Consider the following 72089-nt stretch of genomic DNA (forward strand, 5'->3'; position numbering starts at 1 on the left):
ATTTGTACCCCTAGAAATTATTACCAATGTATCCCTGATTCTTACCTATAAATATAGGGTTTTGGTTTTTAATAATATACACAAAAGTTTATTGAGTTTTCTCTATTCACTTTGAGTTTTCTCTATTCCCTTTTCCTCTCATTTTATAACACTTTCCTCATTTTTGAGAAAAATATGATCATGTAACCAACTTTTGAAAAATATTTTCCATAAGAAAATGTCAATCAAAATCCTCAAAAGTAGGAATTTAGATGGAAAAAAGAACATTTTTCATGAAAAATAAAGCCAATCAAAACTGTCTAATTTCTTTAGTGAAAGGAGATGGCAAAAGTTCGACCTTGATTTTATAGAGCCCAAGGTCGGGAATGGCCCGCCTTCTCCTTTCATGGGCAAGGCTGACCAGTTCATAGCCCTATAGAATTCTTTTTTTTGAAATAATAGGATTAATTGCACAAAATTACTATCTTTTGGACCTAAATTTGAATCATTTTTAATGAATTTTATGTAAGAGGGAAAAAACCCATCTTTTTCTTTTAGGACATCTCCAATGGTTGCGTCATTGCACTACTTTTTGGTGCAAAGTTGCTCCAATGCAACACCAAATTTTGCACCACCAAAATGGTGCAAAGTATAAAATGTTTTTTTTTACCCTTATTTAACATTCTTTAAATAAATTTGTTAAGGGTATTTATGTCATTCGTGCTATATATTTTTCAATACAAAAATTTATTATTATTTTTATTAATATTAATATTAATAATATTATTATTTGAATTTAAAATAAATTTTAAATGTAAGACATAATAATTAATAAATTAATTAAAAGATGAAAACAATTTAAAATATGACAAACACGATTATTTATTAAAGTTAACACGAAATATATTAAATAACGACATACATACGATAATATAATTTGATTTCATATTTTCGTTGTTGTAGTGCTTTTATTAATTGTTCCATGTTTTTTATATTTATTAATGAATTTAATCTTTTCCGTAATTTAACGTAATTATTTATTTAGTAATTTATGTATTTATAAAATAATTAAATAAATAATATTTCAAATAAATAAATTATAAAAAATTAAAAAAGGGAAGAAAATGGTTAAATACTGTTCATTGGTGTAAATTTTGGTGTAATGGTTGGAAATGAATTTTAGTTTGATGCAAGATTTGGTGCAAAATGGTGTAAAATTTGGTGTAGGGTTGGAGATGACCTTAGTTATTGATATGGGTCATGTCTTTTGTTTTATTTTTTCAACTCACTCAATCTATAAAAAAGCGATATAGACGCAATCGATTAAGGTTGATTCATCCGAAGTTCATCTCCTAAATCATCCAAAATCCATCAATTTGTAACCTAGATTCCGTGATTCTTCATGTCCTTCACTAAATTCTTCTCTCTGCTGTGTTGATAAATCATAAATGGCGGTTAACTATAGTAGTACTAAATCGAATTCAAAAAGTTTCATTTCTAATTCTTTGAAATTGATGAGGTTGCAGTAAATGTAGAAAGGATTAAGCGGAAAAGTCTGCATTAGGTGTTGAAAGGGTTAACGTGAAGAAGAATGTTTCACACGCAAGTATATTTACCTTTAATGGATTATCTCATGTGGAGTGAAATTTATTTTAGGTTTTCATTTTAACTTTCATTGTTTGTTGTTATTATTATTATTTACTTGAAGTGTATTGTTTTGTTGCAGGGTCTTCTGTTGTAACACTTTCCCCATTTTTTGCTTCTCATGTTCTCCTTTTGGTAGGCCTCTTGGTCTTTTTTTTGTTGGAATTGGAGGTGACACATCATCATGACATCGTTGGGTATAGTCCAACCGTTATGATACTCAAAGGGCAAAATCTCAACAAACATATGATTAGGAATGTAAATTCAGCTCGCTGGCTCAGGCGGCTAGTAGCTCGATGAGGCAAAAGCTCGAGTTGGTCTGGCTCATGGCTTGAAAAATTTGAGCCGAGCCCCATTTCGGGGCATCGACTTGAGCTCGGGATGACAAAAATATAAATAAAATATTTAAAAAATACCAATATATATACACACACATGCATATTTAAAAATGGTAGCAAATATGTTGCTTGGTAGACAATAGATTAGTTGTCGGCTAAGGCAACTTTATGGTTGGCTTAATCGACAGTTAAAACATGCAGAGCTAAACCTTAAACAGGCAGCAATTACGGTGGGATGAAATTTGAAAAATCAAATTTAAAATTTTTGAATTTCAAATTTAGTTTAAATGGTTTGATTTTTTTGGTTATAAATATTGGTTAAATTTCTCAATTTTATATCAATTTTCTTCAATCAATTTTAACTTGCAGTATTCTAGTTTCAAGTTTCAACTTCAATATTTTATTTTTTTTAGTTTAATATTCAATTTTTTTAGTCTAATATTCAGTATCTTTTGTTATAATAATCATAGATTATAGATAGATTTTCCTAGTGATGAGATTAATTAGTTTAAGGTAGTTTGAGTGCTCCAGCCGACTACGATGCATCTCAAAATGTTCCAATTCATTTGGAGGATATTGAAGAGAAGAAGTACTCAAGACTGCTAAAACTTGAAAAGAGAATCCTCAAATTATTGGCAACATATGACGTGTGAAAAGTTGGAGTTTAAATTGGAATTAATATTTGGAAAGCATGTTGCAGTTGCCGTGGCAATGAACTTAGTTGAAAGTCCATTCCAAGCACAAAGTATTTGAATAGACACATATTGAGGATTTGCAAGGCAAAACCAATCGATCTCAACCTGAAACGGACCAAACTAATGTTTGACGGTTCTGGTTATACTCTTTTCAGCTTTGTATATTCACTGGAAATATTTCGTAGAGGAATGACTGTATACATGATTGCAGCAGAGATGCCGCTTACGATAATAGATTCAATACACTTACTCGACTTGTGCATAATTATCTCCAACCCATGTATCCTTCTTATTGTAAAAATACTCTTTGTTCGTATATTGTGAAATTAATTAACCAAAAAACAAGTTGCTATTGAACAACTAAAAACTTTTAATAGTGTTATATTGTTTACCTCTAATGTATGGACCAATGTTAATAAAAATGTTATATTATTGTTACGACTCATTATATTGATCACATATGACTTCTACATAAAAGATTATTGCATTCAAATGTGTAGAATATTCTCACAATGCAACTAATATATACATGATTTTAAAATATGTTATATAAGAATATGGCATGCAAGAAATGGTTTGAAATTTTACTTTTAATAATATTAGTGTAAACAAATTTGTTATCGATAAATTTATGAATGACCTTAATCATGCATTTGAAATTTTATTTTTTATTAATGTTGTGTATGTCACATTATCAATTTGATTATAAAAAATGGATCATAACATATAAAATTGTCTTTAGATAAAATTGGACAAGCAATAAATTTTATTGCTATGTACCCAGCCAGAAAGCAAGCATTTAACAGTTTGTGTGCAGAGTATGACTTAAAAGAAAAATCATTTGCTACTGATGTAACACATAGATGGAACTTTACATATATTATGTTATATTCGTGCGAAAATTATGATAAAGTTATTTCATTATATTATAAATGTAGGCATGCATATAGACCCGAACATAATTTGTAAAATTGGGAATAATCTATTACATTTTGTGTGAAGAAATTCTAGAACCTTGTTTCGATGCCACAAAGAAAATGTAGTGGTATTTATTACCTATATCTTCACTTGTTTTACAATACTTTTTCTACATTTCACAAACTTTCATAAATATAGGAATTTTTACCAATTTTTGTTAATGTAGTCACTTGATGGAGTTAAAATTTCGTAAATATTGGGAAGAATTGCTTTCTTTATTTCTTTTAGGTTCAGTGATGGACTCTCGACTTAATTTAACTAGCACAAAAGCTATTATAAATGGGATTTCAAATTTCATGAATTTGAAATTATCGCATATGCGTATAGAATTTATATTATGTGAAATGTATAACTATTACACTGAAAATGGAGGTTGAGGCAGTTCTACTTCCTAAAGTTCCTTTTTAAGAAATATTTCAACAAATTCAGATGATTTATAAAATTATTTGGACATTAATACAAATGTTCTCTCATTTAGTTTTAGTTCATCTATATTTAAAGTGATCGATGTTAGTGGACGTTCATCATTTAGTATATGTGCGTAGATGTTCGTAGCGTATTACAACTAAAAGAATTAGAGAAATTTAGTCTTCTATTATGGTAGAGGTGTAATGAAAGGTAATATCCAATTGTATTAAAAATTACACGCGATCTACTAAAACCTCCGATATTTACGGTGGCATCAGAGGCTGCATTTAGTTTAGGTGGTTGAGTTTTGTCAGACAAACGATCAAGACTAAAAGAAGATATATTGGAGGCTTTAATATGCTTGAAGGACTAGGAATGTGCAAAATTACGTATTAAAGAATAAGTCGATAATATAACGGTCGAAGAGTTGTAGCAGATCAAAACATAAGGATATTGTAAGTTTTTAAATTTATTAATTTGAAAAGAATACATAATTTTTAAATTTATGTGTTTCAAGAAAAGATGTATATGAAATATTTTATTCGTGTACAATTTTAACTCGCCTATATTGATTGTAGTCGGTCCCAAACCCCCAAAAAGGAAGATGATTGTAACTTTTATTTAATTTATAATTTTTAAAAATTAAACAAATTTAATTTCTTGAAAAAAATATTAGAATTGTCAAGAAGTGAAAAAGAAAAAAAGAAAAAAAAGAAGCTCGGCTCGATTTGGGTCAAGCCTAGAATTCTTGGCTGGGCAAAAGCTCGGCTTGGGCTTGCAAAAAAGGCTCATACCATTTTACTCAAGCCAAGCCCGAGCATCAGGTTTTGGCAAGCGAGCCGACTTCGCTTGACTCGTTGACAAGCCTACATATGATGACTTTATGTATTATCTTGAACAAGGTTTCAAGTTTTTCTTTGCAAGGATCGCCAAACCAAGTGAACAATGCATTTAATCAATTTGAAATATATTGTAAGTGCATATCCTTTCTTGAATGTTCACTAAATTTGATCCACTACCATATCTCTAAGTCGTGAGTTGAAATGGATAAGAGAATTTGATTATACTTAAGCATAGCTAATGATAAGAAAGTTTCCTTGTAATTATTGTCTTCTTTTTGAGTAAAACCCTTTGTCACGAGCCTATATTTAAAAATTTCTATCTTCCCACCTATTCCCATCTTTCTCTTGTAGATCCACTTGCACTTGTGGTTTTAACCCATTTAGGCACATTTAAAAGATCCCAGACTTTGCTAGAACATATGGACTCCATTTTCGATTTCGTAGCATATTTTCAGGGTTTTGTGTCTTTGTCCTCCACGAGTTCCTTGAAGGATATGGTAACTTCCTTTGCTCAATGATGACTGCCTCGAATGACTCTCCATTATATCATCAAGTCCTCGATCAATTATCTCAGTTACTGTACCTCCAGTTGCTCCTGAATGAATGATGATAAGATTCATTTTCCCTACGATTGTTATCCCTGCCTCATCAATTGAAATAACAAGTTGAGGTGTTGCTTGTGTATTATTTCCATTGAAATCGACCCCCATAAAATTTTTAGGCTGTACAGAACCATTGATTAGAGGTTCTATACAGATCTTTGAAGTAGCTGAGCTAGGAACACTTTCATTCATTTTCTCCAATAGAGTCTTTTCATTGGACTTTGTTTCTTTACTATATGTGTCTTCTAAGAAGGTTGTATTTGGACTGACAAATACTTTTCTTATCTTGAGGACTATAAAAGAGATAAGCTCTAGCTCGTTGGATAGCCTATAAATATGCACAATTTCGATCTCACATCCATACTTCCTTTAGCACTTGTGTTGGACATCCCCATATGCGAATGTACCACATATTTAGTTTCCGTTCATTCTATAGTTCCAAAGGTATTTTAGCAACAGATTTAGCTGATACTAGGTTGAGTGGATATATGTCTGTTACTAAGGCATATCCCAAAAAGAAACTGGCAAAGCAAACAACTAAGCATTAATCTGCATTTTTTCCTTTCTAACATACCATTTTATTGAGGTGTTTCTGGTGCTCTCAATTGAGAAAAAATTCCATTTTCTGACAGATGTCAAAAACTAATAGAAGAGATATTCTTTATCTAGATCTCATCCAAATGTTTTTACATTCTTACATAATTGCTTCTTCACTTCAGTCCCAAATTAGCTGAACTTTTCAAAAGCTTTAGAAGTGTAAGCCATTGGATAAACATAATTATATCTAGTGTAATCCAACAGTAAATGTGATAAAGTATGCATAAGCTCCTTGAGCTTGTGTGCTATTAGGTCAAATGTCAGACTGTACTATTTCCAAAACTTCATTGGACCTTCGTCCTTTACAAGAAATGGAGCTTTTAGTCATCTCACCTTGCAAATAGCATTCGAAACTGGAAAAGATTTCACATTAAAGTTATTTAAAGGTTCATCTCTTACAAGCTTTCAAATTCTAACAGAAGGTGCCACAACTGAATCTCGTCAGTATGAGTTACCTTTTCCCTTTTATGATTATTTGTATTATGATGCAATGAGCCAACAATAGGTTCTAAAGCATACAATTTGTTTATCAATCCTTACATATAATGACTTTATTCAATTTAATCTCAATAGAAAAAATGCATAAAATTAATAGAATATCTTATCCCCAATAACAAAGCAAAGGAAACTAAGTTCTTTGTAATATCTAGACAAAATAACCATTATTTGAAATCAGTTCTCTATAATTATCAAAATAAAGATAAATAGTGTCAATAGCTTTTGCAGATATCACTTTGCTTGTGCCTACTATGAGATTGTATTCGCCTTCATTGAGTTGTTTGGTTACTTGGAACCTATGCAAAGATTTACAAACATGGTTAGTAGTTTCAGAATCTACAATCTAGGTACTAGTAGAATCAACTACAAGCAAGTTTTAATGTAGAGCCATATGCCGTTACCTTGCTTTCTTGGAAACTAGGTAATCCGAGCAATTCATATTCTAGAGCCCCTTTAGACCACAATGAAGGCACTTTCCTTTGGGTTTTTCCTTGGCCTGGCCTTCTTCTGTGGTTGTTGTCCTTTCTTAACAAACTTCTTTCTCTTTTGCCTTCCTTTCTTTTTGATTTAGAATAAAAGTTTCCACCAGAAAATGAAACCAGGGCTTTTCGACTTTTAGTCTTAAGATCACTTTGGAGCTCCTTCATTAACTCGGTTAGAGATGTGTCCATTTTGTGGAGATTATAATTCACTATAAATTGGGAGAACATCTGTTGAAGAGTCTCCAAAACCAAGTTGTTTTGAGTCCTCGAGCCATTTGAAGCCCCTAATACCTCATCCACATTAAATAATATGATAATAGTCAACATATGATCTCTAACAGGTGTCTCGCGATTCATACGTAGGCTCATTATAGACTTATTGGTGGATTTCCTAGCTTGATGGCTTTGGTTTCCAAACATATTCTTAAAACTTTCCATTATGTCCCAAACACTTCATATTCTGACGTTTCTACTACAAATGTAGCAGTTAGCCATCTCATTAGATTGATGTCACTTGTCATATGCAACCTTATCATCAGGAGTAGATATGTCAGTTGGTTCAGCGGGGCAAGAATTGTCAAGCACGAATTTGTATTTCTCTTGGACAATCATTAAATTGTGTTTTATAGTCTACATAATTTTCGTCCACAAGTTGATTTTTGTTCAGGATTACATAAAATGGATTAAGCGAAATTGTCCCAAAAATTTAAAAAACATGCATGGTTAAATTGAGCAAATAATGTCGATGTATAATGTTTATGCATTATTACAATAACACAACAATGACCTATAAATCTTGTAATTTTCAACACATCCCTCTTTAGGGGAGACCACTATAATTACTGGCTAGATGTTGAATGCTCCGCACTCATGATATTTATACCACTTAATTTATCATTTTGCTACCCTTAAGAGTGTTTTAGAGTGTTTTAATGGGTATTTTGATGTTGTGATATAGATTGATGAAATTGAAGAAAATAAGCAAAAGTTGACAAAATTGGAGAGAAGTAGCCAAATTGTAATAGATCTAAAGTTCAAGGACTAAAATGTAAATAATTAAAAGTTGTGTTGAATCTCGTAATGAAGATCCGAGAGTGTTAAGAATCAATTGGATGAAGAAAGACATCAAAGGGATCAAATTTATTCAAAGTTTGATCACATATCAACTTCCAACTTAAAAAGTTATGCTATGGATTTTTTGTCTCACATTAAGATTCATTTTTTGACATAACAAATGATCGAATTGGAGAATTATGTCTGAGCCCTTTGAGTCAGCTTTCCAATGCATCTTGAATCACCTCAATCGAATATCGGAAGAAAACGTTATGCTAAAAAAATTTAAAGATGCGCAATCTGTCTTTTCGGCCGAATCGGGCGCGGTGACGCCACAATGCCCATGTGACTAAAAATAATAGAAGGGCCGGCACCGCAACACCCATCTTGGGTGTCGAGGCGCTGAATATGCGAGAAAAGCTTTTTTACGTTTTTAGATTCTTTTCTTGGCCCAACTTAACCTAATTCGTCCAAAAAATCAAGATACTATAAATACCATTCAAAATACCTATTTTCTCCAACATTTAAAGGGGACAAGATTGAATAATTCAATCACACAATTTGAAGGAGGTAAAAATTGAAAATACCAAAATGAAGTAAGAACAACATCAAGGAAGAAAATTGAAGATCTACCCAAAAAAATAGTCTTTTTTTATTAATCATTTCCCTTATGTTGTTTATTATAATTTGTATGAATTTCATATATTACATCATGAACTAAACAAATTATTTAGAGGTTTGATGTAGCCGACTTGAGATTATGGTTTGATGATTTTACAATTATTTTTTTTAATTTTCCTTCATATATTTAATTTTGTCATGATTTTAATACTTTCAATTATCTGATCAATAATTGAATGAATAGATGCTAGTCAATTACGGTAATCGAGAGAGGGAAATTTAGTTTTTGATCATAAGATTGACACAACATAAATTTTATGGGTTTCGAGAGAAAGTATAAAATTTGTGAAGCTTACTTGATAAAAGAATCGGGACTTTTATAAATTCTTGATTTTCAATTCGATATGGAGATATTAGAATTGAAATTTAGGATTAATTTCTAGTCGGCACTCGAGAGAAGAGAGAGGAATATATTATGATTCTTGCTTTTAAATATGGAAAGAGTAACTGGAATAATTGAAAATCGTTGAATCATGATTAAGAGTAAGGTGAAATCAATCCCTAAGGCCTTCTCATATTGATAATTTGCGTTCATCAATTTTGTCACAACAAATCACATTACATTAGTTTAAAACGTCTATTCAATCATCCATTCATTTGAATAATGTAGAAATTACACAATTATAGTACTTAGTGAGAATTAAATTACAATCTTTATGGGTTCGACACTCTTAACTTCCATACTATATTAGAAAATTTAACATCATACACTTGCAGTATAAACCATGTTGTGGAAAACGTGTGGCACTAGACTAAGACCCTCCCACTAAAATTACTATTCTAACATCTCGCGTTGTAGTAAAATTAGCATCACTTTAAATTTGACCATCTATACCACCGTTGAAACATTCTACAAGAATATCCTCGATGGTTTGATCTTTGTTTTACTAATATTGCACACTTATACCTTTAGGAAAATTAAAATAATCTTCATTGTAATCGTTACTTCCAAAAATTTGGGTCCAATTCAATAGCTAGAATCGTGTTGCTTTTCTTTAGGGGGGATCGATACATTTTGGAACGAGGCAAAGTACATTCTTTATTGATGGACTAATAAGAAAGACTATGAGTTCAATTATTAAATAGAACAAAATTTATAACCCAAACGTAGGGTCAAATATAAATTAATTGAAGGTGGAAATTACACCATTCCCTATAATTAAAATTCCAAATTCACCAATCACACCCAATATTTGTTTATTCCAAAATCAGATGTTTTAATTAATTAATAGATGTAAAATATTAATAATAATTTTATTAAATTAAATTAATTTATAAACCAACCCATCTTCAACCCTCTTCATTCCCCCATCCCCGATTCTCACGTCTCTCTCTCCAACGTCTCACGTCTCTCTCTCACATCTGCCTCTCTCTTCTTGTCGTCGTCGTCGCCATCATGGCATCTGCAGTGTAGATCACGACGGTGGTGGCGTTGGCGGGTGACGATCTACGTGCAGTGGTGGGCGACTGTCACGTATGGTTGCCACGCTGCGCAGATCGCAACTACAGTGGCGGCGCATGTTCGACTGGGTGTGTGTGTTCATGGGTGTGCGCGCGCGGCGATGAATGGCATTTGTGATGCAGTTACACCCATTTGTGAATGGCGGTGGTGCGATCTCTGTGGAAGTGGTGCGACTGGTCGATTAGGTGATCTGTGGCGGTGGTGCGATCTGGTGTCCCTCTGTTGGTGCGTTCTGGTGGTGGTGGCGTGATGGGGATGGTGGCGGCTACGAGGTTGAGGTGGTAGCGGGTTTGGGGGGTTTTTGTTGGGTGGTCGCTATGGTGTGATGGGCCTGAGAGCACCGATTTGTTTGAGATGATGGAAATGGTGGCAGTGGGTGGAGTTTGTTGCTCAATCTGTGGATCTGTTGTGGAATCTGTGAATCCTGAGGTGACGATCATAGATTTGTTGTCGATCTGTGGTGTTGGTGTATGGTGGCGATGATGGTGATTTGAGGAGCGGTGTTCGTTGCAGCGTCGCCTTCCAATCTGTGGCCAATATTTGACATATGTGACCAACCATTTAGTTGCCTGTGACTCCCAATTGTGGTGTTGGGGTGTGGCGGACAACGTTGGTGGCAAGGAAAATTGTGACTTTGACCGGCAATTGTGACTTATACTTGGATATGTGACCTACAAAATTGTGATTGTGACTCCCAATTGATTAAATTATAATCGAAAAATTAATCGTGATCAATTAATTCAATAATTTGCAACAAGTGAATGAGTTGTGACCAATAAAAGTTTTGAACTGTGACCAATAAAAGTTTTGGATTCACGATTGAAAAAATTCTGTGACATATAAAATTTTCGATATGTGACTAAGATATAAGTTGTGATCAATAATTTGATAAATTGTGACTAAAAATTAATCTGTGACTAATTAATTAGTTAACTATGACAAAAAATTGTGACCTAAATATATTTAATTAATAAAATGTATATTTAATAAATTAATATATAAATAAAACAAAATAAAAATTTGATCTTTGAAACTTTAAACTTTTGTTCTTAATTTTGAAAATGGGCATACTTAGAAATGAAATTTACCTTGATTGAAGTTCCTTTGGTCCACATTTTGGCCCAAGCTTCAATCCCAATTTGTACACGGGTAATTAGACCCACTACCCTCCCAAAATAACAAATTAGAATAATACACCTAAAACTAAGAGCCCGTTCGGGGGTGATTTTTCATTTTAAAAAATTGATTTTTTGACAGTTATTTTATTATTTCAGTCGTTATTTTTGACTTCTTCTCTCATGGGTGCCCCCTACTTTTCTTCTAACGATCAAAAAATTAATTCTCAAAATTTCTACCGAATATGCCCTAAATAAAAATCTTGTTCCAGTAATAAATATGCTCAAAACCCCCTTTCTTTGTCAACTCAACCTCTAATAATATATTATTCACAACTTTGCACCCCGGGGCATAACTCAGTTGTGCAAATGATAGAAGTGAAGTAGTGTCAGCCTTTCTGGCAGTCACAGTATAAGGGTTCGATTCCTAAGATATGAAATTGGACTCTTTATGGGCACTAGTGTACGGATAAACTCTTGTTTTTTGGCCTGCTGAAGCAGATCCCGCGATTTATCTCCCTCGCGATACTCCAAGGAGGGACGGTGGGGCTCTCAAAATTGGGGTTCGACCTTTTTTATTCATTGCTTCAATTAAGCATCTCTCTCACCTCTATCCTCATTTCTCTTTTTACACTAGACTCTACACCTACCATATTGTACGTTCAGTGGGGGCTGATTCCCGACCTTTTTTTCCTGTATCTTTTCTTGAAAATGGGTAATTGGAATCAAAGATATGTGGTCGAAAAGAAACAGCGGCATGATTATGAAGATCCCCCACCTTCTCCTTCGAGAACTCACCAAACTCAATTTCCTATATCTTTCTTGAAAATGGGCAACTGGAATTGTAGATATGTGCAAACATTAATATGATTATGAAGACCCCCCACCTTCTTCTTCGAGAACCCACCAAACTCGATCACAGCATTTTGGATACATGTGTGTGTGTGCGCATTGGTTTTTCTTAGAATTTGTGCTTATATTGTTTTAAACTATGTGGTGTGGGTTTTTTCTTGAATTTATGCTTAGATTGTTTTGAATATATTTTTCATTGTGTTGTATTTAATGTCGATTATTCATGGAAGGTTGTTTGGTTGACCGTCTATGGGAATGGTTACCTTTTATTGAATTAGAATCTTAGTCCTACTTGACTATACTAGAAATTAAAATTAGAATCAAGGATCACTACTTGGTTCAAATCATAATAGGAAAAATCTGCATTTCACCTTTGTACCCTAGATAATAAAAATCAGAAATTTGGGGATCAAATCATCTCCTCGTGCAGCTAGGTGCTAGAGCTCGATTGGAGTTAAGTTGATATTTTTATCGCAACGCTTCACTGAATTCAAATCAAGTTAGTTTCTTTTTTGCCCTACCCACTTCAATCGAGATCATTTAGTTTGAGTTCTGTTAATTCCTTTCTTCGAATTTAGTCAAGTTAAAAAAAACCACTCAATTTAGATTCTAGTTGTGCAATTTATCAAAATATTCAAATCTATTTGAGATCTTTCAGTAGGGTTGAGTTCATTTTCCCAAGTTGACCTGAGTTGAGTAAAAAACAAGGCTAATGAGGGTAATTGTACGAAAATCCAATTTCCTTTTTCTCTTTTCATGTTGCTGTGAAGCCAAAAAGGGAACTTTATGGTCGATATGATGTCTACTTTTTAAAGTTTTTGTTTCATTTTTTTCCCAATTTTTTGAACCTTTGTCACTCTAAACTGTTTTAAAATTCAATTTAATGTGATAATTAATGGAAGTGAAACATGATATTTAGATTACTATTCAATTCAACCATTCCTTGAATTTATTCTAAAATTTTGATTAAACATACAGTTAATGCTATTCAGATTAGTGTTAAATATTATGTCACTTTTTTATGTTGTTGTCACTTTTTGAATTTTTATCACTTTTTTGAATTTCTGTCACTTTCAATTTATAAGGTGTTGTGTTCCTAAAATAAAATTACTTCTATATTTATATAATAGAAGTGAAATATAGAGCATGTTTGAGCCTCATTAAAAGGTTAAAAATATATTTTGAAATAGTAGATTGATGAAAAATATGTGGTTAAAAAATAAAGAAATTCTTTTGAGTTTACTGTAATATTATTTTATTGAAGAATGTGTGGTTGAAAAGAAGAGAGAAAAAATGAATTTCGAGAAAAAAAGGGAATTAAACAAGGGCATAATAACAAGAAGACAACATGTAGAAAAAAATAACAATTCTCTAAATCAATTTGGTTGATTTTATGTATTATTTGTTACTTTTATGAGTATATGTCACTTTTTTTAATTTTATTTCACTTTTTGAATTGCTTCCATGTTTTAATGCAATAGACAGAGACCAATTAATCTTTTTGAAGTTGTTAGTTCATTTGAATTTCATTTAACTGTCTATCCTTTTCTTTTTGCAGAAATAATAATTAAAAAGCCTCCCTTTACACAAAACTTTTTATTTCCAAAACATTTTTAATATGATTTTTCAAAACCCCATTTATTTTTTTCTTGCATTGGCCCAATACGTCTTCCATATGACCCAAATATTATGACCTGGCACGAAAAATTGAATTTGTGAAGAAAATTCTAAGGATGTGTTTGATTGTAAGTATGAAATTTGCATGAAAAGAATGAAAATTATTAATTAAATGTATTCGATTGATTTAATTCTCAACCTAGAATATATACTAGTCCATATTTTTATTGGTGAATAGATGAGAAAAAGTGGTAGATGAGAGAAAGAGAGAGAATAGACTGCTTGAAAAATAAAAACATACTCCTTCCCAAAGAAAATATTTTTCTTGTTTTTGAGAAAAATATGATCACATGACCAACTTTTGAAAAATATTTTTCATGGAAATAATATCATTCAAACACCCCAAACTAAAAATATAGATAGAAAAATTACATTTTTCATGAAAAATAAATTCAATCAAATACACTCTAATAGTTCACCATTTGGCAACCTTCACTAGTTTAGCACCGTCTAACGATCGCCACCATTGTAACCAGATTGCTCTCATTGCTAGAGCACACCTCCTGCAATGCAACACCTAAGGCGCTATTGCAATTGCCGAAAAAGCCATGCAACCCATATATTAGGTTGTCGTAGCAATGATTTTGCGAGTTGTAGAAACGATACCCAAAGGTGTTGTAGTTGTGTGCAAGTGCTGTGGTTATGTCGTAAAAGGGTAAGTTGTTGGAGGCAATGCCTGGTATCGTATGGAATGACACCATGTCCTCTGCACAAGGATGTCCTTTTAAGCATCAGCCGTAAAGGCGCTGTTGCATGATGATGCATTTATCCACCACATAAAACCACCAAAGAGAAAAAATTTCCTTTCGAAAATTTGTTGTCGCGATCTCCAAAATCAGAAGATTGGAAAGTTTGATCTAAAGGATTAATAGCATAAAAGCAGTTAAAAATGTCAAAATTAAAAAGAAATAGTTGCAGTTACATTACTTAAACTTTTATATTTTTTCTAGCAAATTTTACCCAAAATTTTTATATGTGAGACCCACAATTTCTAATCTTTAAAACTTTAGTTTTCACCCACCCACCCCACTTCACTCTTCCCAGCCCAACCCAACCCAACCCAAATCCCCCATCGCAACCAAAATTGTCCACTGTAATAATTTTACCGAAGTGATGAGGCACAAACCCACTTCAGATCCCTATAGGAATTTGTTTAAATAATTAATCAAAAATTGGAAAATAAAAAGGTGTGTAAAAGTGGAAAATGAAAAGGTGTGACTACGTGTCAACTTCGACCAAATATTCGGACTTGATTTGATGGTCAAATTATAAAAGTAAATATGCTAACTTATTCTACTCGTCGAGTAGATCGTCGTGGTATATTTGGAATCTCAAAACCAATTCTCGATGAATGAGAAATTACGGACCAAAATTGGAAGAAATGAAGTGTTGCAACTTTTCGAAAGGATGCAAGTTTTGGCCAAGTGTTGCAACTTTTTGAAATGATGTATGTTTTAACCCACACTACTTCATTTGCACCCTTTCTACATCTATAAATAGAACCCTATGAACATGATTTTGGGTACACCAATTGTATTGAGCATTCATTCTCCTCTTGCAATTCTCTTATTTTTAATTCTATAACATTTTCATACATTTCCTTTGTAGAGGGAATATCTGTCAAAAGTTCGTCGATTTCTTGTAGTTTGAAGTGCTTCTACCACAAGTTGTGAATCAATTGTATTTTAGGAGACAAGTGTCATTCATCGTGAGCACTGTAGCGGGACAATTTGTCTTAAGGAAAGAGATAACGTCTCGTCTTGAATTATTCTCTATTTCTACTCCTTCTTAGTCCTTGTTTTGCGTAATCATTATACCGAAACTTTTTCCAAATTTTCATTCATATAAATTGTGTTTTGATCACGCTTTTGCGGGTTAAAACTGGTGAAACAAATATATCAAAAACCAATCCTTACATAGCCCTTTTTATAAGTCGTCTCCAACAAATTTAAGACAAAATTTGTGTCTTTGTGGTTGGTTGTGGACAAATATTACTTTGTTTGAATAGTGCTTTGTATACTATTCCTCCACCAATATTATCATCATTTTGTTGGACTTCTGTTTGTGTATCAGAAATGACTACCATCGGGATTTCGTCAAGTCAAAATAATGTGGTACCACCCGTGGCCATACCGTTGCATAATACTACTATTCCACATGGGGAAAAGTCGAAAAAATTTGCAGGAGTAGACTTCAAGAGGTGGCAACAAAAGATGTTGTTTTCTCACCACTCTTAATTTGGCTAAATTGCTAAAGGAAACTACACCGACTGTACAAGAAAGAGAAAATAATCGTGAATCTATTATTGCTTTGGATGCATGAAAACACTCGAACTTCCTATGCAAGAACTATATCCTAAACGCATTGGATATTATACTATATGAGTTGTATAGTTCAAAGGAATCAGCCAAGGAAATATGAGATTCTTTGGAGCAAAGTACAAAATTGAGGATGCCGGAACAAAAAAGTTTATTGTCGACAAATTTTTGGACTACAAGATGGTGGATTCCAAAACCGTGATTAGTCAAGTGCAAGAGATTCAAGTCTTGTTGCACGACATCCATACTGAGAAAATAGAATTGAGTGAATCATTCCAAGTGGCTGTCATTATTGAGAAACTCCCTCCTATGTGGAGAGATTTCAAAAATTACCTCAAGCACAAACGCAAGGAAATGAACTTGAAAAAATTGATTATGCGCTTGAGGATTGAAGAGGACAATAGAAAAATCGAACGAAGGCCAGTTGATCAAGATGGTACAAATTTTGTTGAGATGGAACCAAAGGCAAAAAACGAGAAACGAAAGGCTCCTAATTATGTACCGCGAAGAGACAATTCCAAGAAGGCTAAGAAGTTCAAAGGGAATTGTTACAACTGTGGCAAAGCTGGACATCGTTCAAGTGAATGTCGAAAGCCAAAGAAGAATGCTCAAACCCACATGGTTGCAAATAACACTTTATTCGATGGACTGGAAGAAATGAGTTTATCTGCAGTAGTGTCCGAATGCAACATGATTAGAATTACTAGAGAATAGTGGATTGACATTGGCGCTACCCGCCATGTGTGTGTGGACAAGGGGATGTTCTCCAACTATCAAGAATTGAATGGGGAACAACTGTACATCGAAAATTCTACAAGTTCCAAAGTTGAATGACAAGGCAAAGTCACTTTGAAGATGACATTCGGGAAAGAACTCGTCCTCAACAATGTCCTACATGTGCCGGATATACGAAAAAATTTTAGTGCCCGGGTCTCTACTTAGTAAGAATGGTTTTAAACTTGTATTTGTATCTGATAAATTTGTGTTGTCTAAGAATGAGGTGGATGAAGGGAAAAGATACATGTGTGATGAAATGTTCAAGTTGAACGTTTTTAGAATTGTACCGAAGCAAGTCGTTATGAATAAAGCTATAAATTCCGTTTACTTACTTGAGTCTTTATGTTTGTAGCATAGTTGATTAAGACATGTGAATTACGAATTGTTGCGCAAACTAACTAATCAAAGTTTAATTTCGGTACATGAAATCAATCTTAATCATAAATGTGAAATATGTGTTGAAGCAAAATTGGCTAAAACACTGTTCCATTCAATATAAAGGAACATAACCCCTCTTGAATTGATCCATAGCGATATATACGATCTAAAATTGTACAAATTCGCGGTGGTAAGAAATACTTTGTGACATTTATTGATGATTGTACAAAGTTTTACTATGTCTTTCTTTTGAGAAGTAAATACGAAGCCTTAGATGTATTCAAACCCTATAGGGCTAAAGTTGAAACACAACTTGAAAAACGAATAAAAAATATTCGTAGTGATAGAGGAGGTGAATACGAGGCACCGTTTGAAAACTTTTGTTCTGAACATGAAATTGTTCATCAAACAACGACACCTTATTCTCCTTAATCAAATGGTGTTGTAGAACGCAAAAATCGAACACTTAAATAAATGATGAATGCCATGTTAATAAGTTCGGGTTTACCACAGAACATGTGGGGAAAGGCTATTTTAACGGCAAATAGTCTTCTTAATAAAATATCTCTTACAAAAATGGAAGAGACACCATATGAACTATGGAAAGGCCATCCTCCATCCTACCAATACTTGAAAGAGTGGGGGTGTTTGGGTAAGGTTGAGGTACCTAAGCTTAAACAAGTGAAAATCGGTCCTAAAACAATAGATTGCATATTTATTGAATACGCCAATAATAGTAGTGCATATCAATTTCTTGTACACAAATCTGAAATACAAGACGTACACGAAGGGACCATAATTGAATCAAGGAATGCAATATTTTTTGAAAATATTTTTCCTTGCAAAGATAAGGAAAATACAAGTTCTAACAAGAGAACATATGAAACTACCAATGAAACTTCAAATGAGGAAGAACCAAGGCGTAGTAAAAGGGCTAGGACTTCCAAGACGTTTGACCTATATTTTCTAACCTATATGGTAGAGGATGATCCAAGGACTTTCGATGAAGCAATGTCTACACCGGAAGCACCGCAATGAAAAGAAGCTATCAATAATGAGATAGATTCTATAATGCAAAACCATACATGGGAGTTGGTTGATTTATCTCCTGGTAACAATTTTTAGAATGCAAATGGATATTCAAAAAGAAATTGAAATCTAACGGATCCATTGATAAATATAAAGCTAGATTGGTTGCTAAAGGATATAGGCAAAAAGAAGGACTTGACTTCTTTGATACCTACTCACCCGTGACTAGAATCATGTCGATAAGGTTGTTAATTGCAATTGGGACAATACACAATCTTGAGATTCATCAAATGGATGTAAAAACAGCATTCCTAAACGGTGAGTTAGAAGATGAGATTTACATGGAGTAGCTTGAAGGGTTCGTTTCTCCTAACCAAAAACACAAAGTGTGTAAACTTGTTAAGTTCTTGTATGGATTAAAACAGACTCCTAAACAATGACACCAAATTTTGACAAAACAATGTTGTCAAATGGATTCAAGATCAACAAATGTGACAAATGTGTATATATTAAACATACATCGAATGCCTATGTAATTGTATGTCTATATGTGAACAACATGTTAATAATAGACAATAGTCACGACATGTTACTTAACACCAAAAATATGATAACAAAGCATTTCGATATAAAAGATATGGATGTTGCAGATGTAATCTGATTAAAATCTCTAGAACGAAATTGTACTTTCACAATCTCACTACATAGAAAAACTACTTAAAAAGTTTGAAGTATTTGAGAAAAGTCCTGCGAGAACTCATCTTGATTCGAGTATACACTTAGTCAAGAATACGGGAGAAAGCATATCACAACTAAGGTATTCACAATTAATTGGCAGTCTTATGTATATTATAAACTGCACTCGATCGGATATTGCTTTTGCGGTGAATAAACTTAGTAGATTTACAAGTAATCTAAACCGTGATCCTTGGAAGGTTTTGACGAAAGTTCTAAAGTATTTGAAGTATACCTTAACCTATGGATTACACTTCACAAAATATCCTGCGGTACTAGAAGGATATTGTGATGCGAATTGGATATCCGATATGAAGGATTCCAAGTCCACTAGTGGTTATGTATTCACCATTGGTGGAGTTGCTGTATCATGAAAATCAACAAAGCAAATGTGCATAGCTCGATCAACGATGAAATCTGAGTTTATTGCTTTGGACAAAGCTGGAGAAGAAGCAGAATGTCTTTGAAATTTCTTAGAAGATGTTCCATGTTGGCCCAAGCCAGTACCTACGATAAGTATACATTGTGATAGTCAATCAGCAATTGGAAGGGCTAGAAGCAACATGTATAATGGTAAGTCTAGACATAGTCGTCGTAGACACAACACCATTAAGCAACTGATCTCAAATGGCGTTATCTCCATAAATTATGTAAAATCAAAAGAGAATATTGCCGATAAACTTACGAAAAGTTTGCCTAGAGATCAAGTGCGTTATCTATCGAGAGGAATGTGATTAAAGCCTACTACGTAAGAGTTTTTGCAATGGTAACCCTACCTTGTTGACTGGAGATCCCAAGATCTTGGTTCAAATAGACAATTAAGTTGTGAAAATTTCATGAAGCACTTAGGAAATTAGAATTCCTAACTCATTCCTATGATACTAAAGTGCTTTCTGCAGAGTTGATAGAGGCTAATATTATCTTTTAATGATTCTTATATCTTGATTAAGTCTTAATAGGAAGTCACTTATGTAAGTGTGAAATGGGGCCGTTTCAATAAAAAATGTTTTAAGGTTTGAATTTTTTAAATACTTATGAAACCAAGAAGGGTTCAGAGTCAAAATGAACCAAATCATGAGAACTAAGTACAGAATAAAGAAGATATCTATGTGAGTACTGTTGTCTTGACTTACACCAAAAGCTAAGTGGTTCAAGACCTATGGTTCACCAATTAGCCGAGTAAGTCCGATAGTATTTCACTAAGGGAGGTTCAAGGCCAGAAGCCACCATCCCTGATGTAATATTTTTTCGCATCCTTTCTACATTGCATTATATCATCGCATTTGCATATGCGTACCCCAATTTCCATTCATGTGAGATATTGTAGGAATTTGTTCAAATAATTAACCAAAAATTGGAAAATGAAAATGTGTGTAAAAGTGGAAAATGAAAAGGTGTGACTATGTGTCAACTTTGACCAAATATTCGGAGTTGATTCGATGGTCAAATTACAAAAGTAAATACACCAACTTATTCTACTCGTCCAGTAGATCGTCGTGGTATATTTAGAATCTCGAAATCAATTCCGGATAAATGAAAAATTGCGGACCAAAGTTGGAAGAAATGAAGTGTGACAACTTTCCGAAATGATGCAGGTTTTGGCCAAGTGTTGCAACTTTTTGAAAAGGATGCATGTTTTGGCCAACACTACTTCATTTGCACCATTTCTATATCTATAAATAGAACCCTATGGACATGATTTTGGGTATACCAACTGCATTGAGCATTCATTCTCCTCTTGCAATTCTCTCATTTCTAATTCCATAGCATTTTCATACATTTCCTTTGTAGAGGGGAAACTCTGTTAAAAGTTCATCGATTTCTTGTGGTTTGAAGTGCTGCTACCACAAGTTGTGAATTCATTGTATCTTGGAAGACAAGTGCCATTCACCTTGAGCACCATAGCGTGGCAATTTGTCTTAAAGAAAGAGATAACGTCTCGCTTTGGATTATTCTTTACTTCTACTCTTTCTTAATCCTTGTTTTGCGTAATCGTTATACCGAAACTCTGTCCAAATTTTCATTCATGTAAATTGTGTTTTAATCATGCTCTTGTTAGTTAAAACTGGTCAAACAAATATATCAAAAACCAACCCTTACATAGCCCTTTTTATAAGTCGCTCCAACAATTCCCGCACCCTACTTCATCTTCCCGTTGTTTCAATGGTGGAATATGTTTGGTCTTCATTTTCCCCTCAATTTTCTAGACTTGCTATCAAACTTAAAGCCCGAGTTATTTATGCTATGGCAGGGAGGCAAAGGAAAGATTGAGCGAACAAGACAGTGAGCCTCCTTCAAGAAGTGCGATGTTTTATCATCTTTTATTATTTCTATTTTTATGTTCATTAGATAGGCTAGAATTTCTTAATCTATGTTGTTTTGTTTATACAGCTGCACTTTGCCAATATATTTCAATCTAATTTGAATTATTTCTGTTCTTTTCATGTATAGGATTGGTTATTGAAGAAATAATAGTGTCTTGCAACAACTATGAAAGTTCATCGTTAGAAATTTCTGAACCACCACAAGAAACCAGTCGATGCTTTACGAGTCCAACTGAGAACCTTAGGGAGCCTTTGCCTACTAATCCGAGGGGATTTAGAGTGGGTTGGGAAAGATGAATTGGAGTAGGGTTGGGTGAAAAATAAAGGTTTAAGAATTAGAGATTCTGATTGGCACATATAAAAAAATTGGGTGTAATTTGCAAAAAAATAAAACGTTTAGGTACTGAAACTAAAATTATTTCTTTTTAATTTTGGCCTTTTTTTACTGTTTTAACGGTTAATTTAACGGATCTTGACAGTAGGGTTTTTTTCAAACAAAAAGTCTCAAATCGAGGGTTTTATGCTATTTACAATAGGTAGGAGGTATAACGCATATGAAGACGTTTTTAGGGGGTTTTTGCTATTAATCCTTGATCCAAAATACTTTTTTTTTACAGAAAATTGCACCTCTGACCCCCAAATCCTTGAAGATGATGAAGAACTGTCATCTTTACAATTTCTAGCAATAATTACTATTACCAAATTGAATCCTATGCTATCGCAATGGAATTTAAATCAAATGAAAAACTATGGAGGCTAAAACTCGATAAATAAATACATAATCACCAAAATAATCTAAGATCATAAACTTTGTTCAACAAAAAATATTAGTCATCTAAATAATAAAATATAATAAAATAATCCTAAAATAGCTCTTACTAGCATGCAAAGAATTTCTACGTCCATTAGATAACCAAAAAAATTGAGCTTTGGTATCCTTAGTTAGGATTTCAATTTAAAAGCATAATTATATATTAATATAGCATACTAATTAATCAAAACCTAGGATTAATTGCCAATGGATAGCAACTGACATTCTACAATATGTGTTTAAGGAAATGCTACAAGTACAGAATTTTTTGATAGAAAAATTTTACAAATAACACATGCACGACATCATTGGAAGATGGGATAAAAGAAAAAAATAGTCCAATCCCATTTTTCCATGTCAGTATCGGTACAAATTTTGTTAAAATTATCCTGTACTCATTGCTTTATTGATGTGTTTAATCTAATTAAACACAAAGATGATTAGTACGTTATCCTTGATACGTGAGTTAAACCTCTTGCAATCAATGCAGCCTCGTACCTTCAATCTTCTTCGATGTTTTTTATAGACATCAAGAATATTGTACCTTTTTCTCTCTATTTTCTAGTGTATGAGCACTAATGATAATTCAATTATAAAGTTAAAGAATTACTCTATTATATAGAGAATTTGTAATAATAGTAAATTACCATAGAAAACGAAAAATTCATTTTTTTTCTTTTTTTCACTATTATTCTTTAATTAAAATCTTTCCATTCTTTAAAAGATGAGGAATGCTTCTAGACAATAAGGATGTCAAATTTCATTTCAATACTTGTGGTAGTTGCAATATCACAATCTGTCCATAAATTTTTTTATATATAACTGTGCAGTCCTCATTAAATTAGGGATTTGGATGGAGAATGTTAGAGGAGACTAGCATAATGATAAAGGGGACCATGTGGAGATGGGTAAATTGATGAGGGTTTTGATAATATTAATATTGTTTTTACAATTTTTAGTTATTTATGTCGTTATTTTGTTTGATTTATTTTCAGTAACATACCCCTGTTTGGGCCGGGGGAGTATTTTGGAATAATGATTTTTGGAGAATGCATGATTAAAAAAATAAGAAAAAAATTTGAATTTACGTGTAAAATATTTTATGAGAGAATACGTAGTTAAAAATGGGTTTTGGAGAAATGAGATTTTAAAAAAATGGAGGCCAAACAAAGACATAGTAACTGGTAAACAATTAATTTTATTAAAATTAGTTGGGTTTATTGTTATACATCCAAAGTAGTTAGAAGAAATTAGATTTTCGTAAATTTTAATGTATGTGAAAAGTTGTAAATTTCATAAAATATTTGGTTAAAATAAATTATTGATTTTGACTTAGATTTTAATTATTTCTTAGTCAAACCAAATAGGGGTGTAAATTGAATCAAAACCATGGTAAGAGATCCAAATTATAAAAATGTTCGAATATAATTCATAGAAGCAAACCATAGTAAGAAATTCAAAGCATAATTATTAAACTCGACTCAGACCAATCGATCGGTCCAAAAACCCAACGACCCGAGCCCTTGATTTGGCCGAACAAATAATTTGATTACAACCCAAGCGACCCAATCAAAAATTGGGTCAACCATTGACTTTTATATTAAACGACCGGCCCGATCGATCAATTTTCAAGATTATCTTTAAAAAATTTTGGTCCAAGGTTCGAAGTAAATGAATGACACCTCAACACTAGAACCTATAATACTTTAATGTTATTTTTGTGCAATAATGTATTTCTCTCATGAATCATTCATAGTTCTCTAAAGACGATTAGAAAAAAATTATAGTCCTACATTTTACTTCATTCTATAGACTTACTATGTATGGAAAGATTAATTTTAATTAAGAAGAATTGAATAATTAACAAAATTATTAATTTAAAATATATAAAAATTATTGACAAATAATTTAAAAATTATAAAAAAAATTACTCTTAGATTTTTATTTTTATTTTTTATAATTTTTAAGCAATGATTCACTAATCCAATCGATGATCCATCATTCCAATTAGTAACTTAAGATTGAGTGCCTCAATCGAATTGATATCCGAGTCGGGTCTAATGTGCACAAAGAACCAAGTAATACAGCTTCTAGTATAGCAAACTCGACAAGATGCCTCTTTCTCTCTCCCTTTTTTTTTTAATTATTATTATTATTATCTTTGCCTGCATGAGCACTTTGTTTAGTAGTTGTTTGATAGGAATTTTGTTAATTGATTTTGTGACTGTTAGAGATAAAGTGGGTCTATCTGTGAGAGATGAATTCAAAATTGACGATTGAAATAATGAAATAACGATCAAAAAATTAATTTTAATTGAATTTTAAACTCTACCAAACATGCTCTTAATTTAAAAGACTCCCTCAATTTTAATATTTTGCATATCTGGCGTAATTCTTTTTGTTTTTGTTTTAAAAATCTCTGATTGATTCCTCTTCCCAATTCCACGCATATTCTTCCCGGTCGGACTGACCCACGTATATATATATACCTGCGTATGTGTAGGCATTTGCTTCCCCATTTCTCTTTCAGCGAAAGATAGGGTTTCGGGTCTCCCGAATCACCTTCAAATTCAAAGATTGATCTGCTGTACTTTCTTACATTTCCTTAACATTCTCTCAGTGTAGTTCCATTGATCTTTTGTTTTATATATTTATTAAAATACACAAGTTGGATGCATCTGGGCTGTACTTAATTGCATCTGGAAAATGCCTTGGAATGCTGGAGAATTAGGGTTCCACTCGATTCGTTCTTTTTCAAATTCTTTGTCAAAAAATGTGATCTTTCTGTTGTGGGTGGATGATTCTTTGTGGAGCTGTTGATGAGTTGATAGTACTTTTTGCAAATTTCAATTGTTCACAGTTGTGTGTACCCATAACGGTAGAATACTCTTTATCTGTCATTGAGGCATTATTGGTGAATGTTGATTTAAACTGGTAAAATTCTTGTTAGGTTTTCTTTTGGAAGTTAAATCTGAAGTTTCTGTTAATTTTGTGTTTCTTTGTTGGATATGTCCTTAATTTTATGGTTATGTTGTGTGTGACAAAAAGATTTCGTGAGACATCTGGCTATACGAGTCAGAAAAGGCTTGTTGTCTGTTTGTTTAGTTTCTAAAGATGAAGAGATTGAAAGGCGAGTCTTCAAGTGCAAAGAGATTCAAATTATCATATTTTTTGTTGGGTATAGCTGCATTATACTTGATTCTTATCTGCCTGAAGTTCCACGAGTTTTTTGAGACTGCAGAAGTTTTTAGTGGCCATGATAGTGATTTGGGTAGAGATGACTTGTCCATTGGGGATGATGAGGATGAAAAAATAAGTAAATCACGTCAGAATTCTGTTTCTATGGATGGATTTCACCGAATATTACAAAATAACGAGAATCAAGATGCTTCTGTAAAGCCTCGACAGGATGCCTCACCGGAGGAAAAGGATGGTGCTCGAAGCATAAAGCTTATTCAACATCAATATGGTCGAATAACTGCTGGAATTTTCGGGAGAATGAATAAGACAGCTAAATTCTCTGTGATGGAGCAAATGGCAGATGAGGCTTGGACCTTAGGCTCGAAGGCCTGGGAGGAAGTAGATAAATATGATGAAAAGGAGATTAAAATGGGTGCTATGTCAAAGGGGAAGCCCGAGTCATGTCCTTCATGGGTTTCGATGCAAGGAGATGAATTAACTGAGAGAGATCACATCATGTTCCTTCCATGCGGTCTTGCTGCAGGTTCATCGATCACAGTGATTGGAACTCCACGTTATGCTCATAAGGAATATGTGCCGCAGCTTGCCAAATTGAGGTTGGATGGTGCTACAGTACTGGTTTCCCAGTTTATGATTGAACTTCAAGGATTAAAGTCTGTAGATGGGGAAGATCCACCAAAGATTTTGCATTTGAATCCTCGATTGAGAGGTGATTGGAGCCACCGACCCGTAATTGAGCACAATACCTGCTATAGAATGCAATGGGGGACAGCTCAAAGGTGTGATGGTTTGCCATCCAAGAATGAAGATGACATGTTAGGTAAAGTCTCTGTTTGCCTATCTTACCATCTGTATCACACTAATATTTAAGATATATGTTCTTTTGAACATGCCTATGTCAAAATCTATTGGGAACACTAATAAGTAGTCTGCTGATATAATGCTTCAGTCAAAATGTAAACTAAGAAATATACTTTGACAATATCTTACTTTACTTGTTGATATAAAATGGAAATGTGCTGGCTGGCTGTCTAGAAGTGAATTTAAGGCATTAGATGGTTTTGCTTTTGTTTTTTATGCAACAATGAAAGAAAATTCATGAAATTCTATGTTTTCGTTTGGTAATTAAAACTAAGATTGTATCGTGAGTACGAGAAGACAATTAAATTGTGATAATGACAGTTGAGGTGGTGATAGGGTCTGGTTTCATGAATTGTTAACATAAACTTTCCCTTATTGGTTTTTAATTATGAAATGTGCATGTGACGACCTCCCCCCTGGCTGTCTGTTTCTCCTCCCTTTTATATGAACTGAAGCATACCTCTAGGATTTGGGAAGACTTTAAGGTTTGCCACCAATGTCTGCCTGTTTGCTTCCCTTTTCCGCCTCTTTCACACAAATTACACGCCCCCACCCCCTCAGAGAAATATGGGAAAAGAAAAGAGCATTTTCTGATTAGATGACCTACAAGAATTAAAGAAAATAAATAAAAATTAAAAGTTGCAATGATTTTCTGAACTTCAATCTTTTGGCATGACATGGGATCTTTTGCGTGCTATGTTTTTCTTTGCTTCTATAATGACATTGAATTGTTGTGTACTTTCGTAAGAGACTCTGGCTGTTTTGTGATCTACTTTTATTATATATACATGTATTGATGTCTTATGTGCCCTTTTGTTTTACATTGACCTTAGTGTCATATATGATTGTTGGGTTTTATTATTTGTTTAGAACATTATTATTGGCCTTGATGATTGAATTTAAGTAAATGTCTAATACATTATCCTTGGCAGTGGATGGATACTTGCGGTGTGAAAAATGGATGAGGAACGATATTATTGACGCAAAAGAGTCCAAATTATTTTCATGGTTTGATAGGTTCATAGGACGTGCAAAGAAACCCGAAGTAACCTGGCCATTTCCATTTGTAGAGGGCAGAATGTTTGTTCTGACTATTCGTGCTGGTGTTGATGGATACCACATGAATGCTGGAGGCCGGCATGTGACCTCGTTTCCATATCGGACGGTACGTTCCAATCTTGAAGGTGCCTGATGAAGTTTCTTTCTGTGACAGCATAATGATTTCCTGTAATTTTTTGAAGTGTGACCTGACTATCCAAAGCACTTAAACAACCTGCTATGGAAAATATTTTCAAAACCATTAAATATTTTCTTCAATTTATTTTTTTAAGCATCAACTAGATAATCATAACTTTTTTGTTGGACATTAGTTTGGCATGTTCTAGTTGCTCCAGATCTTCCAATAGATGTCACAATGAAAACACCAAAGCAGCAAAAAGGGATTCCTATAGCGAGTCTGAAATTTACTGGGAATAATACTTGGTTTATTGTTGTTATATTCATTATGTTTGTGCTTTTAAATCAATCCTCCTATTCTTCTGCGCAGCCTTGGCCATTTTTTTATGATAAAAGTGCTCCAGAACATCTTGAAAGCCCTAATTTTTTCCCCATATCTGATTGGATTGCACAGTTTGTTTCTTTCTATTTGCTTGCTCCATTGATTACAGTAAATATTTCTTATCAGATGCATGTTTTCACTTCAGGGGTTCACATTGGAAGATGCAACTGGATTGGCAATCAAAGGTGACATCGATGTTCATTCAGTATATGCTACCTCTCTGCCAACCTCTCATCCTAGTTTTTCAACCAAAAGAGTATTAGAGTTCTTGGAGAAATGGAAATCTCATCCTGTACCCCAGAATCGCATTCAACTTTTTGTTGGGGTTCTCTCTGCCACCAATCATTTTGCAGAACGAATGGCGATAAGAAAGACATGGATGCAATCTTCGGCTATCAAGTCCTCTAAAGTAGCAGTCCGCTTTTTTGTTGCACTAGTAAGTAATTCTTTACTGTTGGTCATTATTATTAATGTGTCGGTACAACTGATTGATGCCATTCTTTTATATATTTGGGAAGTGCATAAAAAATTGTAGTGTCACCATTAGAAGAAATGAGTACATGCATTTAGATGACTAATTGTTACAGGGTCTCCTTAATGCTATTTTATTTTTATTATTTTTTTTTTGACTTGCTCCAATTATTTTTTGCTTTTCTTCAATTCTATCATTTGTAATTTATTTGCTGGAATCATCACTCACTTTAGAATCCGAGGAAGGAGGTGAATGCAATACTGAAGAAAGAGGCTGCTTACTTCGGTGATATTGTAATTTTGCCATTCATGGATCGATATGAGCTTGTGGTTCTTAAAACTATTGCCATTTGTGAGTTTGGGGTATGTTCGGCTACATTTCTCACTCTTCTTTAATATTCCATGTTTTCATGTTTAGCTAAGCTTTGAATTTACTTTTAAGTAAATTTTTGGTTCCAAAACATGTTTGGATATGTTGTTTTTTCCAACTTTTAAGTAAAAAGTTATTATTTTCATAGTAACTCCAGCTTAATTTTATACAAGTAAACTTATTTCCAACTGTAACCAACAAATTAATTGTTTATTTTAGAAAGAAGCTTATTTAGTTATAGATATAATTTTAAGCTTAGCCAAAAATGTATATACTTGGTTTTTAGGCCAAAGTTTCTTTCTTATTGTGCAAACATTTCCATTGTAGGTTCAAAATGTCACAGCTGCTCACATTATGAAATGTGACGATGACACTTTTATTAGGGTGGATACTGTCCTAAAAGAAATTGAAGCCATGCCTTCTTCAAGGCCTTTGTACATGGGCAATCTCAATCTCCATCACCGGCCTCTTAGAAATGGGAAATGGGCCGTGACCTATGAGGTATAAAGGTTCACTTGCTGGTAAACGAAATTTGATTCCAGTTTACTATGTATCAACGATGTATTTTCTTGCGCAGGAATGGCCAGAAGAAATTTATCCTCCCTATGCCAATGGCCCTGGTTATATAATATCCAGCGACATCGCCAATTACATTGTATCCCAGCATGCAAATCGGAACCTCTGGGTATGTGTAACCTGATATTTCTACATTTTCTTCCGGCAATCATGAAATCTTTTAGTTAATAATTTTACCACCCCGTATTGGCAGCTATTTAAAATGGAGGATGTTAGCATGGGAATGTGGGTTGAGAAGTTCAACAGTACGAAAAAAGTTCAGTACACTCATAACTTGAAATTTTGTCAGTATGGGTGCGTGGAAAACTATTACACCGCGCATTACCAATCACCAAGACAAATGATCTGTTTGTGGGATAATCTGAGTAAGGCTCGAGCTCGTTGCTGCAATTTTTAAACAAATAGAGAGTTTTGGTACGAAGATGATCAAGTTCATGTTGTACCTCTTGCTATCCCTTTCATAGTGAAATTTCGTCCATAAATGCGGATGAAAATGCTTTTATCAATGCGAGGTTTGTGAAGAATGGAGCTAATGCCCCAAGCTTGACAGCAATGACAATGTTGTATAGGATTCCTGCTACCCTGGAGTTGGACGCCATTGACAAAAGTTTAGTTTATATACAAGTTTTTGTTGGGGAATTTGCTCTTACAATCCTGTTCAGTGTTGCATCTAAGAATTGTGTGATTAGTTCTTCTCTGTTGTCTTTCGTGCTTGGATTTGTTGAAGTAGTTCAGCGCATTGTTGGGTTAAATAACTCCACAGCTGAAACGCAAACTCAACTACCAGAGATCAAGTAGGACTCCCCGACAAAGTAACTAACCGATGAGTTGCAATGTATGCGTGGTGTTTTAAAACCTGGACTGGAACTGGTTCAATCGAAAAAATGGTGACTCGACCATCAATCTAGTCTGGAGAGGTTGTTGTTGTTGTTGTTGTTGTTGTTTTTTTTTTTTTTTTTTTTTTTTTTTTTTTTTTTTTTTTTAAATAGACCGGTCTGCGGTTGACTTGGGAAAAATTGAAAATACAAGTCTATCAATCCAGCAGGTCATTGCAAATTGAAACTTCAAATTTTCTTTAGAATTTGATCAGTCGCCTACCTCTTTGCCATAATTTTTTTATTTTCGGATTTTAACTTTCCTTTGTCCTAAAATTTTCAAGCATCTCTACCTCTCTCAATTCAAAAACTAAAGAACCCACCTTTATTTCTCATCAACCCCAACTCAAAAGTTATATTTGATAGGAGTTGGCTCATGGGTTTAACCATTAAGTTAGCCAATGAGCTATAGAGGTGATAAAAGAGTCGAGTAGCTTGTCGGATGGGCTGTTTAAGCTTGTTTTGAGACAAGCTTGAGCCCCAATCGAGCGGGGACTCCAATGACGAGTCTAGCCTGAGTAAGGCGAGTGGCTTGTGGGCTTGTCGAGCCTAAAAATGACCAAATGATCTTTTTGAAACGGTTACAAAACTTTGAAGGTTCCCAACGGTTACTAATTTTTTTGATGACCCTAAATATTTCCCAACTTCAATACATTTTTCACACTTCTCTACAATCTAATCACTATCAATCAATTCAAATCACGTAGGACTCCCAACAAAGTAACTAACCAATGAGTTGCAATGTATGCGTGGTGTTTAAAACCTGGACTGGAGCTGGTTCAATCGAAAAAATATTGACTCGACCATCAATCTACTCTGGTTTTTTTATTAGACCGGTCTGCGATCGACTGGGTAAAATTTGAAAGCACAAATCTATCAATCCAGCAGGTCATTGCAAATTGAAGAAACTCCAAAATTTCTTTAGAATTTGATCAGTTGTATAAATCTTTGCCTTAAATTTATTATTTTCGGAATTTTATTTTCCTTTGTCCTAAAATTTTCAAGCATCTCTACCTCTCTCAATTCAAAAAATTAAAGAACCCATCTATATTTTTCAACCCCAACTCAAAGTTATATTTGATAGGAGTCGACTACTGGATTTAACCACTGAGTTAGCCGCCGAGCTATAGAGGTGATAAAAGAGTCGAGTAGCTTGTCGAATGGATGGCTCGGGTTTGTTTCGAGACGAGCTTGAGCCTGAGTGGAGCAAGAGCACGAATGACAAGCCGAGCCCAAGAAAGGCGAGCGGCTTGTGGGCTTATCAAGCCATCCAAAAGGAAACAGTCACAAAACTTTGAAGGATTCCAGCGGTTACTAAATTTTTTATTATTATTATTATTTTTGGTATAACTCTACAACTTCAATCCCTTTTTTTCACACTTTTCTACATTCTCTCTGCAATCAAATTACTATCAATCAATTCAATTCTCAATTCATTTTATACATTCTACAATCTACACCTTTATACATTTCATATTATACAATTCAAATCTCAATTCTAGTCTCTACATTATTCAATTTACACATTTCATCTTCACTTAAATTACATTCTCTACTATAATTCTATTTCATCTTTATACATTTCTATTCTACTATATAAAAATGGATCCTAATGCTTTTGTTGAAGGCTTATTCGATAGTCATTCATCTATGACTTGACAATCTCAATTGCTCTATGAATTTTTCAATCTCAACATCTCCATTCCTGATGATTTATTGAATTTAGACATTGAGGATGCTCACGGAAGTAGTAATCCAAATAATCTGGATGGCATTGATAAAGAAGTTGCGAAATTGGAACTAGAAATTCTCAATGCAAGAGGGAAACGAAAGGGTAAAAAAATATGCAAATTGATTTCAACGGGTCGACAACCAACGATTCAAAAGAGTAAAGCGGTGTATAATACTGTCAAACATGATTGTCATGGCAAAAGGATAGACCCACCTCAATCATCACTATCTCAAATGTTCGGCTGAACATGGGCTTGTTGGTGAAACTCAAACACAACTTCAATTTGGTACTCTTTTCTGTACTGATTCTACAACACTTAACATATGGATATATTTGGAGGAAAATACATGCTAAGCAATGGTGAAGTTAGTTGCCAATGCTAAGTTGTCACTAACCAGTGGCGAAGTTTGTTACTAGTGTTAAGTTGTTGCCAATGCTAAGTTGTTGCTAAGCATAATGTACAACGAAAATTTCACGGAGTTCGTGAAAGAATATCATCAAACAAGATACGTTGGGATAATTGAAACACTATTCATTTCAATACCACAGAGTTAAACACAATTTGGTATGAATTCCAAAAAATTTGTAATCGATGTGGGACATAGATGGAACTCGACTTACGTATTACTAAAATCATGTAAAGGATATGAAGCATTAATTACTGAATTTTATAACTATAAACTTACAAGAGATGACGATAATCTGTCTTGGGTGATACCTATTACGCCCCTAAATGACCCACTTTGACGCGTCATGCTTATTCATCAGCGAAGTGACACCTGTCCAATTGAAGTGGTTTTGAAGTGACCTGAGTTCACTACGCCTCAACCCAACCTCAATGTTAACATGCTACGAGGCATGGTCATCACTTAAAGAGATTGCCGAGGTTCTCACCCCTTTACCGAAGCGTAACGGATTCGAGGCATTGTGGCAGAGGCCTCTCCGCCGCCAGTTGCAGAGATCTATATTTGTGTTAGGATCCTCTTTTATCTTCATGGATTGATTAATGTGACATCTCAGCTTTACGTCAACTCATAACTCAAACGAATTAATTACTTACACTCTCTAGATGCGACTGATTAACGCCTACGAGTAGACGCTTCGTACTGTCAGATGCATGCACATGTCCCACATCCAACGATACTCATTGCCTATAAATACCGGAGGCATGGCAAGAGAAAACGGTAATGAAACTCTTACTAGAATAACTTGGCATTCTATACAAAGTATAATATTTCTCTTTCCACTCTTGCACAATTCCGGCACCGTTTCAATCACCGTCCACTAACTTGATTGTTGGAGTGTATGCGACTACCATCACCCCCATTGGTTTCGATCGTGTACGTCTGATTGTTCATTGTTGTGCATAGGGAAGGATACGTGAAGTGACTCTAGGTTGGCCACATGGAAGGTCCAAATCACGAGGTTAACAGATTGGCGCCGTCTGTGGAAACTTTCGTTCAATAGTTCCCCGTTAACCATCAAAAACCAGTGACTCACCTTGAAAAAAGGATATTCTTGAAAAAGAATTCGCCACAATCTACGACCCAGTTCTGGACACCTTTGAAAAAAGAGTAAAAAAATGAGTTATAGCAACGAGGATGCAAATCCTAAAGGGCTTAGGGATGCCTCTGAGGAAGAGGTGCTCCGAACAAATGTCACTCACTGCAGACCCCATCATAAGCGTTGCTGGGGTGAGACGATAGCAACACTCACTTCAAGAATGGCTCAAATAACTAAAAGCATGAGGCACATCGCAACCCAGAATATGGTGATGCACGAGTTCTTCATGTGAGCCCAAGGACAGCAGGGCTTTCAAATGCCACAAAGGCTCCACCTGGCTGAAGAACAAATTTATGCATCTCAAGACTAAGGCCATTCGAGTCGGCAGAGAGAACGCCCCATTAAAAGAGAAGTGGGAGTAGATGTCACTTTTTACGCACAAGGTACTCAAGCGGCAGAACCACAGCTGGGAAAAAACTTCCCACCAGAATATGAGCCACAAAGGTCGGTTAGTGTCTTCGACCGAATAGGGCAAAACCCTAGCAATAGGGTTCGTTCTGTACAAAGATTAGCTCAACAAGAGTAGGAACATGATCAGGAAATACCTCATCTACCTAGAAATAGGCGTGAGAGGAGAAACCTGGTGGATTGGGGTAGTTGAGGAGGAGCACCTCCACTTTCCCAAAACATACCGGACGTAGACATTGAAGGGCCATGTCGATCCTATGAAATCGACGACGATGACGACAACCTCTCTTTCTCAAGAGAGATCCGAAGCTTCCCAATGTCTGCAAACTTCATGCCTCTAAAATTCCAAAGTATGAGGAAAATGGAGACCTACGAAAGCACTTCACCAAATACATGATGCAAATGAGCTTGAAGGAAGCCTCACGGGTATTAGAATGCAGGGCCTTTCATCTGACCCTCACCGGAGCCATCGAAGTGTGGTACATCAGGATACCACCTCTAAGAATTAGAAGTTGGCAAGATTTGAAGGAGGCTTTCTTGAACCAATACCTCTCATGAAGGGAAGGAGAAGCCCCAGTGCAATGCCTTTAAAATATAAGACAGGCTCTTGGGGAGACATTGAAAAGCTATCTCACCAAGTTTACTGATGAAATTACATACTGCGAGCAAGTCACAGATAGAGAGGCCCTTTTAGCCTTGAAAGGAGACCTGAACATGAACACACTGTTTTGACGAGACGTGCGAAGCAAGAATCTAGCTACTTATGACGAACTGGTAGAAATGATAAGAGTGGAGATCATCAATGAAGAGATGATTAACCACCAAAATTGCGCAGCTCAAGGGCTCCCTCTGTCTTAGAAGCAGGTAGGTCAAGAACTAGCAACGCACCTCGTCACACAGCAATGGACCCAAGCAGGGCATACAGTAGCACCCACCTCCGGACAAGCATTGGTGCCTGCCACACTAAATGCAATTAGTCTGGCATATGAGGACGCAACTGCCAAGTTAGGAACATTCAAAAGAACAACCAACATAAGCCGTCGAAAGAAGAAACAGGCAAACATGCCCCTAGCAAGAACGAAGTACTGCACCTACCATCGCTTCTACGGTCATGATACCAACGAATGTAGGGATGCCTCTCAATCCTTACATAGGAGTAACCCACGCTCCTCGAGAGGAAACCAGTACCATGAGAATCCTCGGAGGTCCACCTCTCCCAACAGGCAGGAGAGGCAACAAAGGGACCAAACACCTCAAAGAAGGAAAACAAATACCGGGAATCGAGGAGAGTTTAGAGAGAGAAATCAGGCTCAGACAGCTGAAGATGAACCTATTCGCGAGATTAACACAATCATTGGGGGCCCTCACATCAGAGACAACACTAGGAATGCCCAGTGGAACTATACGAGGAAAGCGAAGGATCCACCAATGACCAGCTACATTGTCAACCAGATCCAAGGAGACAGAATGGCACCAATCACTTTCTCGTAGGAGGATGCGCAAGGTGTACATTACCCTCACTGCGATGCCCTGGTGGTAAGAGTCGTAGTAGCCTGAAATGGGCTTAAACATATGCTTGTTGACAATGGAAGTTCGGTGAACATACTGTTCGGCTCAAGTTTCAAAAAATTACAGGATTGAGCATGGTTTGGTCCCCATGACCGACTCACTTTATGGATTCACTGGCGATAGCATCGTCCCACGAGGACAAATCTCTTTGCCTGTTGAAATGGAATCAGCCCCCTTAGTGGCCCCACTTCATGGAATTCCTAGTGGTAGATCACATATCAGCTTACCATGGAGTATTGGGCTGACCTGTCCTAAAGGAACTTTGGGCTATCATCTCCATTCACCACATGTGTATGAAATTTCCAATTGAGCATGGGATTACCACAGTTCGAGGTGATCAAATGGGCTCAAGAGCATGTTATCTCAATTCTTTGCGAAAGTCTGAGCCCCGCACTGTGAATGTCATTATATCCGATGTAAACAAAGCCAATCTCGATGTGGAAATGGTCAACCCCCCTGAGCAAAGAGGAAGACGTCGACATGGTCGAGGTCCCTGAAGAAGGGCACCCTTTTGATAAATTGAACCCTCGGATAATTAAGTTTGAACCAAATGCAACCCCTATGGAGGAACTTAAAACTTTTCCTGTCAGCGCCCAAGACCCCAGTTAGGTCTTACAAATTAGGAAAGCACTGCTTCTTGAGGTCAAAGAGGAGTTAATGAACTTCCTGAAAAGGTACTTCGACGTTTTTGTATGGCGACATAAAGATATGTTGGGAATAGACCCAAGGGTCAGCTGTCATAAATTGAATGTCAACCCCACCTATACATCACACCGACAGAAGAGGCGAGCCCTCAATCTAAACAGATATGAGACGCTCAAAGAGGAGGTTGACAAGCTAAGCTGCAATGGCTTCACTAGAGAGGCCATCTATCCGAAGTGAGTTTCCAACCTAGTCCTTGTGAAGAAACCCAATAGGAAGTGAAGGGTATGTGTTGACTTCACCAACCTAAACAGAGCTTGCCCAAATGACAGTTTTCCTTTCCCAAGGATAGATCTACTTGTGGATTCCACCAAACATAAACTCCTAAGTTTCATGGATGCCTACTTAGGATATAACCAAATCTCCATGATCCGATCCAATGATGAGGCTACATCGTTCATCACAGACAGGGGATCATGCTGCTACAAAGTGATGTCCTTCGGATTGAAGAAAGCAAGTGCCACATACCAAAGACTAGTCAACATGATGTTCGTTAACCTTATTGGCAGAACTATGGAAGTCTACGTAGACAATATGCTAGTGAAAAACCTCAAAGCAAAGAACCATGTAAGTCATCTCGACAACACTTTTCAAATTCTAAAGAAATACCAAATGAAGTTGAACCTGCTGAAATACACTTTTCGGGTAGCATCGGGTCAATTTTTGGGATACATTGTCAATCAGAGAGGGATTGAACCGAATCCTGAAAAGATTAAGGCCTTGTTAGAGATGAGGTCATCTTAGAAGCCAAAGAAGGTGCAAAGCCTCAACGGGCGGATTGCTGCACTCAGCCGCTTCATCTCCAAGGCTACCGATAAAAGTCTACACTTCTTCAAAATTTTGAAGCAAGGGAAAAGTTCCAATGAGTGGAAGAATGTGAGACAACCTTCTTCCAAGTGCTGAAGAAGCACTTGGGAGAGGCACCTCTACTGTCGAAGCCCAAACCACGCGAGCTACTTCTGTTATATTTGGCAGTTTCGAATGAAGCGGTTAGCGTGGTCCTCATCAGGTAAGAAGAGACATGCCAACTGCCAATGTACTACATTAGCAAAGCCTTACTGCTAGCAAAAGCTCGCTACCCAGACATGGAGAAGCTCGCACTCTTCTTCATTACTGTATCAAGGAAACTGAGGCCGTACTTTCAGGTGAACTCCATTGAGATTTTAACCAACTTTCCACTAAAGAAAGTGCTACAAAAGATAGATGCTTCGAGTCACTTACTAAAATGGGCAATTGAAGTCAGCGAGTTTGACCTGCTCTTCAAATCTCGAAGTGCCATCAAGGAACAAGCCCTGGCAGAGTTTACCAAAGTCCTAGAAATGGAGGCAACCATGGAACCAGCAAAACCCCCCACCTGGAACCTCTTTGTGGACGGCTCATTAGGAAAAATCGGCTCGTGAGCAGGAGTCGTTCTAGAGAGCCTGAAAGACCATAAGCTAGACTGTACAATCAGGTTTTGCTTCAAAGCCTCGAACAATGTCATTGAATACGAGGACTTTCTAGTCGATGACTAGACAAAGAAATCAAGTCATTAGACTCCTAGCCAGCAGTGATTAACAGCTAGTTGTAAGTCAGGTCAATGGTAGATTCATGGCCAAAGACTGTGGCATGGCCGCTTATTTGAACTAGTTCTAAACTTCTTCCTCACTTCAAGAAATTCGAACAGATTCAGGTTTCACGCTTGGAGAACATGCACGCAGATGCCCTGTCCAAACTGGCCAGTAGCAAGGACTTTGAGTTACTAAAAATTGTCCTAATTAAACGCCTACCAAAGCCTTCCATTGCAGGAGGCGAGGAGGTGATGTGGATTGAAGATACCCCACTTTGCATGCAACCCATTAACCTTGGATGCAACCCATTATAGCCTATCTCAAAGACCAATCGTTGCTAGCCTCGAAGAACGAGGCCAAAACGTTGAGAAGAAGAGCTGCTCACTTCATGCTCCAGGATGACATACTATATAAAAGAGGCTTCTCACAGCCACTACTTCGGTGCGTTGGAGGAGAGGAGGCCATGTACATAATAATGAAAATTCATGAGGGTGTGTGTGGAAACCACTCTGAGGAAACAGCTCTGGTACACAAAGTGCTTTGGCAAGGTTACTTCTGGCCAACACTAAAAAGAATGCCTGTTAGTTTGTTCAAAAATGTGATAAGTGCCAATGGTTCTCCTATGTTCAAAGACAGCTCTCACAGAGCCTCTCCGTAGTCACCAGCCCCTAGCCCTTCGCCAAATGGGGAGTAGATTTCATTGCTCCCTCCCAAAAGGAAGAGGAAGCGCAACCTTCGCTATTGTCACAATCGATTACTTCACCAAGTGGGTTGAAGCTAAACCTCTGGCAAAGATCACCGAGGTGAATACTACTAAGTTTGTCTAGAAGTACATCATCTGTAGGTTCGACATTCCCCACTCCTCTGTGTTCGACAATGGGAAACAGTTCGAAAATAAGAAAATGCAAGATTTATGCGACGAACTGGGTATAAGGAAGGATTTCTCAACACCCTATCACCCCAGGCAAATGGGCAAGTTGAGGTAATAAACAAAATGATCAAGCACACCCTAAAAAGGAAGCTTGACGTTTTGAAAGGAGCATGGGTTGGTGAGCTTCCCCATGTCTTCTGGGCTATTCGCACAACTAGTTGAACTGCAACAGGAGAGACCCCCTTCTCCATGACCTACGGAGTCGAAGCCATCAGCCTGATTGAGGTTGGAGTCCTCTCGTATCGTCGCATACACTTCGATGAGATCGGCAATGACGAAGCGCGAGTGTGCGAACTCCATCTCCTGGAAGAAATGAGGGACTCCTCCCAAGTCAAACTGGCCACATATCAAAGAAAGATGACTCGATACTACAACTTAAAGGACAAAAATCGAACTCTACATTCAGGGAACTTGCTACTCAGAAAGGTGTTCGAAGCTAGCAGGCTCCGGAGTGTTTGGACCGAATTGGGATGACCCATATCGTATCATCAAGGAATTCCAACCTAAAACTTATCAAATTGAAGACATGGCAGGAGAAATGATGCCTCACATGTGGAACATCGAACACTTAAGGAAGTACTACCAATAAATGTACGTTCTAAACTGGCCATGTTCTTATATGATCTACTATAACTTATTCCTATCTGACAAAGTGCTGGAATTTTCTTAAGTCGATAATGTTAAGTTCAAATTATTAAGGAAACCTCATTTTGTCATTTTGTTCCATGAATTACATTTTGTACTTCTACTGGTTATCATTGGTAAGTAATGCTTGATTCTTACTTAAGCACTTATCAAATCACAATAGTAGGTTGCAAACAGCTCAAACATAAGTGGACGAACTCAAAACACTTGACAAAATATTGCATTTCATTCATATCAAAATTACAAATGGTGGGCCGAAGCTATTACATTAAAAGTCCTAGTCTACTTGCACTACGGCCTCCTCCCCCGCACCAGGAGAGCCTTAGCAGCAGTGTCTGGCCGACCTTCGGTAGGCCTACCAAACTCTGCCTCCAGTGCAGATAGGTCCAAAGTTGGGTGAACCTCCCTTAGGCGCTTTTGCATTGCTTGGGCATTCTAGGAGGCCCAAAATTTGGCAAATGTGTCATAAAGGGAATGCTCTTCCAAGTGATCAATAAAATGTTGCACGGCTGACTCTCCTGCTACCTTCACCTCCTCTTTAAGGGAGTTGATCTCCTCAACCTGGGCCTCCACCTGCTGCCTCAGCTTGGCCTTCTCTTTGTTCGAAGCCTCTAGAGCCTCCGTGGCCAAATGATGGTACTCATTGGTGTGATCAAGTCGCCTCGTCAGAGCAGCCACCTGGCACTCCGTCTCAAGAAGCTTCTTCCACAACCTCTCTATATCAGAGTTAGACCTCCCCAATTGGCTCTCCGCCTTCACCCTCTTCTTCCTTGCCTCTACCATTTTGGCCTCTGCGTCCCGCATTACGTCCCCATTGAGCAGGCTCGCCTGTAGTCGCTACGCTAGGTCAATATCTTTTGCCTTGAGGTCTTTCACCAAGTCCTCAAGTTGGACACTAGTGCTTAGGGCTCGGGTGATGCATGTAGTGTTGGAAGTAACTATGTCCTCCGTAGTCTAGGACGCAGTGTGGTCCCTCCAAGCATCGGTCCAATATTTGTTGTGGACCACCGCCACGGTTGCGGTCTCCAGAGGAAGAGCCTCTAGCACCTTCCTCACGAGCTCCTCATCATTACTGCCCAAAAAGTCATCCTCCTTTTCTAGACAAGCCCTCTTCTTCTTCGGTTGACTCGACACTTAGGAGAGTAGAATGGCGGGAATTGGAGCAGCAGCAGTAAATACAGCCTCGGGGGGAATGACCACTTTCTCCCTCATAACAACCCCAGTGGGGATTATCATCTGGCGAAGAAGGTTTGAGTTTGCAAAGTAAAAGCTTTTGAATGGCAACAAGGTGCCCTTTTATAAGGAGCCTCAGATGATCCACACCATTGAATTCAAAAGCTATCGATCTGGGCCGTTCATCATGCAATGGATCTGCACCATTGGAACGAAACGTTAAATTTGATCAACGCCTAAGATGTAGCTATGACTTCCACACAAGCTCCAAATACATCACCTCGAATTACAACAACCGTTTGTCATGATTAGCCACAACAGCCCTTTATGGGGATAGGCATCATATCCATGTCTCCTTAGAAATATGCGACAATCGTCACATCATTCAAGATTACAAGTGTACGCTTTGGATTGGAATTCCAAAAGCTTTACAGAACTGAGCCATCTCCTAAGCGTCGTCCCCTGCATGTTAGCGTATCGATCGAAGATGAGCTCTTACATCAACTTTACAAAGCTTCAACCCTCCCTTAGGCGAAGTCCCCTGTGGGTCATCGCCTTGGTCGTAGAGTTGCAAAAGCTTTACAAAGTTTCAAGCCATCCCCTAAGCGTCGTCCCTTGTGGGTCTGTGTATCGATCGAAGATGAGTTCTCCTATCAGCTTTATAAAGCTTTAACCCTCCCCAGGTAAAGCCCCCTCTGGGTTATCGCCTCGGTTGCAATGTTGCAAAGGCTTTACAAAGTTTTAAGCCATCTCTAAGTGTCATTCCCTATGTATCTGCACATCGGTTGAAGAAGAGTTCTCCTATCAGCTTTACAAAGCTTCAACCCTCCCCTAGGTGGAGTTCCCTGTGGGTCATCGGCTCGATCACAGAGTTGCAAAAGCTTTACAAAGGTTCAAGCCATCTCCTAAGCGTCGTCTCCTGTGGGTCTGCGCATCGGTTGAAGATGAGCTCTCCTATCAGCTTTACAAAGTTTCAACCTTCCCCAGGCGAAGTTCCCTGTGGGTCATCACCTCGGTCGCAGAGTTGCAAAAGCCTTACAAAGCTTCAAGCCATTTCCTAAGCGTCGTCACCTATGGGTTTGCACATCGGTCGAAGATGAGCTTTCCATCAGCTTTACAAAGCTTCAACCCTCTCTAGGTGAAGTCTTCTGTGGGTCATTGCCTCAACCGCAGAGTTACAAAAGCTTTATGAAGATTCAAGCCATCTTCTAAGCGTCGTCCCCTGTGGGTCTACACATCAGTGGCAGATGAGCCCTTCCCTCAGCTTTACAAAGTTTCAACCCTTTCCAGCCGGAGTCTGTGTGGGTCAACGCCTCGGTTGTAGGGTCTGTTTCACACCGCTTCGATGAAGCAAGTACACAACTAGTCCAAAAAATCCATGAACGATATAAATATTCATCCCTAAATTTGTGAGGATCATTGTTACGTCCCTCAAGAACCCATTTCGGTGTATCGTGCTTAGCAAAGTGCCACGTATCCAGTAGAAGTGGTTTCGAAGTGACATGAGTTCACTACGCCTTGGTCGAACCTCAATGTTAACATGCTACGAGATACGATCATCACTTAAAGAAATTATCGAGGCACTCACCCTTTTACCTAAGTGTAACAGATCCGTGGTACTGCGACAGAGGCCTCTCCGCCGCCAGTTGCAGAGATGTATCTTTTTGTTAGATTCTTCTTTTATCTTCATGGATTGATTGATGTGATATCTCAGTTTTATGTCAACTCACAACTCAGACGAATTAGTTACTCGCCCCTCTAGATGTGGCTGATTGATGCCTACGAGCAGACGCTTCGCACCTCAGATGCATACACGTCAGTGTCCCACATCCAACTGTACCTATTGCCTATAAATACCCAATATTTGGGAAGAGAAAACAGTAACGAAACTCTTACTAGAATAACTTGGCACTCTACACAAAGTATAATCTTTCTCCTTCCACGCTTGCACAATTCTGGCACCGTTCCAATCACCGTCGACTGATTTGACCGTCGGAGTGTATGCGATCACCACCACCCCCATTAGTTCCGATCGTGTACGTCTAATTGTTCGTTACTGTGTGTAAGGAAGAATATGTGGATTGACCCTCGGTTGGCCACGTGAAATGTCCAAATCACGAGGTCAACAATACCGATTGGCAATTAGCTTTTAAATCTTTTCTTTTTTTGACAATTTTTTATAATTTTACAACCATCTTATGTAGGGTATATTAACCCATTAGTTCTAGAGTTATTGAATGCCTTTTTGTCATTGCAAGAACTTTTAATAAATATAGAAATGATTTCGATTTTACTGAAACATTGTATTCTATGTAACTAAAGTTTAGAAAATACTGGAAAATCTTACCTATATTATTTCTTTTGACTTGCAAAATGACCTCATGTACAATGTACTAAATATGTTATTAGACAAATCACAAATACTTTAAATTTTGATGTACATATCACTTATTCTAATTTAGAAAACACGTTAACTTTCATGTATGAGTTATAGGCATAGAGATTGGGTACAAATGTTAGTTCGGGCACCCTCCACACCAATCCCTTCGGCTAATCTTCAAGAGGCCAATGCAGAAAGAGTAAATTTATTTGAAGGTATTAGGGATCAAAGATTTGACGTAGGTTTTTCTAGTATGTTCCTGTATATAATCAGACATTGAATGCAAGTACATATTTTAATTGTCAAATGCTTAGGAATGTATAACCTGTTGATACAATACAATTTGATTTATTCAATTTTTGGCGACGTAACGAATAAAGATATCCAGTTATTTCAATTATTGCAAAAGATCTACTGACACTTCCGATTAGTACCGTACCTTTTGAGTTTGCTTTTAGAGCATGTAAACAAACTCTATCCGAGGTTAATAGCCGACTCAACTCAAAGAAGGCATTTTGGAAGTATTAATATGCCTAAAGGATTGACAAGAAACTTATTTTCAAGTAAATATATGTATGTCAAAATTTTATATAGTCAGGTAAATGATATTTAATTTTGTCATATAATCAAACTTTATTATTTTCTCAATAATATTTTATTTTTAAAAAATTGTATACATGATAAATTGTTCGTGTATAATTTTAACTCCGTCTACTTGAAAATTAAGTAATTGATATATATATATATATATATATATAAACGAGCCGAGCCTCGTTGAAGATGAGCTACGAGAGACAAAACGAGTCGAGTTTGTGGTCAAAGTGGTCGAGATGACTCGGCTTGGGTCATTGCCACCTCTAGATCGAGCCACTTACCCAACGACCCACCTCCGTTCAGGTTAGTGAATGGATTAGGTCTGAAAACTATAACTATATTTGAATAATGTACTAGGCCTAATGTTGGGCTGATTTAACCATTGTGGGTCGAATTAATTTAATTGACTTTGGGCCTATTAGAGTTTGGTTTACTAATACTCATTTTCAATTACTTATATAAACTAGTCATTTTCATGTGCGTTGCACGAATTTTGTATTTATTGTATTTTTATTAGTGTATGAATTTTAGTTTTTTGGAAAGTTTTTGAAGTAATATTTAGAAATATTTCCATGATATAAGAAAATGATTGCAAATTATTTTTACAATTGTAACAGTATTGTGTTATCTAGAAAAAATATGCTTGTATATTCATGTTTGAATAAGAAATATATTTGAATAAAAAATATATGAGGTTATACAAACTATTTTGCATGTATTCTTTGATAGTGTCAATATGATTGAGTTGAGTGTGAAGATTATATTTCTAAATTTTGTGTAATTCAATATTGGAAATTTGAAGATTGAGCACAAAATTATAAATCGACTTGCATATTCATATGCTTTTTATATTTTGTCCTTTATATATTTTAATGTTTATTTTATGTTTATGTTGAAAAAATAAAAATCTAGAATCTTTTTCTGACATTAGGTTTGGTAAGTGAATGTATGGCATTCTGCATTCTCGGTATTTCTAAATTGCAAAAATCGGTATATACGGTAAGCTGCAAATACGGTAGGTAGCATATACGGTAAACTGCAAATACGGTAGACAGCATATACGGTATTGAGATTTATTGTAGTGGATGAAATCGGATTCATTCATACCGTATATGCACTTTACATACCGTATATGCAATATAACGTATTTACGTATACTGTATTTGCAGCTTACTGTATATGCAGCATATCGTATTTACAGAATACCGTATTTGCATCATACCATATTTACATCATATCGTATTTTCATCATACCATATATGCAGCATACCGTATTTACAACATACCGTATTTGCATCATATCATATTTACAGCTTACCGTATTTGCACATATTGTATTTGAATACCGTATTTGGCAGATATTGACTTTTGTAATTCAATATTGTTTTCTTTTTTATAATTGTATTTTCGAAAATTTAGAAAAAAAAGGGTGATTATGAAATTGTTAATTTTTAAATGTATTTTTTTGTTGAAGATAAAAATGATTTTTTATGCTATTTATATAAAAAAAAATTATTGTAAATTTATTAGCGTAATAAGAAGATTTATTACGATTATTTAAATTTTTTTTAACACAACACAATAAATCCATACTTTTAATCTGGTGACTGCAAAAGTCTTTTGTGCATCGATAAAGTATTTCCCATTCGAACAATAATGCCAAATTTTTTGGCATCATACTTTCATTTTCTTCTTTCACAAGTTTTACTTTTTTTTTGTTTTTATCTTCTTTATTTTTTTTAGATTCTTTTGTTGTTAGCAATGATTATTTCTTTGAGAGTTTTTTTTTGGTATTATATTGAAGTTAAACTTCTTCTTGTAATTATATTTTTTTATTAGATTTAATGCATATTTTTAACTAATAAAACAACAAATTAAACAAATATTGGGTCGTATGATTAAATTTAAAAAATAAAATAAAAAGTCGCTGCATGACTGCACATACTGTATTATAGCATATACAGTAAGCTATATGTTGTAATATGCATATTGCTGTAATATAACAAAAAAAATTTGTACAGTAATAATTTCTCATTATATTATGCTGTACATTGTATTATAGCATATACGTATAATATGTTATATCTTAACTATAACATATAGTATTACAACATACCGTATTTGCATATATAGTCTTTAGACAAATCACCAATATTTGTTATAAATAAATCCAAGTCCCATGTAATGCAGATTTAATTCATATTAATTTGCAAAATTGTATTCCTAATAGAGACATTGCAGTGGTTTAATTTGCTCTAGAATGACTTCAAAGTTAATTTGCACCGACATAAGAAATTTCAAATGTATAATATGTGCCACTGCATAATTAGTCCACTTATTCTGAAAAGAGGAAATAGAGTCATGAAGCAAAACAAGAAGACGGGACATGAAAGTCGCAGTATGCGTAAATGAGTGAATTCATTCTCTTTTTATAAGCTATTCGCTTTTCATCCTCTCTCAATAGTTGAACTAATTTCATTCTCTCTCTTATTACTGAGTCCATTTCATTGCTCTCTATCAATTTCATTTCTCTCGACGAGTCAATCTATAAATAAGCACCACAAAATGCTAGTATGTTTAAGAAGATAAAATTGATCAAATTCAAAGAGCTCTTCATAAGGATCCTTAAAACTAACATGTAAATTGTCATTTACAATGCTAAGAAATTTAAAAAAAAAAAAAAATCTTATTGTTAAGAAGGGAGAAAAAAATGAAAAATCATTTCTTGCATTTTGTTCAATTAAAGTCAAACATTTAAAAGCTAAACATTATGACCAATAGCCTCCTCTTCTCTCCTAAGCATTTCATCAAATATTTATCTAGCTCCATTCACCCCTTTGAGGCAACATTTTGATCATAATATCTAATGAAACCAAGTTCAATCTAAAATCCAAATTACAAAAAATCTGAAGCTCAAACATATATGGGGAAACACTTGCCAAATGATTTTTGCCAAAGAATATGAGCCAATAATATGCAATCGAATTCAAAACATAATCGAGCAGAATGTCAAGAAATATCATACCGAAAATTTAAAGTAATTAACAAAAACTTTAAATTCATCCCAGAAATGCTATGAAATGGATTTGTCAAAAGAAAGTCAAATCCCAACAAAAGCACAGCTTCCGCACAGCTAATTATTTTTCTAGAAAGTATTGTCTGATCTTAGTTGGGAAAATTGACGTTAATTTGATAAATTCATTTTTGTTAGAATACCGAGAAAAGTATTGTTTTAGTATGATCTTTGATGTTAATTTGGTGAATTCATTTTTGTTGGAATACCGAACATTTAGTTTTGCTAATTTTATTTTGAATACTTTAAAAAAAAAAAAATTTCTCCGCACTTTGGTCACTCACCAACTCCGCACTATGTGGAGAGATCAAATGATCTCTTCAAACTGTGCGGAGAGACTTTTTTTTCTTTTTTTTTTAAGCTATTTTCTTTTTTGTTTCTTATGTTGGAATGTATACATATATATTATATATCAAAGATAAACTAAAAAAAAAAAAAATCAAATAGTTTGAATTTAAGAAAATCAAAGAGAATAAAAAAGAAAGAGAAATGGGGAAAAAATAGTAGCTCAGTGCATTCGGAGCATCCGAAGAGTTTGAAGATACCTCAACATTGGTGAAAAACTATGGTAATCTAAAAAAATAAAAAAATAAAATAGATAAAATGAAAAAAAAAAACCAAGAGCGGAGAGTTTCTCGAGAGAGTTTGGAGAGTTTCTCCCAAACTCTCCGCACTGTGCGGAGAGAGTTGATCTCTCCACACAATTCGAAGAGATTAATTGATTTCTCCGCACAGTGCGGAGAGATTTTTATTTTTTTTGTTAAGCTATTTTATTTGTTTCTTGTATATGAATGTATACATATATATTATATATCAAAGGTAAACTAAAAAAATAAAAAATCAAATAGTATAAATTTAAGAAAACCAAAGAGAATAAAAAGAAAGAGAAACATGGAAAAAAAATTTAGCTCCGAAGAGTTTGGAGATAACTCGAAATTGGTGAAAAAAATATGGTAATATGAAAAAATAAACAACCAAATAGAAAAAAAATGAAGAATAAAAAAAAGTTTCTCTAAACTCTCTAGAAGTTGGAGAAACTCTCTGCATTGTGCAAAGAGAGTTGATCTCCCCTCATAGTTCAGAGAGATCAATTGATTTCTCCACACAGTGCGGAGAGATTTTTTTTTCATTTTTTTGTTAAGCTATTGTTTCTTATGTAGGAATGTATACGTATATATTATATATCAAAGGTAAACTAAAAAAAATAAAAAATCAAATAGTATAAATTTAAGAAAACTAAAGAGATTAAAAAGAAAGAGAAACATGGAAAAAAAAATCTAGCTCCAGAGAATTTGGAAATACCACGAAATTGGTGAAAAAATATGGTAATATAAAAAAATAAAAAACCAAATAGAAAAAAATGAAGAATAAAAAAAAAAGTTTCTCCAAACTCTTCGCACTCTCTCCGCACAGTTCGGAGAGATCACTTGATCTCTTCACACGGTGCGGAATTGTTCGTAACTCCACACACTTTGTGCGGAGTAACTACGCACTTTGTGGGAGCAACTCCGTACTTTGCTCCCACGAAGTGCGGAGTTACTCCACACAGTGTGGAGCAAATTTTTTTTTTTTTTTTTAAGCATTCACAATAAAATTAGCAAAATTAAATGTTAGGTATTCCAATAAAAATGAATTCACCAAATTAACAACAAAGATCACAATAAAGCAATACTTTCTCGTTATTCCAATAAAAATGAATTTACCAAATTAACATCAATTTATCCAACTAAGATCATGCAATACTTTCTAGGAAAATAATTAATTATACAGCCTAAACAAGGTGAAAAGGAAAATATGCATTTTTTATACAACTTGGAATAAAATCTTAATCAAATCCATAAAAAATACGAAGAAGACACTACTAACATTACAACTAGAAAAAAAATTCAAGAAGAAAGGGGAGTAGAAAGAGATATTTAAATTCATACACCTCTTCAACTGTGTAAATCAATCAATAAGGAGTATGGTTGCCTAGTATGGTCGTCGAGATGAACAAAAATCGGGATGAACGTGAGCTAAAGAAGAGAAAGAAAAAAGTAAAAAAAGAACTTCAACAGTAAAAAGTAGGAAAAATATATAGACAAAAATGACGCCATTTTCTTCTCTCTTGTACAGTAAATTGGGATTCATTTACCGGTTAATCAATAGTGACAACTCGTTGAGCTTTTTAATAGAAGTTAGATACATAGTCCAAGGGTATTGTTTTATGAGACATTATTATTCTTTGATAGCACAAGAGAAAATAGGTAAAACCCAAAATCTAGTTCTCTCTAATCCAACTTGAAGTCGTGACTTGTCGTAGTGTTGGAGTTCCAATTTATTCTCGCTATGTAGATTTCTATTAGAGGTTGAACATTTAGACATCTATCGTATGTTGAAATCATCTTAGATCAAATTCAGAAAATCGTCCCAATTTCTGAAAATTATCAAAAGCATACCTTTTATCCATTATTTTATCCAAGCACAAAGGTGATATGACTATTGGGTATTGAAACTTTTTGAATTTTTGCTATGCATGTTTAAGTAAATATTCAATAGTGTTATTAGAACCAACTTTGATGTTTGGTAGAATTTGTATTTTAGCTCATTCGAAGACCCTTCCTTTTTTTTTTCCACACTCATTTTTTAACCACACATTTTTAAATAATCATTTTCACGTTTTTCCATAATTTTTTACTAACTTTTAATTGCACATTGTCCAAACTTCACTTCCAACAATCATTTTGCAAATTTTGGAAACTGGGGAATCTTCTTGTTTGATTATTTGAAATGGTTCAAAATTAGGGTTAAAATATGGACCCAATTTTGGTTTTTGACCTTATAATTGTGCGTCTGTCCAAAATTGAATTTTGATTTGATTAGCAATTTTGTCAAATTATTTAAATTGAATTAATTTAAAATTTTGAAATTTAATAATATTTCCATTTAATTAAAATTAGGAATTTTGATTTAACCAAAATTGACTTAATCTAAATTTTGATGTAATATGGGATTTTGACCAATTTTAGGGTTTCAAATTGAGAGTTAAACTGAATTAGTTATTTTATACCAAATCAAGAATAACGATTCTTGATCTGCTAAAGTCCAAATAGAAATTAGGGTTTGCTTATCGACACCACAATTTTTATTTCTTGCACCATATTTTAATTATAGTTAAGGTTTTTATTCTTTGCTCATTATAACACTTATATCCTTAATGATTTTTCATATCATTTTTATCCTTAGAATTCTTATTAGTTAACACGCTTTGTGCTTGACGACAATTTTATGTCCAAAAGTCAGTTGAAATAGGGTAAAACAACTCAATTTTCCATCATATTTAAAAAATAAAAATAAAAAGTACGAAAAAATATTTTGCCCTCATTTCAAAAAAGAAAATAAAATAATAATTAAGTAAATTAATTAATTTGATTAATTGAAGGATTTGATTAAAACTTCATCGTTCCAATTTTTCTTTTTTTCTTTTTTTTTTCCTAAATCAAATTTTCATTTCGGACTACACACATGAATTGAATTGGCTTGGTTTAATTTGAATTAAATCTATTGGAATGCATTAGCGGATGATTATAACTCAACCCATGAAACTGATTTTAATGGTTGATTTATTTAATTTATGCCTTATTTTAATGGGCGCTGCTACTTGGACAACGCCCTTTCCAAACAGGGGGCGATGTGGTGTCCCATATTAGCTGGGTGTCGGTTGTAATACTGCAGAAGTAACAAGAGGCTTTGTGATCTTGCTGCAGTTAGGCAAATGCAATGCTGAACTGCAAACAGCGATCTGTAACCAAGCAAAACCATTGAAGTGCCGCGGTACAATCGGATATTGAATGAAATGGTCTGTGACCAAGCAAAACCACTAGTGTGTCACTAGATAGTAACTGCCTGTAGAGGTGTAGTGCCGTGTGAAGAGATGCAGGGCGGCGATGTGCATTCGTGCGTAGAGGCGCCGAGCTGTAGCTGGGCCTCTGATGCCGTGCCTTAATGCTGGATGTGGTATGTTGTGGGAGAAGAGAGATGGAAAAAGAAGAAAGTGGAAAATGAGTTTAACGTTTGGGGTTGATAACGTAGGATGGGTTGTATAGATTAATTTAAATTGGGTGGGGTGAGTGTTCTAGTGGGTAGCGGGTTTGTAGATTTATTTAATTTTATAATATTATTATCAATATTTAAAAATAATATTATCTTTTGATTTTTGTATAAAAAAATTTTAAATTTGAATTTTAAAGTTGGAACATAAAACATCTTATTGGGTGTAATTTCCACTTGTTGTAATGATGAGCCTGCAGGTCTTGTTGATGGTACGTACAACAAGAAAATCATTAGATTGGTCATGCTAGATGTACAATTGAGATTGATAACTACTCACATGGGAGGGGGTTTACAATAAATAAAAAAATTGTGAACCCCCCTCCTGTAAGGAGGAGGTCAACCCCGGTTGTACAACCCGCAAAATTCTTATCAAATATAGATTTCATAATTGACCAAAAAGTCCTTTTATTTTCTTGTTTTGTTTGGAAAGGTTAGATTGAATTAGTTCATAAATATCCACAGTTTAAAATATTTATGTTTTATTTGAGTTGTAAATGTAGAATATTATATACATAATTGTGATGAGATCAAATTCTTCGTTAAAATATTAAGTTCATATTCATAATTCAATACATCGTACTTTTCAGCTTTATAGTGAAAAATCAGATATTCTAATCGATTTCAGTTTGTTTTATCACTCAATGTTAGATACGTTTATCACTGTAAAACATTTTAAGTTTTGAACTATTGTTTAGACTTAAACTAAAATTCTATCTTTTATTAAGAAAACCAGAAGCCTCACATGCTACGACTCCACGTGGAACCCAATGTAATAAAAAATGATCAAAAAAATTCAGACCCCACCTCCATTGTGTGACCTTTGTAAGAGGTCTGTGAAATCTGGGTCTGTACACCCAGCACGCCTCTAAAATTTTAGGGATATCGCTCAATGTTCTAATAAAACAGAAGGGATACTAACCCACTGGAATCCAACGGGATTCTATAATAAGGTAATGTTATTTATTCTCACTGAATTATAACTTCAATTTATGCAGCGTTAATGTGACATTAAATGAGTCATTTAATTTCAGGTTTTATTTAATTTATTACTTAACACCACATAAACTAAGATTATAATCCCAGTTAAACTGAATAGTGTTATTCAATTAATATAGAGGGACATTAATTCTAATTAAATGGCAAAAGTACATCAATCGTAATAAATTGATTATTGGATGATAATACATTTTCACATTTCCTTCCTTGTATTTTGTTGACAGTTACAACTAAGGTATTTTACCCGACTAAATTCATAGGATTAACATTGTTATTTGATAAATGTTCTCAAACACGAGATGGTCGAAAATTCCCTTCACAAGACAATAAAAGGATAATGAAAATAAAACTGGAATATTTTCTTAATTGAACGGAAGAATAAGAAGTTTGGTGAAGCATCTACTTTGAACAACCATTTGATGTAAAATTAACTTGTCACTTCTTTAGTCACTTGGGTTTTAGATATTTAGCACTTGCTTGAGTCCCATTTTTCTATCAAAATGTATTTTTAAACGAATTAATGGTTCCAATGGTCACTGAACTTAGATCCATGTTTTTTATTTGTCATTGAAGTTTAAAATGTCGAGTTTTGGTCACTGAACTTTGAAAAATGTTGTACATTACTCACTAAACTTTGAAAAATATTATACGTTAGTCACTGAACTTTGAAAAATATTGTACATTACTCACTGTAAATTTGATATTTTTCAAAGTTTAACAGTTATACTAGCGAGTAACGTACGTCATATTCCAAAATTCAGTGGTCAAAGCTTGATATTTTAAATTTCAGTGAGCAATCTAAGATATGGACCTAAGTTCAGTAAGTAATCGAAGACATTGACCTAAGTTCAGTAATCAAAACTCGACATTTTAATTTTCAGAGACCATCAAAGATATGGACTAAAGTTCAGTGACCATTTGGAACAATTAACTCTTTCTTAAATGATGATATGATCCCATTTCAACATCACATTTTTCAATAACGTGATATTACACGCAAATTCAAAATTTTTCCTTATTTTTTAATCACACATTATCCATTATAACACTATAATTAAATGCATTTTCTGAGGAAAAAAAATGGGTCTCAATAATGGATTACATATTTTTACAAAGATATAAGCGCTAAAACTAGAGCACGGTGAAAGGAAGTAATAGACCTACATGTATCAAAAGTCGCTGAATCAATTATAGAAGCTATCATTTACCTTGGCCTTTTTGTTTGATGTTGGAATTAGATAGGTTGTTCTATTTCCTTTCTTCGAAGAACAACATTTCTGCATCATGTTTAGATATGAAGGTTTAATTAATAACAAATAGTCTACATTCTAAATCTTTTTTTTTTTTTGGTAAATGTAAATTTCTATTGATCAAAACTCCTATATAAGTACACTAGGCATATCCTGGCAACCAAGGATCAATTGATGCATACAAATGACGCATATAAGTAAACTGGGCATCCTCGAGTAAACAAAATGAAAAGATGTTAAAAAGACAGAAGGATCTAATGACCCAATGCAAAACATTCAAATTAAATCAACACATGCGAATACAAACAGAACATAACTTTGTATTCATGTGTTTTGATCCGTTTAACAACGCTTTCAACTTTTGGTCTAAGATTCTCAAAAATCATCTTGTTATGTGCCTTCCATAAGTGGTAAATGGTGCTTGCAATATTGATTCTCCTAGCTTTTCTTAGTCAAGATGTCCCTTGAGCCTCATTTTTTATTCACTTCAATGCACTAGGTAGCGCCTCATGCCCAACCACTCACGAATTTTCCCCCAAACGGAGAAGCTGATGGGACAGGAGAAAAATTGGTGCTGTTCAGTCTATTAGGTAGCTCCAGAGAAAATACAGCTTCGATCGATTTCCAAATGCCCAATTTGTCTTTAGTTAGTAGCTTGGATTTAGCTCCAAACCGAAGGAAAAGCGTGTTTTGGGGGTAATGGATGCATCTCAAATAGTTGCTGATTGTCTTCGGCCCCTTTGGCATCAAAAAATCATAGGCTGCGGTTACATTGAATCTGCCTTCGGCTGTGCAATCGTTCATTTTATCCATCCAGGCCTGAGCTGATTGTCCAAATAAATCATACTTACTTTTCACATGATAGACTAGGTCTTGTGAATAAGATACACATATCTAAGTCAAAAAGTGATGTATACTTAGACTCGTTTGGTTGTAAATCATACGAGGTATGTGAATCTCACCTACGAGGTAAATTGACAAAGCCACCTTCTATTGAAGAGGGAAAAAGGATTATTAATCCACCAAGTCTAATACATTCAGATGTAGAATGGCTTATGTAATTATAATCAGAGGTATTCTTTAACATTGTGTTAAGAAAACATGGTTTTTTTGTTTTTTGTTTTTCATCACGGGAACTCCACTATATACGTAACAACACAATGGCATATCTGGGGAAGAGACATTGCAAATGATGCAATCAATAATGAAGCCATACAGAATTTTCGAAATTGCTTTGGCCTATGCAATGAGATTTTAAGTCACGATGCTTGCTAGAAGCGAGCTAATTCGATCAGTAAGCGCCTTAGTCCGTTGTATATACGTTTACGGCATATCCAAAATGTGGTTGGATGTTATTTCTGTAATCTCATCGAGAAGAAAGTAATTTCGAAACATGGCATTTTCTTGGAGAAATAGTTCATTTTAAGATAAGTAGAGCGAGTAAAAGACAAAGATGAAGGAGTTCATGTTGTGTAGATATAACGAACCGTCAGATGAACCTAATTCCTACGTATAAGCTAAGTCAACTATTTACTCAAAGAGATGATAGAAAAATTTAGTTCTTACAAAATAACGTAATCCAATCTTACGTATCTTTTGTGCTTGCCTCTTTGTTGAGTTATTCATAGATTTGAAAGAAAGGCATAGCTGAACTTCAAATTTGATTTCTCTAGAACTACAGAAAAAACACTACGATAGAATAATATATTTGGATAAAACTTAGATCAATTTGATGAAGTTGGACTTGAGCTAAAAATTGAAACTAGGAAGGGCAAATTACGCCCAATACCCTAAAATATGAATAAATTTGATTAATACCCTAATAATTAATTAAATCATGTAATATCTCGGTTAAGCGATAGAGGCTTTACCGGAGAGTCTCTTTCTTCATATATTTAATTGAATATCTCTTAGATTAATGTTTAACGACAACATTCTTTAAACTTAGGTCTTTGTAATCAAAGTGGGAAAAAATGGCAGCTAAATAACTGGAGATTATGAGTACACGAAAGTAAATGCTTTGTGTTAGCCATTGATAAAATCCTCATTCTTCAACTGGCAAATTAAGATGTAAGCTGTGAATTTTCATTGTGTTTATGGCAGCCTTTTACCTCTATAATATCCCAAAATTTATTCAGAGTTCATTTTATGATGTTGCAGTTAAACTACCATTACAACATTAGTTCTTACTTCTTTACATCATTTTACAGGAAGAACACATACCAGAGATCTGTTTTATACACTCTGGCTGCCTTATTCATATTTTATTGGTTATTGTCTTTGGAATTGCAAAGGAATGGAGTTCACACAGAAGGATTTGGCTTCGAAGGTAAATTTCGAGATAACAAGCCAACGTACGGTCTGAACATCAAGATTTCATTTCGTATTATAATAATTTTCGTAATAATTAGATTGAATCAATTTTATGTGGGTAGTTGTTGGGCATTTTCAGCTATAGTTGGAGTTGAAGGGAACAATAAAATTAGAAGTGGTCAACCAGCCTCTTCACCCGAGCAAGAGCTAGTTGATTGTGAAGAGGATAATGAAAGCTACAAGGGAGGACGGAGGGAGCACGTGTTCGTGTTCATCAAGAAACACAATTTTGTTACTTTTTTAGTGTTTGTTATTTTTTTGAAATTTAGTTTTTTTTTTTAGTGTTAGTCACTTTTTCTATCACGTTTTCGAAATTTTTATAATTTTTTTATTGCATGTTACTTCTTTTTAAAATTTCTGTTACTTTTTTGAGTGACAAGCGTAAGTTTTGATTGTTTTATAATTTTTCAAGTGTTTGTCAATTTTTTTTTTTTTTTTTTAATTTTTTTCTTTTTTTTATATTACGTTTTTTGTTTTTGTTTTTGTTTTTTGCTTTTTTTTTTCTTTTTTTGAAATAGAGATACTTTAAACTCTTTAGCAAATTATAATGACATATAAGCAAGTTCAACATTTTTTAGCAAATAGTGTTTTTGTTGTGTTATAGTGAGTGTATGTATTTTTTTTTGTGAATTTGTATCACGTTTTTAATATCCGTCACTTGTTTGAGTTTGTTACTATTTTTATTTTCTCACTTTTTTAAATTTGTGTCACTTTTTTGAATTTGTGTTAATATTTTGAATTTGTCACTTTTTCAAATTTATGTCGCTTTTTTGAATTATTGTGTTGTCACCTTTTTTTTTTTTAAGTGTTTGTCACTTTCTTTAAATTTCTATCACTTTTTAGTGACAAACATTATTTTTTAATAACAGTGAATATGAAAAGTGACATGTCACTAATAACTTTTTTTGACATTGTATTACTTTTTAATACTAGTCAAAGTTGAACGTGCATTGCACGTTATTCTGAAATACCTATATCTAAAATACCTATAAGTGATGGAAAAGTAATATTTAATACCAATTGGTTGAAGAATTTGATAAGCCTCGGACGAATTAAAGAAAATAAAATTTAGCATAGAAATTTAAAAGAAAAAAATTGTACTCAAATTGTACTCTGAAAACTCAATTTTCATGATTCAAATTTTTTGTAATGATGAAATATTATAAATTAACAATCTTTTTATATTACATTTGATACAAGTGATGTAAAAAGTAATATTTGATAACTAATTTGTTGGAGAATTTGATGAGTTTCGAACGAATTAAAGATAATAAAATTTATCCTAGAAATTTAAGAGAAGAAAATTGTACTCAAATTGTACTCTCAAAATTCAATTTCTATAATTTAAATTTTTTGTAACGATGAAATACTATAAATGATCAATCTTTTTATATTACATTTGATACATAAAAATTAATTGTTAATTCATCAATTAAAACAAATATTAAAATTTTTAGATACGTGAATATGAATAAATTTATCGATAAAAACTCTAGATTCATGTAATTCAAAATTCATCAATTGAAGATTTATTGAATCTAGATTAATATTAATGTTAATTAATTGAGAATTAATAATACAAATTTCATGAATGACAATAATTTTGTAGTATTTATTACGAATTAAAAAGTGAAAGTAAGGTATTATTGAAATAATTGAATTGTATGAGGTTAAAATCGTCCAAAAATAATTCTCCCTTGATATGATATTTTAATTTATTATAGATAAAAAGTAATACTTAATTTTACATAGTATTTTTTAATTCAAAAATAATTTTCATATGATTTTTCTAAAGACCTCTAATTATAAGGGTATTTTTACAAGTGCCCAAATAGGAAAATCATATTTTGAGTTTGGACTAAATTAATTAGTTGGCAAATTTATTTAAAAAATAATAATTTGGCTTATTTAAGATAAATACATTAAAAAATTTTGGAGATTCAGTTCTTATTTGGTTCTTGAATTTATGGTGTAGAGCTGAAAGTCGAATCAAACATGTCGGTTCTCGATTTGAATGCTTGTTCGGATATTTAATTTATGAAGAACCATTCGGTTCAGGTCAATTCAAATCAGATCGGGTTCGGTTTGAAAGTTTTGTTCAGCCCTATGATATATTGATAAGTTGATAGAAATACAAATCATTAGATGACCTAACTTTTCATGAATAACCATTTCAGTGTCAACTAAAACTCTAAGTGTAGTAATGGATTTAGGTTTTTTTACTTGAGATCACTGTAGAATCTTATTGTCATATGACGATCGATGCACTTCGGTGGTTTTGGACATTGCATTATCTAAAGTAATTAAAATGGCATCATTTAATGATAATGATTTTAATTTGGGCACCTTTCAATAATTTTAGAACGATAAATGGACTAAAATGTAAATAAGTATTGAATTCCATATCATTTGGGTCAAATAATTAAATAATGATAGAGAGAGAATTATCTTATCAATATTGGACTCATTTTAAAGATCATATTTAAGTCAGTATATGAACTCCAATTTTATTTTATTTTTTATTTTATTATTATTATTATTATTTTTAAATAAGTCGAACTTAAGCTAAAAGCAATGAAAGAAAACTAGTTAATTGAATAGTTGATCATGGTTTGAATGGTTAGTATATTATCAATTCCAACGCTTTTGGCCATCATATATAGAGAAAGAAAAGTTCTCAAGAAGGGTCAAGTTCAATTCAACGTAATATATTTTAGAATTAATCTACTTATACGAAGTTTGTTTAAAAAGTTTTGGCAAAATCTAAGCCATTAATTTTCTTTGATTTGAAAAACTGTTTTTGAACAATTGACCTAAATGTTGTCAACACATAATTTATAAACCAATTTGTCCACCTAATTTGTATAAATAGCATGATTCTATATTTCATGTGTAAGTGGTTCGTTTGTATAAACTTTTATTTATTTCAGTTAAATATTACATGGATTACTAATGGATCTTCCGGTTTTACCTAATGAAATATTTTAGTTGTGTTATGCCATAACAATATGTATTTTATTTGAGATTGTCAAATAGTCACTCTTACAAAATTTACAAATTTGTTCGAATCGATCGAATGTGACAAAATGGTGACGCGAACAACTTTGAAGATTTAAAGACAATAAAATTAGTAAGTTTTCTATTTTTCAGTTGATTATTAAATTTTAAGTTATAGTCATAGACATGTTTTATCTTATAAAGAGATATAACTACTATTATTTTTTATAACAAATAAAAAAAATTATTATTTCTATATTATCGTAATGAAATTCAAATTTTTATTCAAACTTTAGGATTTATAGAAATTGGAGTGTTAGTATAACCGTCCCTTTTGAAATTTCCCGTCGAGGCCGGCACTTTCCATTTAGGCAGAGGAAAAAATATTAGTAAGCATTTAAAATTTGGATACTGTGAACAGACAAAGTCCCCACTTGAAAGTCAAAATTACTCAATTTCCTTCCCGTGTTCAGACCAACGCGTGAATATTGTTGAAACAACCATAGTCAAATATCAATAATAATAAAATAAAGGAAATATTGTAGCAACGATCCCTAATCTTTTTATTTTTTACGAACTTTATCATAACCTTCATTTTGTTATAAATATGCACGTTAGGTTTATCTAGACGAAAACCGTCGAAAATATCGTCAGTTGACTGAAAAATTAAGGAATCGACATCCAATAAAACCATCCAAAATACCGTCCAAAAACATCGTCTAAAAAGGTATAACATCCAATAAAATCGCCGCAGTAACAAATAGTTCAAGGAATTTTTTCCTTCGATTGATGATGTTTTGGATAGTTTTCATCTAAATAGAACTCAGGTGCATATTACTGAAATGTTAGGGACATTCGCTGACACAAAATGAAGGTTAGGATATAGTCTGCAAAAATGAAAAGGTTAGGGGACCATTTCTGCAATTTCCCCTAAAATAAAATACAATTCCATTTATATATATACACACACATATATATACCTCCTCCAGCCTAAAAATAACCAGAACACAAATGGCCACCGCCACCTCAACCACAAAGGCAATCCTTCCGCTCCACCACCACCACCACCACCCTCCTACTGCCGCCACCAAAAATGGGCTCCCCATATCAATTCGTGCCTATAAAGATTTCATACTTGAATTTCACCAGAATCAAAAACCTTCCAACAGGGCCATTAAACTAGCTGAATCATTGTCAAACATGTTATATCAACAAATCGAAAGAAACCTCAATCATCGTACCTCGAATGTACCAAGAATCGAAGATAAGCATGATACTCCAACCATGTCTCCTAAGGAAGATATATCGAAAAAATGGCAGGAAATCCACGGCTCTAATGACTGGAATAATCTTCTTGATCCACTTCATCCTTGGCTTAGAAGAGAAATAGTCAAATATGGAGAATTTGCACAAGCAACCTACGATGCATTCGACTTCGATTCCTTCTCGGAGTATTGCGGTAGCTGTCGGTACAATCAACAAAAACTTTTCGAGAAATTAGGCCTTACGAAAAGTGGTTATGAAGTCACAAAATACATATACGCCATGTCACAAATTGATTTGCCTCAATGGTTAGAAAGATCAAGATTTGTCGATACATGGAGCAAAGATTCGAACTGGATAGGGTTTGTGGCCGTGAGCGACGATGAAGAAACACGTCGAATTGGACGACGTGATATAGCTGTGGCCTGGCGTGGTACGGTTGCACCCTCGGAATGGTACGACAATATGCAGAGGAAACTAGAGCCAATTGGACAAGGGGAAGCAAAAGTGGAATATGGGTTTCTTAGTATTTACTCATCTAAGAGTGAGTCCACTAGGTACAATAAGTCTAGTGCCTCAGAACAAGTCATGAGAGAAGTTATGAAACTAGTAAATTACTACAACGGAAGAGGCGAAGAAGTCAGCCTTACAATCACTGGCCATAGTCTAGGTGGTGCATTGGGACTTCTCAATGCATACGAAGCTGCAAAAAACTTCCCGGGCCTCCCAATCAGTGTCATATCATTTGCAGCACCCCGAGTGGGCAACATTGCCTTTCGGGATGAACTTTATCAAATGGGTGTTAAGACATTACGTGTGACAATAAAACAGGACGTTGTCCCGAGAATGCCGGGAATAGTCTTCAACGAGAGTCTACAAAAGTTTGACGATTTCACGGGTACTCTGGAGTGGGTATACACACACGTGGGAGTGGAATTAAAGCTCGATATAAGATCATCTCCATATCTAAAGAAAGGAATGAATTTGGTGGGAATTCATATGCTCGAAACATATCTTCATTTAGTCGATGGATTTCTCGACAGCACAACAACGTTTAGATCAGATGCTAAAAGAGATGTTGTATTGGTGAATAAAGAATGTGATATGCTTGTCGATGAACTGAGAATTCCTCATAATTGGTACCAATTGGAAAACAAGGGGCTTGAACGTAATTTCCATGGGAGGTGGGTAAAACCTACAAGGGATCCAGAGGATATACCCTCTCCAATAGTTGAATCATACAATAATGTACTTGAAATGCAGGATAGTTAAGGGCTTGAATCCTTGTTTAGTATTTGAATTCGGAATGGAAATGGAAATGTTAAATGATGTATTTTTGTAGGTCGTAATTTCTTTCACCGTTAATACTATCATTCCTTGACATTTTTAAGCTCGTTTTCATGATAGAAAAAACCGTCGATTCCAACATTGTTCTTTATTCCAGCATAAGCCTAAATTTCGGCATAGCTGAAATTTTTGAAAGGGGAAAAGGTGAGAATCTTGTTCAAAAAATGAGGTTTCAAGGCTTCAAGGCAAGGCTTAAAGATTGTAAGACAGATAACAATCATATATTTTCATTAGCGAGACCCAAAATCGAAATGCTACATTTAGAAAGTCACGAAGAATTGCTACTCAATCAAATGCTTTTTTTTTTTTTTTTTTTTTTTTTTTTTTTTTTTTTTAAAAAACCTTTTAAAAAAAAAAAAAAAAAAAAAAAAAAAAAAAAAAAAAAAAAAAAAAAAAAAAAATTTTTTTTAAACAATTAAATAACGTAGCCGAGCACGGCCTGTTCAAAATTACTCGAGTCGTTCGGTATCAAGAGGTAGAGGTAATAGAAAGACTTCTAAAGAATCCAAAATGTATCTTTTCTTTATCTTCTTCAAGTAAAAATTAGTATGTTGTTGAAATGTGTCGACATTCATGTAAGCCCCCTCAACATGTAAGGAGGCTTTACATCATGATTTACAATAAGTTGAACCCTAATAAATAATAGCTAACGTGTCAAAGGTCTAAAAGGTGACATACGAGAAAGAACTCGCATAATCGAATACAAATTTATTATAAAACTGAAAAATTTTACTGTTATTGTTCCGGCTACATGTGATTCGTGACCTAGTGTAGATGGCCTAATTTAATATTTTCCAATTTTATGTTCGAACCATGATTGATTTTTTGAATAAATAATTCATCTCCGTAGTTTCATTTATGTGATAATGCTATTTAACATCATTTGTATTAGAATTGCATTTTAAATAGTACTAACGTGACATTGAATGAAGAATACAACTAGCCCCCGTTTGGTAGCAATTTTTCACCTCAAAAATTAATTTTTGATCTTTATTTCATTATTCCAGTCATTATTTTTAACTTCTTCACTTATAGGCGGGATCTTTTTTTTTCTCTAACTATCAAAAAATAATTCTCATATTCACTATCGAACAGACCCCTAATGATTTAATGGATAACACTTGTAATTTTCATAAAATATGTGAATAAATGTGATCTGACTTGTTATAAGTGTTGATTTTCAAACATACATATCGAATGCATTTTACTATCTATAAAAAATTATAAACTATAAACTATTATCTATTTCGAATAAAATATTTACGTGAGATATCACATATATTATTTAAGTGTCATCTTTGCCACTATTTTTATTAGTAGTACTTCGTTGGTATAATTTCTTTGAGAAGTGCTACGTGTACATAATTGTCTACATAATGATATCCATAATTACACATGACAGATCCAATATTTAATTCAAATCTCACACTTGCACATCAACAATTGGATGATTGTCACATTCCATTATGGACACCGTTATGTATAATAATTATGTACAAGTAGAATTTTCCAATTTCTTTTAGTGGTGAAAAAAATGGAAATCATAACATAAAATAGGATTCAAGAATTGAACTCATGTTTGGATAACTTTAAAAAAGCCACTTTTACGTAAATTTACTTCTAAGAAAAATAAGGAAGTGTCATAAAATAATTTTAATTTACATTTAAGCCTAAGCAAAAATGCTACAAAATTTGTGTCGGTGTAACCCTTTCCAGAATTATAAAATTTCCGTTTTCCAAGATATTGTTAACGTGCGAGAAATTATATGGTACTCTCAAAACGTGTTTCACGACCAATCATTTATCAACGTCCAATTGTTGGCAAGTGGCAACCCACCTTTCAAGTGAATAATAATAATAATAAGATTGTTCCTTTACCGACTAGGATCACAAGGCGGGGTTTACCTAATGCGCACCTTTGGGTAGCGACTGCGGTTTTCCCTGTCAACAAAAAAAAAAAATTATAAATAAATAATAATAATAATAATAATTGTGATTTTGGTAGTAATAGTTGACATTATTATTGAGCTAAAATGTCAAATGATAATTACGATAACATCAAATATATTTATGTTTCAACCAATAGGGTATTATACTCCATTTTCAGAAACTTCATTGCGATGTGAACTCGAAATTCACAATTTGAAGCAAGTCTGATCTTTTAGTATTGCAATATTTTAGCTTGAACACGATGGATCACATGGTCGGTGCCCTATCCAACCAACAAGTTCTCTCTCTTTCGTGTATTTGCACACATTTTTCATTAGTGAAAGGTGAGTCGTCCTGTTTGGCCGTCATTATTTCAAATTTTAATGGATTAAAATAATATTTTTTTTTGAAAAATGAATGGTTTAAAAAATAAGAATAAGATTTCGATTTACGTATAATATTATTTTATAGAAGATCGTGTGATTAAAAATAGAAGAGAGAAATAAAAATTAATTTAATGGATGTCAAACCAGGATTAATCGATCATGTCAATTCTATAATGACGCACCACACATATTCCTTGGTGCCAAATGTGGCATCACTCAATTACAAAGTCAAGCCTATGTTTGATTTTGATATTTTAAAAAGCTATTTTGTAAAAAGTACATTTTTTAGAAAACGCGTGATCAAAAAATATGAAAAAGTATGAGTCCATTATTTTATTGAAAATATATTTTATTAAAAACAAATTTGAAAAAAAAAATTGTAAAAATAAAAATTAAACAAGGACTAAAGTTTCTTAGTTTAAACAGGCCGAGCATCGCCAAATATTTGGGATCAATACATAAATCCTATTTCTAAAGATTACATTTCATAAATAACAAACGCACGAAGATATTTCAAAACTCAGATGGTAAATAAGTTTATTAAATATTAAATTATAATATAATATATATTAATTATTTTCATTCCATTCCATGCCACCACACCCCATTATACCACGTTCCCTGCTTTTCTCCACCGGACATAGCCATCAGCCTTGGTGATCGCTTTGATAGCCGTATCGCTTCAGTAGCTACTCCAGCGACCGCTCCGACAAACTGCTATGATGACTCTTTTATTCTTTTTTTTTTTCCACCAATGACCGGTGATTAGTTCTATTGAATTTGTAACATGTGCACATCGTGACATATGAAATATGACTTGTAAACCATGCATTATTATTTGTGACTTGAAACATAAAAATGTGACCTGTAAATTTGTTCTATGACTTCTACAAAATAACATATAACTTTTTTATATTGATTTATGACATACACAAAATGACTGTGACTTGTGAACTCAAACATATGACCAATGAATTGTGACCTTAACGACGAATTGTGACATGTAACGTATGAATTATGACTAGTAACATATGTGACTTTAATAATGATATGTGACCAGGGCAAATGACCATGTGACCAATTGCAACATCACCACTCCATCCCACATGCACAATCACTACCTTTTCACCACCTATGCCCATCACTACCACTTCACCACCTGTGTCCATCTAATCTCACACTATTGAAATCTCATACAATTACAACCACAACCACAACCACAACCACAACCACAACCAGCCACCCAACAACACAGACACAACCACCTATGACCAAAGAAAAAAAGGAGAAAAAGACCACTAGCACCACCTTCACCTAACGATCAACTGGCAACGGCGGACGCAAACATGTTACATCAAGGGGTCACAATCAAAATTTTAAAAAAGTGATAAATTTTTTTTATTACTTTATATGGGTTATAAACAGTTATTCTACTTTTTCATCTTGATTATTTTTACATCTAAAAAATTTTCATATATAAAATAAAATAAAAATGATCATTTTTAGGTTTTTTTTTTAATTGTTACTTTTTCTTCAGTCAATTAATTTTTTTTAAATAATCTAATAAAATTTCTAATAAAATTTTTGACATCTTTTGAAAAAAAAATTAATTGACCGAGAGAAAAATGTAACAATAATAAAAAAAATCCTAAAAATGATTGAATTTCTTCAAATATAAAATAATTAAAATGAAAAAGTAATATAATAATTTATAACACCTATGAAGTAATAAAAATTTTATTAAGAATTTTTACGTCAAAAAAAAAATTGACATCATACCACATATAAAATTTTCTAATAAAATGATGTAAATTATATTCAGAAATTTGTCGCGCAAAAATAATAAACATTAATAAAATAATTTTTTTTGTTAAAACACGAGTTATACGTCCCTTTTTAGCATACACGTTTGACGTACGTTTAACTATTTTTGATAATCATTTAGATCATTCGATATGATATAGTTTTCAAAATAAGTTTCGAGAGGATATAAAAGATTTATGGATATGACTAATGTATAATCATCGAAGAATTTGTAAAATTGGCTTGTTATTGAAATTCTCGAAATATTGGTTTGAAACGACCTACTTTGACGTATCATAACATTTGTTACGATTGGCCATTTCGCACACCATTAAAGATGAAATACTAGACCGTAAGTACTTCAAAATGACATTAACAATTTAATATTTTAACTTCGTTTGATATTTCACAGTGAGCTCGAAAAAAAAATAATAATAATAATAAAATAATAAAATACAACAACTAGAGGGTCAAGTGATCCTATGGGACCCCCCTTGGGTCCACCCCTAGCAAAAGCTGTAATCGACAACGGCGTTGAAATATAGAAAGGGCGTGGGTTGGGGTAGGTGGAGATGGTGATATGGAGAGAGAAGATAAAGTTAGAAATGAAATTGGGTTTGAACGAAATGGACGTGGGTCGTATTGAATATGTGGATTAAATTTTAATTTTATAGCCCCTGTTTTGTCCCCATTTTGAGATAAATAATGTATTTTGAATAGTAGATTGATGAAAAATATGTAATTAAAAATTAAAAAAAAATTTGAATTTGTGTGTAATATTATTTTATTGAAAAATATGTAGTTGAAAATGAGTTTTGAAAAAATGAATTTTTAAAAGAATGGAAATAAAAAAGGGGATAATATTATTATTAAAATTTAAAAGATGAATTAACTCCTAATTTGTTATAAAAAAAAATAAAAATTTGTTTTAAGATTTGATATGTGAAATTTATAATTAAATGATAGGTTTGTGGGTAATTTTCTCTAAATATTTTGTCAGAAACATTTTAACAACCCAAACATGTACACTTCGTCCTTTTCGTATCAAACTGATACCCATTATAATTTACAACATTGAAATCCATATTTTCAAAAATGAGAAGCATTTCTAGCCCGTTTGATTGTATTTCAATTTTTTTTTAACAATTTATTTTTAAATTAGAAAAAGTTCGTTTGATTTGTCATTTTGAAAAATTATTTTTCAAAGCAAAAAACTAAAAAATATTTAATTTATAATTTTAAAAAAATTATTTTATGACATTTTATTCCATTAAATCTAATTATTCAATGAAAATAAAATATTTTTGTGTTAATATATATATATATATATATATATATATATATATATATTTTTTTTAGAGTTGATGAATCTTACAATATTTTTTTGCCACAAAAGAAAAATAATAATGATAAAGGTTAATTTTAGGAATGGTCACTGAACTTACCAAAAAATTACAAAACGGTCATTGAAGTTTAAAACTTTCAGCAACGGTCATTGAACTTCCGGGCGGTTACACTAATGGTCACTTAAGTTTAAAAAATTTCACAAATGGTCACTGAAGTTACCAAAATGATTCTACTTCAAACTTATGGACCAAAACACGTGACCAATAAATATTGAGGACCTTAGGGGGAAATTTTCGGCCAAAATGAATTTCCCAATCGTCCAAAACTGCCTCGGGTTTCTTCCAAGTTCGTCCAACTCCATTGATGTCCATGTTAATCACACTACATAGATCACTCAAGCTCATCTAGACGCATCTATCCATGTTCATTTAACAACAAACAACCAAGAAAATCGAAATATAGAGCATTTTTTCGAAACAGCGAACTCGCGGTTGACTAACTCGTTTTTCAACAACAGTGGTGGTTCCCATGATCGCGGACCGCCTGTCCTAGCATCCTCTCTTCATGAAGCACCTATTACAGCCATGGGTCATCACCAATTTGGGCGCAAAGTGGATGAACAGGTCGAACAGTTCATACGCAAGGTAGCAAGGTTTGTTCACCTTCAATTGAGGTTTCTACACCTTCCCAATCATCAAATTCACCCTTAATATCTTCAATTCAGGTTGGAAGTATGCAGGGTCATAAATCAATTGCACCAATTAACCATCAAATTGAGCCAATTTCTAGATTAATTGCACCTAGTCTGCTCGCGAGAAAATGAATCTCATCCATCAATTGGAGGCTCCAATATAACCCAATATGCAAATCAACGTGGGGGAACTGACATTCAGGTTCAAAAGATCCTGGGTAACCGCTTAATTGCAAAAATTACAGTTCTAACATACCAAAATTTGGAATCAAAAGTTGCTAGGTTTGGGGGTTTTTTGGCCTAAAATTTGCACATGAGGTCCTCAATATTCTTTGGTCGCGTGTTTTGGTCCTTAAGTTTGAACTAAAATCATTTTGGTAACTTCAGTGACCATTTTTGAAATTTTTTAAACTTAAGTGACCATTAGTGTACCATTCGGAAGTTCAGTGATCGTTGTTGAAAGTTTTAAACTTTAGTGACTGCTTTGTAATTTTTTGGTAAGTTCAATTACCGTTTCTGAAATTAACCCATAATGATAATAATGAATTAAATTCAAAATATAGAAAATAAAAATTAATGAGGTGGATTGAGAATATTTTTATATATGTTCATTTAAATACTGTTTTTAGAATTTTTGTGTAATCATCAAGAGCTTTATTATTATTTTTATATTCTAGAAATTTTCATAATTTTATTTTTAGTTTTTTAGAATTATATATTTTACTTTTTCGAAACTTTTATTTTTAGAATTTTATATTTTTATTCTTTTAATTTTAAGTTTTAGAATTTATTCAAATGATCATTTTCAGTGCTTTCTGAATTTTTAGTGAAAGCATTCAAAACGTTAAAAATATATTTTAAGTTTTATGTTTTAAATTCAACCTTATTTTTGAAAACGCATTTATGAAAATATCTAACTAATCACATTTTCAGAATTTTGCAAAACTGAAAACAACTTGAAAATAACAAACCAAATGCACAGTTCATGTATTTTAAACGAGACCATTCCTCCTTCTCATAAATTTATTAGTTGTCCCCTGAAAGCCCAAAAAATTATTTTTTTCCTTTTTTTTTTCATGTATTAGCCCGATTTAAAATTTTATAGCCCGATCTTAGATCCAATCCTGAATCCACCCTATTCTGATTAAAGAATAATTGATTTTCTCTCTTATTATATTCTTTCCCTGTAAATCTACATGTAGTTTATGTCTTTCCCTAGTATCTACGAAAGATATGAAAAGATTGTCCCTCGAGGCATAACTCAGCAGTCCAAAGGACAAGAGTGAGGTAATCTTAACCATGTCGGCAGCCGCAGTATGAGGGTTCGATTCCTGAAATATGGAATTAAATTCTTTGTAAGCACTAGCATATAGGTAAACTCTTGTTCTCTGGCATTTTGGGGTACATCCTGCGATTTACCTCCCTCATGATACTTCAGGGGCGGGACAGTGAGGCTCCCAAGATTAGAGTTCAACCTTTTTTTTTTTCTTTTTTTTTTCATATATGAAAAGATTGAAGTGTAACTCCATAAATTCAAAATTGTCTCCACGTTTTCCAATAACATGGACTATATGTCACAATAAGTCACAACCACCATTCTATGTGTCATAATAGGAATATGTTTGGAATTCATAAAAGTTTGTATACATGTGTGGGATGTACGAAAATGTGACAAGATAACATGTACGACATAGAAATGAAATAGCGCAATTATAACCTATGTGGCCACTCACAATAACAGTGAAAAGGAAAAATAATATGCATCACCACGATTAATAGGATCTGGATAGATTAAAAACATTCGTTTGGTATACATTAATGTAAAAATAAAAATGAAAAATATAGTCGTTACTGATCCCACATAAGAAATAAAAATTCAAATTTGATGACTTGATATGATAGATAATGGTCATATTTTTTATTTTAATAAGAAAATAATGAAAAACAAATAGCGGCATATTAAAAATTTTATTGAATTTTTTTTAAAACAGTATTTCTGATTTGTGAATAGAAAAGATAATACACGACTTTTTCATTTTAATTTTTATAGTGAAAACTTAAAAGCATGATGTCCTCATATTTTCTCTATGAAAATATTAATTAAAAATGCTATTTTTTTTCAATGTGACCCAAAATCGACCTTTTTTGGTCTAAGGTTGTGACCTGAAACATAGCGCATATAGTGAAGGCCTTTATTATTATTATTATTATCCCCAAATTCCTTCACTTCATTTTAATTATCCAATTAAATTAAAATGCACTGTCCAGATGTAAAGGGTGTTTGGTAAGATTTAAAATTATATTTGTAGTAGATTGTGAGAAATTTCTTTGAAATGTATGGTTAAAAAATTATGGAATCCATGAAAAATGTAATTAATATTGATTGTTTGATTTTAATTTAAATTTAAATTATATTTTAATTCAAATCAAACAAGCTCTTAAACGCCTTGTATCACATTCACTATTTTTCTTTTGTTTGGTGTAACTTAATATGTGGTCCTCATATTCTTTTTGATTCATTTAGAATAAACGTTCTTCCAATTCTTCCCAATAAACAAAGTTTCAGTATGATTTGTGTAAAAAAAAAAAAAAAATGTATTACTATCTAAACCGTATGATGACCAAGCATCCGCCCTTGAAGGGCTGCTCTATGTGTCTGTGTGTGTGTGGCCCCTGGGACATAATCCAATGGTGCAAAGGATAGGAGTGAGGTAGTTTCAACCTTGCTCGCAGCCACAGTGTGAATTCATAAAATATGAAATTGGACTCTTTGTGGACAGCACTGCCTGGACAAGCTCTTGATTTCTGGCCTGTTGAGGTAAATCCCGCAATTTACCTCCCTCACCTCCCTGTTTCAGGGGCGGGACGGTGGGGGTTTTCAAGGTTTGAGTTCAACCTTTATAAATATGTGTGATGACCAACGCATTCACACGCCTCCACCCACCCAAGGGCCGCTCTTCTAAAAGCTACCAAGTGAAAATCCTCAATTCACAGGTAGCGAAACCAGCTTCTTCTTCGACATTTTTAATCCAAATGGGAAGCCTTCAGAACCAAAAACCAGAAAATGGCTTCAACTCCACCATTAAACCTCTAGACCCTGAAGAGTTCAGAAAACAAGGCCACATGGTCATTGACTTCCTGGCTGATTATTACAAAAATGTTGAGAAATATCCAGTTCGAAGCCAAGTCGAACCGGGCTATCTCCGGAAGCGGTTACCCGAGTCCGCTCCCGACGATCCCGAACCTATTGAAGAAATTCTACAAGATGTACAGAAAGATATCGTTCCTGGTATCACACATTGGCAAAGTCCAAATTACTTTGCTTATTTTCCATCCAGTGGTAGCATTGCAGGATTTCTCGGGGAAATGCTTAGCACTGGATTCAATGTTGTTGGATTCAACTGGATGTCCTCGCCTGCTGCAACTGAGCTCGAGAGTATTGTGATGGATTGGCTGGGGAAAATGCTTAAGCTTCCCAATGAATTCCTGTTTTCCGGCGGCGGCGGTGGAGTTTTGCAGGGCACCACCTGCGAGGCCATCTTGTGCACTATTGTTGCCGCCAGGGATCAGATATTGAAGAAGATCGGCAGAGATAATATTAACAAACTTGTGGTGTACGGATCCGATCAAACCCACTCTGCAGTGCAAAAGGCTGCTCAAATTGCTGGTATCAAGCCCAACAATTTCCGAGCAGTCTCGACTACAAAGGCCAATGCATTTGGGCTCACTGCAGAAGCACTCCGGTCGACCATCAAAGCCGACTTCGAAGCCGGGCTATTTCCATTATTCCTCTGTGCCACCATCGGAACCACATCATCGACTGCAGTTGATCAACTGAGTCCACTCTGTGAAGTTGCCAATGAGTACGGAATTTGGGTTCACGTAGATGCTGCATATGCAGGAAGTGCATGCATATGCCCGGAGTTTCGCCATTTTCTAGATGGCGTCGAAAATTCTCATTCTTTTAGCTTCAACGCACACAAATGGTTCTTCACTACTCTCGACTGTTGCTGCCTATGGGTGAAGGATCCCAGCGCCCTGGTTAAAGCTCTATCGACCTATCCAGAGTACTTGAGGAACAAAGCCTCGGAAACAAAGCAGGTGGTGGATTACAAAGACTGGCAAATCACTTTGAGCCGACGATTTCGATCCCTGAAACTGTGGCTCGTGCTACGTAGTTACGGTGTCGCCAAACTGAGAAAGTTATTAAGAAGTCACGTAAAAATGGCAAAGAATTTCGAGGGACTCATAGGCATGGACAAGAGGTTTGAAGTTGTAGTCCCTAGAAATTTCGCGACGGTCTGTTTCAGAATTTCACCGATAGAAATCGGAAAGAATCTGAATGTCACCAAGGATGAAGCTACAAATGAATTCAACTCCAAGCTACTAGAGTCCATCAATGAGTCAGGTAAGATATACATGACCCACGCTGTGATAGGAGGTGTTTACGTGATGCGATTCGCAGTCGGTGCGAGCCTCACAGAAAACAGGCACGTCCACTTGGCCTGGAAGGTTGTGCAAGAACATGCAAATGCCCTACTCAAAATGTCATGAAATTAGAACAGGGTGGGCCTTGGATTTCAGTAAATTTTTGTGAATATGTTCATTTCTACCATTGGAGTGCTCCATATTGCCTGTTGAAGTTTGTGAAACCATTAATATTATCTTTAGATTCTCGTGTTTAATTTCCTGCGCATAGGTAACCTCAATGCCATGTTCTTAATCCATGAAAAAAGATAATGAAAATTCTTCTGCTCTATTTTATATATATATAAAAGAATGATCTCCTAAACACCGATAACATAATAACTCATTTAATTGGTGAATCATATTTACATAAGACCTACCATTAATTTATTCATCAATTAAATGATATTTCAAGTCATCGGTGCTTAGAAAATCATTGCTATATATATATATATATATATCAAGTGATGTACCACAAAGTTTCTAGACTCAAAAATCAAAACAATTTAAAATCAAGGGCCCCGATTACACAAGATGGCCACCCACATTTACCATGTTAAAATTTTACTGCAATAAATAGTTGATGACATTAGTTATCACTAGCCATGATTTGTTAAAGATATATTTTAGGTTGGTTAATA

The 72089-nt window shown here is 34.2% G+C and overlaps 3 protein-coding genes across 3 annotated transcripts; all 3 read left to right on the top strand.

Annotated features, from left to right (window-relative positions):
- Window positions 1–24706: 24706 nt before the first annotated feature.
- LOC111412250 (hydroxyproline O-galactosyltransferase GALT2-like) lies at window positions 24707–30007 on the top strand. Its single transcript, XM_023043100.1, has 7 exons — window positions 24707–26296; window positions 27270–27502; window positions 28041–28331; window positions 28601–28729; window positions 29064–29237; window positions 29314–29421; window positions 29506–30007. Exons 1-7 carry the CDS (start codon window positions 25390–25392, stop codon window positions 29707–29709), a joined length of 2046 nt encoding a protein of 681 aa, XP_022898868.1. The 5' UTR covers window positions 24707–25389; the 3' UTR covers window positions 29710–30007.
- Window positions 30008–58979: 28972 nt separating this feature from the next.
- Window positions 58980–60861, top strand: LOC111412251 (phospholipase A1-Igamma1, chloroplastic). The gene has a single exon (XM_023043101.1). It carries the CDS (start codon window positions 59227–59229, stop codon window positions 60748–60750), a length of 1524 nt encoding a protein of 507 aa, XP_022898869.1. The 5' UTR covers window positions 58980–59226; the 3' UTR covers window positions 60751–60861.
- Window positions 60862–69898: 9037 nt separating this feature from the next.
- On the top strand, window positions 69899–71666 carry LOC111412252 (tyrosine/DOPA decarboxylase 1-like). The gene has a single exon (XM_023043102.1). The coding sequence runs from the start codon at window positions 70015–70017 to the stop codon at window positions 71533–71535; it is 1521 nt and encodes a 506-aa protein (XP_022898870.1). The 5' UTR covers window positions 69899–70014; the 3' UTR covers window positions 71536–71666.
- Window positions 71667–72089: the final 423 nt, after the last annotated feature.

Source organism: Olea europaea, chromosome 16 (genome assembly GCF_002742605.1).
Source record: "Olea europaea var. sylvestris chromosome 16, O_europaea_v1, whole genome shotgun sequence".
NCBI lineage: Eukaryota > Viridiplantae > Streptophyta > Magnoliopsida > Lamiales > Oleaceae > Olea > Olea europaea.

Bases quoted from the DNA above. Each gene is read 5' to 3' on its own strand.
- LOC111412250 (XM_023043100.1), top strand. From the start codon at position 25,390: ATGAAGAGATTGAAAGGCGAGTCTTCAAGTGCAAAGAGATTCAAATTA. The intron at 27,503-28,040 runs GTACGTTCCAAT...TTTTCACTTCAG, and splicing joins CCTCGTTTCCATATCGGACG to GGGTTCACATTGGAAGATGC. The intron at 28,332-28,600 runs GTAAGTAATTCT...CACTCACTTTAG, and splicing joins TCCGCTTTTTTGTTGCACTA to AATCCGAGGAAGGAGGTGAA.
- LOC111412252 (XM_023043102.1), top strand. From the start codon at position 70,015: ATGGGAAGCCTTCAGAACCAAAAACCAGAAAATGGCTTCAACTCCACC.
- LOC111412251 (XM_023043101.1), top strand. From the start codon at position 59,227: ATGGCCACCGCCACCTCAACCACAAAGGCAATCCTTCCGCTCCACCAC.